We start from the raw sequence: 72089 nt of genomic DNA, 5'->3' as shown, positions 1-72089 counted from the left end.
CCACAGTATGGGTCAGGTCAGAGCCTGCAGCAGTTTGGGAGGGTGGTGCCCTCTACATCAAGAAATGAATAGGGTGTGAAGAGCTGTCTCTGAAGAATAGCCACAAATAGGTTGAAAGCTTATGGGTAAGAACCAGAGACTGAGGCAACAAAGGCAACCTTGTGGTTGGTGTCTGCTACAGGCTGCCCGATCAAGGGAAGCCTATTGATGAAGATTTCTTACTCCAGCTATGCAGGACACATTGCGCTTGCAGGCTCTCCTCCTGCTGGGGGACTTCAACCACACCAACGTCTGCTAGAAAAGTAGCACGGTGAGCTGTAGGCAATCCAGGAGACTCCTGGAATGCATGGAGGATAACTTCTTAAGCCAGGTAATAGACAACCCAACCAGAGGGAGAATGATACTGCACCTGTTGGTTAGTATTAGCTCACCAACACAAGTGAGCTAATCGGTGACGTCAAGACTGGAGGCAGCCTGGGCTGCAGTGATCATGCACTGGTGGAGTTCACGGTCCTGAGAGAAAAGGGGTAGGAAAAGAGTAAAGTCAGAACCCTGGATTTTAGGAAAGCAAAATTCCAGCTCTTCAAGGAGTTAGTCAAGACCCCCTGGGAAACTGGAAACTGCCCTCAGAGCTGGCAGGTCTTTAAGGACACTTTCCATAGAGCACAAGAGCTCTCGAACACCAGGTGTAAGAAATCAGGAAAGGAAGGCAAGAGACCAGCATGGCTGAGTCAAGACCTGCTGGTCAAACTAAAGGGCAAAAGGGAACTGCACAGGCAGTAGAAGCAGGGAAGGTAACATGGGAAGAGTATAAGGATGGTGCCCAGTTGTGTAGGGATGGGGTCAGGAAGGCCAAGGAGCAGCTGGAGCTGAACTTGGCAAGGGATGCAAAGGATCCCTTTCTTCTAGAAGAAGGGATTATGCAGGTATGCCAGCCGGGAAAGGAAGGACAAGGAAATCATATCCCTCCTCACCCCCATGAACAAGGCTGCCAAAGTGGTAACAATGGACAAGGAGAAGGCTGAGGTACTCAACAACTTCTTTACCTCAGTCTTCACTGGCAACCTCTCTTTCCACACCGCTTGAGTGAATGGGCCACACGACAGGTCCTGGGGGAACAAAGTCTCTCCCACTGTAAGGGAAGATCAGTTTCGTGACCACCTAAGGAACCTGAACATGCATAAGCCTATGGGACCTGACGAGATGCATCCCAGAGTCCTGACAGAATTGGCTGATGCCGTTGCCAAGCCACTCTCAATGACATTGCCAAAGTCATGGCAGTCAGGTGAAGTCCCTGGTAGCTGGAAAAAGGGAAACATTGCACCTGTTTTCAAAAAGGATAGAAAGGAGGACCCTGGAAACTACCAACCTGCCAGCCTCTCCTCTGTGCCTGGGGAAGATCATGGAACAGATCATCCTAGAAGCTATGCTAAGGAACATGGAGGACAGGGAGGTAATTTGAGACAGCCAGAGTGGCTTCACCAAGGGCAAGTCCTGCCTGACCGACCTCATGGCCGTCTGTGAAGAAGTCACTATTTCAGCGGACAAGGGAAGAGCTATGGATGTCATCTATCTGGACTTCTGCAAGGCCTTTGACGTGGTCCCCCCACAACATCCTTCTCTCTGAATTGGAGAGATGGATTTGATGGGTAGACTGTTCGGTAGATGACAAATTGGCTGGATGGTTGCGTCCAGAGGGTAGTGGTTAACAGCTCAATATCCAGATGGAGATCAGTGACAAGTGGTGTCCCTCAGGGGTCCATACTGCGACCAGTACTGTTTAATACCTTCATCAATGACATAGACAGTGGGATCAAGTGCACCCTCAGCAAGTTTGCAGATGACACCAAGCTGAGTGGTGCAGTTGACACTCCAGAAAGATGAGATGCCATCCAGAGGGACTTGGACAAGCTCAAGAAGTGGGCCCGTGTGAGCTTCATAGGGTGCAACAAGGCCAAGTGCAGGGTCCTGCACCTGGGTTGGGGCAACCCCTGGTATCAATATAGGCTGGGGGATGAAGGGATTGAAAGCAGTCCTGTGGAGAAGGACTTGGGGTACTAGTAGATGAAAAGCTGGACATGTGACAATAAGTGCTCACAGCCCAGAAGGTCAACCGTATCCTGGGCTGCATCAAAAAAACATGGGCAGCAGGTCGAGGGAGGTGATTCTGCCCCTCTGCTCCGCTCTGGTGAGACCCCACCTGAGCCCTTACATCCAGCTCTGGAGCCCTCAGCACAGGAAAGACATGGACCTCTTGGAGTAGGTCCAGAGAAGGGCCACAAAAATGTTCCAAGGGATGGAACACTTCTAAGAGGAAAGACTGAGAGAGTTGAGGTTGTTCATCCTGGAGTAGGGAAGGCTGCAGCAAGACCTTATTGCGAGGCCCTACAAGACATTCACTCTGCAAGTTCTGCTCCTGTTATTGTTATGAGTTGTTTAGTCTATACACACTCTCTCTACCACACAGATCATATATATTCTGCAGAAAGAGATCCTGCAAAATTCCAGGGAATGGAGAAAAGTATTGCATGTTTGCAACATTCAAATGCAGAGCTGGCTGAAATAACATTTATCTCCCTTGCGACAGAAATTTCTGTCTGTGCTGAAAATTTCCATACGAAAACCCAAGCCATTGCCTAATGTTTAACTTCCTTGTAGAAGAACTAAGGGAAAAAATAATAGAACAACAAAATATGTCACTGTTAATTTACACTAACTTCATTTTTGAAGCACTCCTTCTCTGCTGAGCCGAACTGGAGCACAAGGCAGCCTTTAAACCACTACTTCTAATTCAAATATCCATGAATTAGCTGTGCAGCATGCAAGTGAACATGAAGTGTCCTCCTTTACTGCGTGATTCAGGGGTTAAGTATGATGGGTCAATGTAACTTTCATTTAGACACAACTTTCTAGCATTAATAGCATTTCTCAAAAATGTTATGTTGACTATTTCTATGTCTCACTAACACTCAGCCATATCTTTATTTTTCAACTGTCTTCCCCCTTGCTACTGCTCCATTTCCTTCCTAAGTTTTCAACTAAATCCAAGCCATTGACGTAATTCAGGCATTTGGAGGGCAAAACAAAACCCACCCTTGATCTTGATCCAGAAGCCTTTAAAACTAAATTGAGGTCAAGCTGTTAGGATTGCTAGACTGGCCAGAGGACCACGTGGAAGGAACACCTGGGTGCTGAACTGTTCTGGAGAGAAGTACTGTTTCTTAGACTACAACAGCTTCTGCTGTAGTACTAAGGGCTTCAGCAGGTGCCAACACCAGTTGCTAAAGAGGCTTTCTCAATCTAACGTAGCAAAGTGGAATTTCACTTGTGTAGCACTTGTAGAGATAAGCAAAAATAAGATCTTAAATGCCTCTCACTTCAAAAACCTATGATCTTAAAGGTTTAAACTTTTCCTTTCCAGACAATTCTGTCCCTTCTTTCATCTAAAGCGAAAGAAAAACTACCCTCAGAGACTCCACATTTTATATTTGTGAGAGATTATCAACAGCAAAGCCATAATCTAAACTACTGCCAGATTACAGGTTCAAATATTGCTGGTCTCTGGTTGTGTCTTCTAGTTTTGTACTTTCAATATCTGCCTTCAGAATGACATATCCCTGGTGCTATTACTAACAAAACCCTACTTTGAACATGATTTGAGCTGTTATGGAATGAAAGCTTGAGATATCTGCCGGAAAAAACACCAGAGAGCAAGAAAAGTAGTAGCTAGTGTTAAGAGAGAATCAGAATATTTGTAGTTGAGCAGTAGGTAGAAAATACAGCATCCAACCCACACTATAACTACACACCCCCACCTCTAGAAGACATCACTATACAAAATTTTTAGTATGTTGGCTGTTAACAGGGTTATGTGTGCAAAGCTGTTTATAAAACAATGATTTAAACCAGCAGCATTTCAGTAGTCTCAGATATCCAGTATTGCTTGCAGATTATCTAATACTGCAACATTTCCTGTTTTAATAATCCATCCATCTTTGCTTCACTACCTTTAGTAATGAAATGCAACACCAGCAGAAATATTAACCTTGAAAATTGCATGAAGTGCAAAACTGGGCATGTATTTTGGCAATTTAACTGTGCTTTACTCAATGCAGTTAAATAAGGTATGTGATTTCCATCTGCTTTCTGTGACTGGCATGCTGGACAGATCTTTTCTGCATCTGGTAGATGGATTCCGTGCTTCACGCAGACATGGACCAAGGTCTTAACCAAGGTGTTAGTACTACTTTGGGAAAAAAAGAGAGCAGATAGTAGGTGGACTGAGCTCCTCTCAGCAGGAGGTAGATCTTCAGAAGTTGTATGCAGTTTTCAGGAATGACAATAATTCAGAATTTCATAGATTAGGAAATGAGCCAAGGAGTAATCCTCTTATCTGCAATTCCATAGAGAAAGGACAGTTTCTCCTATGTGTGTCTTAGGAGCATCTTCCAGTTACTTTTACTGAGGCTGCTTAAACTAGCAAGCTAAATACACATTGAGCATGCTGTTAGCTGGCCATGTTACAGCCCATGGGATGCTTGCCAGTACTCATTCAGAATAAAGCAGTCAGCAAATGCAGCTTCAGACATATCTATCTGCATCCTAGTGTGACTTGTCAACTGGATTGTCCTACCATGAAGGGGTAAGAGACCAGAAAAAAATTGTCTTAGGACAACAACAGCAGTTCCACCAAGCCCAGACACTAGCTCTCAGGGAGCTAAAAGGCATCCAGACCCCTTAGCAGCCTATGCTGCCCTGAGCTATGAAGCCCTCTTTGAATTAGAGCTGCCCTCTTGCTGCTGAGCGATGTTATTCAGTTATTCTCCAGAAATGCACTGCAACCCTAGGAAGACCTGCATGTTCACAGCCACCTGCAGCTGGCAAGCCATTACGGTGATTAATGTCCAGATCTTACATTACTATGGTTTTGGTACAGAAGCATTCAGCTCCCCACAGGTCACAGTTGTGCTGGAGGCAGTCAGCAGGGACAAGCAACTCGTGGGAAAACCAGCCAGACCCTGCAGGAGTCTGGCCCCAGCCTGCTCTGCCTCTGACTCAGCAGCATCTCCCTCTGTCAACCCCACCAACTGTCCTTCCCAAAAGCTCCGCTCATCATTTGCTTGCTCAGGCCAGATAGAGCCCAACCTCAGTCATGTGTGGGAAACCTGTCCCTACTGTGTCCCTTACCCCAGCTCAAACCCAGATGATACTGAAAGGACAGAATTTTTGTCACAATAACTTTCGTGGTATAATACAGCCCATTGGGAGGGTCCTTACAAAGCCATCAATCTGCTAATGGATGTTACAGAGCTCAGAGCCATTTGCTCTTCCTTCTGCTCCACAGTGCCTCTTACCAAAGTCTCTTACCCCATGAGGCTCAGTTGTAGCATCGTGGCTATGCTCTAAGAGGTGTCTTATTAAGCACCCAGCCACCTCTTTCTGAATTTTACTGCTGCATCTAAAGAGGCAAGATGCAGTTTCATGCTGGTTGACTTCAGATACTTCAGTTCTTTTTTTTCACAGCCCTGACAGTGCCCCACAGAGCTTAGGGTGGCACACAGTGTCACCACCATAGCTTAGGTGGTGGCAACAGCAGCAACCCACCACCACAGCCTAGATGACATCCAGCTCAGACAACTCATCTGCTGTGGGTGGCAGCTATGGTGCCTGCTGCACAACTAGACAGGCCTCATGTCCTGGGCAGAGAGCTCCTCCTGCGACTCCAGAGTGGGGAGTTGACTTCTACAGAGATAGAGAGAGGTCTGCAGATCGCTCTGTCCCTGGTGCCTCCCACAGTCTCACTTTAGTCAGCTTCCTGATCACCCCTTCAAGATATCTCATTTTCCACATGCCTCATTGCAGCACATTTCACTGTTCCAGAACTAAACTTTAGAATCTGCAACTGGCACCAGACCAGCCCTGCATCTGGCCTTCATTCCTCATTTGTAAAACGCACATAATCTGTTCACACTGCAGAAGCCCAGACACTAAAAAAAGAATGGGAGCCATTACTTGCCTTCAGCAGATTGCCACAGTAATGCCCTCTGAGTCTCATCCATCGAAACGGATTATACCAGCCTACTACCCTGCAGCATCACGGAGATTCTCTCAAGTGCCTTGTGCTCTGAAAGGCTTGTTTACAAGCCCTTTACTTTTAGTCAACAAGTATGAATTCTGTTAAAAATATTATTCAGATATTTGTCTGAAGCTCATTCTCAAGCTACAGAGAGCCAACAAATTTCAGTCACCACAATAAGCTACAAGGGTTCAGGAAGAAAGAAGGATTTTTATTTTAAAAATTTTTTTAAAGCCACAAAAAAACCCAGAAGCCAAGCAAGAGCAATGGGTTTTTCCTGAGTCGTATTCTATCATGTCAATAAGACAACAGGGTTTGATTTGGAGGAAGTAAAAGGCAATGGCTTTCTTTCCTAGCAACCTTTATTTCCCAGGCAAACAGGTCTGGGAGTAAAATAAGAAGAAAACCCCACTGACCTAGGGACTGTTCCATCACTCAGCAACTCACTAGGCACTGAAGATGACACAGTGATGGGTCCCAGGGATGGCTTAAAGAGTGATGGGCATGAGAAAGAACCAGGTTTCTGGAGACCAGTGGAAGAGTGTTCCCAAGACATGGGAAAAAAATAAATACATAAATAGTCCTTTTAATGCTCTTTTAAGACACGATCAGAGTATATCTAATATATCCTTATATTTATAAAGGTAGATGCATGCTCGGGTTGCACTGAATACAAGATGTCTATCTTGTCTATCTACAAGGAAGTAATTTTCTTCATACCATCTACATGTCTCACCATCAAGTAAATGCACCTCACCAAATAAGTGTAGGCATTTACTTCTTATTGGGCCATTCAGCAGGAGTACACCATCAGCACAATACCAGGATGCACTGGAAATGATGCAGTGCTCTGTCATGGTAGAAAATCAGATCCAAACTGAAAAATTCCTTAGTTTTTTATGGTAATTAGGTGCCTGCACCACCTTCTGCCTCTCAGGGAGGGAGGCAAAGAAGTAATTATCAGCCATCCAAACTCCCTGCTACACAAAGAGGGCGCCCACGCTCCTGTCAGCTATGACAACAGCCAGTACTCTGTGGGCAGCGCCTGTTTTATTCCCCTGCCAAACAGCAACTGAACGAGGCTGATTTCACCAGTCTGCCTGTACTGACATGGGCAACACTCATGTAGATTACAAACTGTGAGGCTCAAGCCAACGAGCTCTTTCTGGGCAATCCCTAGAACGCTTTGGCGAGATGCAGCTGATGACTACCAGTCTCAACACTTACATGTGCAATCTGCAGAGATCGGCTTGTGGGATCACATCTGGCCAAAGACAGTCTGCCAGCAGACACCTCCAAGCCATCTCTTTCCAAGTGCAGCACAGCAGCTTTTCAAAGCAAGTTGGGAGAGTGGGATTGCAGTCCTTCCCCCATGGGCAACAGCTCTGCTCTCTGAAGTCAGGGGATGGCTGCCTCCTGCCTCAAGAAAAAGCAAAAGCAGAACAGGGGTCTTCACTCTGCCCATAGATTTCAGTAATCAAGTTTCAGTCAACTTCAACAAGGGTGGAATGGATTTTTCTTGGTTTTTTTCTTCCAATTGAAATAGGTGACATTAATTTGACTTGTCAGTTTTAATTAGCATTTACATTATGTTCTGCTCGGAAGAAGTTGTTCTGTTTTGACAAACAAGGGGAAAAAAGTCTAATACACAACTCAAGCCTAGAATTTAGGATGTCAACATGAAAGGCAAAACTAATTAAGATGCTTCACAGTGGATCCCAGCGCTTCCCACAGGCACCAGTGACATGATGGTTTAGACAGGCATTCTGTACATTTGTATATATACAAATGCACCCAAATAGTCAGGGATTCACAAAATTAAAACTGACATCAGTTAGTACTAGCAGTGGCACAGAGCCCAAGACTTGCAGCTAAGTTCAAGCCTAATAATCCTGGGTATTGTTGCAAGAACACAGCAAGAATCAATCCCTCTTTCAAATAACAGAATGCAGTGACTCAAGATGAATATGCAAATAAAGCGTTATCAGCAGCAGCTAATGAATGGAAAGCTGATACAAAAGTACTGGTTCTCCTGAGCATATTTGGTTCATATCTTCTGCTGTAGTCAGTCAGTCAGTGTTACATACAGATACACCTCCAGGGACACCAATAGAAATATAAGCATCATTACTTTGAAAGTTACTAGACTTATTAGACATTTCAATTTACTGTGAAGAAAGCTGACATAATTTTTTCCTTTTTTTTGAAGCATCTAACTTGACCAAACTTACCGACGAAGCCATATGCAAGTGCCAATTATTTTGTTTAATGTTTAGTGCCATTTCTGACACTGCAGAGCATGGCTGGAAGCATGAATGATGCAGGGCATCGGGGAGCATCACTGGAAGAGTCACTGTCAAAGCACACTTGGGGGTCCTTCACAGGACTTCTCCAACCCTTTGAGAAGCCTCTCAGCTCTTACAGCAGGAAAAGACCCAAAAGGTAGAAGCCATCTTAGTCCTAGTGCAATATTCAAGGTTGCGGTTGGGTTTGAATTGTTTTTCCACTGACCATAATTTGTTTAGATGTCACTGATGCTTTTAAAACTGGATGAAGTGCACAAAGGGCAGCTTTGCACAACAGAAACATGCCACATTCCCAGCAGCTGGTAGTCACCGCTGCTCCCTCACCTGTTCCCAAAGGCAGGAAGAGATGCTGCTCCAACCAAGGCTTCCTACAGCCACAGGGAGGTAGGCCTGCACACGGCACAAGAGCTTCATTTCTCCTGTTTTATAATTCTGCTATTATCTGACGTGGAAACAGAACTGACAGCATTAACCAAGGCATGAATAAGGATAGATGTAGCAACTTTATTGAAATACAGCAGTGAGATAAACCTAAGATGAAAAAAAGTGCAACAAAAACATTGACATATGCAGGCAACTTTCCATTTTGTCTGGAAAATAAGAGAGGCACTAGAGCACCCTTGTAGAAGCTGGAAAGGGGACAACACCCTTTCTGGTTTTAAGATAGAGTTTGTTCTGCTGATAATAGTTTGTGTGACATAGCTGGCTGCAGTTCTGAGTGGTGGGGACACAGACAGGATCCTCCATGACCAGGGTGGCCTCTTGTACATTTGTCCTGCCAACATCAACTGTTTGCTTGCTTGCAGTATGCATAAATTTTGGAAGGAGTGTTGGGGGAGGGCTTGGGAGGAATGAAGAGGAAGAGGGAGGAAAAGGCATGAATATTTTTAAGACAGTTCCTCAGTTTAACAGGACCACAGCTATTTACTTTTTTTACAGGCAAGTTACAAGACTCTTGGGAATCAAGGTTTGTATTGAAGTACCAACTGCCTTTGATTATAGCAGTGTGAAAACTGCTGCTCTAAGACACCACCAAAATCAAAGCTGAACTATGCCATGAAAAGGAGATTTCAGAAAGGGGATTTTTTTTGTTTGGAGTTTGTTTTTTCAATAGCTGTGACCTGATCAGAATCGGATTAGCCAAAAAGCATTTTTTTTTCCTTAATACAACAGGGAGAAGAAAAGAGTGCAGACAGGAAAGGTAACTCACAAAAACTGGAATCATTTGGGTTAATAGAAAGGCTGGAGTGATTCAGTGAAAGAGACAAAGTGTTCTAGTGGGTCTTCCTGTCTGCCACCACCTCTCCCCTCAACATCCCAGTGTGATAGGACCAGGGCATGCCAGAGGGAAGCCATACTCAATGACATTGCAGGGCTAAAAAACAACAATTCCTTCAGTGAAAGCTCTCTGCCTACCTCAGTGGACCTTGCCCCTGTAGAAATCGCCAGGTTTTATGCCTCCTGCATTTTCTGAAAAGCTCTTTCCCTTTATCTAGATTTGATTATTGTGCTCACCAACAGAGGAAGTCAGGCTACTCCAGGGATTTAAATCTCTCCTCCCCAGAGCTAGACTAAACTACTCAAATCCAATTATAGGCTTATAAGTTTGAACACAGTAGAGCCAAGATGGAACCATTAAGCATCTTTTGCACATGGACAGAGCAACCAGCTCCTTCTCATTTGTCAGATGGGATCATGCGACCCCTGAAGATTAGTCCCCAAAGATTAACAAGGCAACACCTCTGAACAGCACTGCTGGGCTCTGTGACCTGTATTTCAGTGAAGCTTCCCTCTGGACACCTACATTATTTGTAGTTGTGTGCACAAATACCTCAAAACTGAGGTGCTGTGTTGAACATCACCCAGGATGGGATCTGCTCCAGCTTCCTGTAAGTTAACAGCGAGACTTCCCATCACATCTCAAGAGCTCCATGTCCCATGTCATATTTACAAGATGAATCTCCACCATGATGAGGATCAAGCACAGCATGGTCATGGTCCCACCATCTTGTTTTAAAGCTCTAACTGTGCAAAACAACTTCAGATTAATCAGGTCCATACAATCAGTCTATAGGTCTGTTTCCAGAGTTAAATTCTTTCCCTAAATCAACACATAACAAAGGAGGCTTAAAAATCTTGCCAGGCTCACATAAACTCTTCTTCTTCACCATGAAATATTGATGTTAATATAGGGCATGAATAATTGAGCTTCTGATCTCTTTGAAGAGTCTAGCCTTACTGAATATTACAGGACATATAATTTATATTATTTGGGTAGTAGAGGAAATAACAAATGGTTTCACCTCTTAACCCTGTCTCATAGGCAGCCTTAAGAACACCAAAGTACAGTAATTGCTATAATGGCAGTTTGCCCAAGTTAAGTCTTAATAATGTTATAATAAATAGAGTCTTTTGGGCTCTTCTTTTTAAGATTGATTCACCCTAAAAAGTAATCAATAAATGCAATTTTTCACCTCCTGCCTGTAAATACCTGCTTGATATTTCTTAACTTTTCTTGTATTCAGCTTTGCTGGAGTTCCATGACAGTGAGCCACCTGGTCACTGATGCTCCAGGTACCCCGTCAATCTGGAACTGGCCAGATACAGCCAATGGGACAGAAGTGGAGATAATGAAAAACTGAAGCAGTACTCTGGCATGTTTCAGTCTTTCCTCCAGACTCCTTAGTCCCATTTTCTATCACTGGACTCCCAAGCATATTTTTCCCTGACAAGAAAAGATCTAAAAGTAAACATTGGATGAGCACTGACCAGGGTTGGCTGGCTACCAAAGCCTCTTCCACAGACTTTCCCAAGCAGTGCTGTGTACTGCAAAGGACTCTGTGGCAGAGGTACATCCCACAGGCCAAGCCATCAGTCCCAAGCCAGGGTAATGGTGTTCCTGGCATAAGTGACTGCAGAGCTTTGGACTGACCAAGTACATAGATTGCATGGCCAGGGGGCTCTCAGAGCAATCACTATTCATCTTCAGCTTTGCAGACCTTACTGGTGTTGCTTTTCCCTTTTGACTTACATCCTCCACTGTTAACAGAATAGAGGGCATAAAATGGAATACCTTCCTTTCATCTGATTTAATATCTGATTTAACCAGCTTGTTATTAGAAATAAGCCAAATGAAGAAGTGATTGCAATTCCCTTTACAGAAAGAAATATCATGTTAATTATTCTTTACTGGCATAACAATAATATTCTGATAACCCAGCTAGAGGCAAAGGCAGCCCAGTGAGAGCCAGGGAGGTGCTCAAAAATCCCCTGATCTGCTGATTTCGTCTCTTAACTCAGCTCCATGTTTCTCAGGAATCTCACCTAACTCAACTGGAATATATGCTTTTAGGGCCATATTTGAGAACTGAAATCACCCATGCCCCAGGGACAGGGCAATGGAGAAAAGCAGGTATCTAAGGCACATGGCAAAGAGAGAGGGAAGTCACTGCATGAGCTGCTTGCTGATAATAAAGACCAGGCACAGGAATTTAGGTGGAATTTCACACAGCTGACTATAGTCCTAAAAGAAGTTAAATCATTTAGGAAAGGACAGTTACAAATGCTCTAGGTATCTTTCCAAAAATGAAACCCAGCAGGCAATATAATTGAATATTTAAATTCACAGTAGCTGTGAACTTGTCTGCAAAACATTTACCCACCATGTGTCCTGTCCCATCTACACAAAATCTATCCCAAGTGAATTACAGGCAGCAGGGACTTGATCTAGCTGACCAACTGAAGTAGAAGATGTGATTTTACAACTAAATGTGACAAAATCTTTTGGGGCCAGCTCTGTTTAATATCTTTATCAATGATCTGGATGAAGGGATCGAGTGCACCCTCAGTAAGTTTGCAGGTGACACCAAGTTGGGTGGGAGTGTTGACCTGCTCAAGGGCAGGAAGGCTCTGCAGAGGGATCTGGACAGGCTGGATCGATGGACCGAGGTCAAATGTATGAGGTTTAACAAGGCCAAGTGTCAGGTCCTGCACTTGGGTCACAACAACCCCATGCAATGCTACAGGCTTGGGGAAGAGTGGCTGGAAAGCTGCCTGGTGGAGAAGGCCCTGGGGGTGTTGGTTGACAGCCATCTGAACATGAGGCAGCAGTGTGCCCAGGTGGCCAAGGAGGCCAACAGCATCCTGGCTTGCATCAGCAATGGTGTGGCCAGCAGGAGCAGGGCAGGGATGGTGCCCCTGCGCTCAGCCCTGGTGAGGCCGCACCTTGAATCCTGGGTTCAGTTTTGGGCCCCTCAGTACAAGAAGGACATTGAGGTGCTGGAGCGTGTCCAGAGAAGGGCCACGAAGCTGGTGAAGGGTCTGGAGAGCAAGTCTGATGAGGAGCAGCTGAGGGAGCTGGGGTTGTTTAGTCTGGAGAAGAGGAGGCTGAGGGGAGACCCTATTGCTCTCTACAGTTACCTGAAAGGAGCTTGTAGTGAGGTGGGGGTTGGTCTTTAGTGATAGGATGAGAGGAAATGGCCTCAAGCTGTGTCAGGGGAGGTTTAGATTTGATATTAGGAAATATTTCTTCACTGAAAGGTTTGTCAAGCATTGGACCAGGCTGCCCAGGGAAGTGGTTGAATCACCATCCCTGGAGGTATTTAAAAGAAATGTAGATGTGGTGCTTAGCGACATGGTTTAGTGATGGACTTGGCAGTGTTAGGTTAACGGTTGGACTTGATGATTTTCAAGGTCTTTTCCAACCTAAATGATACTATTCTATGTGATAAAATATTCTTGTTGAGAGCACAAGTTATTATGCCTCGCTTTGACAGGCTTTCACCCTAGCTTAAAATATACATTTTCTACAAGAACGTATCACTCACTAGTTCACAAAACAACCTGCTACATTTCTTCAAATTGAAAGACTCCAGCAGTAACAATATTACCAATGTGTGTTCATACATACATACATACATATACATATATATATGTATATAAAAATGCAGTATCTCTGATTTCTCTCTCCAAATACAGTCATCTATTAGATTTAAGGATATTCAATTCAGGCACAATGTAGTTTTGTAGAGCACAGAAAGGAATTTTTAATACCAGAAGGAATCAGTATAGTGAGACAGACAGACTTCCAGCCTCACACAGACTACAATTCCTGCAGTGCTTTCTTCAAAGGGCTGTTGCTTTTGCATACCAACTCCAGCTAAATCCCTAGCTCCATACCAGCTGAACATGTTACTTTCCCCCACTAAACATCATGGATATTGTTAGTTTTGCCTTCACATATACTCCTGGAACAATCTAAGACTGGGTTTTTACCTATTTATACTTGTATCATTAAATTGCTTTTCACTTCTTCTTGTTGCTGTTAATATAACTTAGGAAAATTCCAATAGTCCTAATTTCTAACCAATAAAAATAAATCATACTGGATTGGGCCCAGTTCTCCTCCTGCACTAGTGTTACATTAGCGTAACCACAGCTTTCAGTGAAATTAGTCTTGTTCACTCTGCTGGGAAACAAAGGAAAAAGGTCAGTCTATGGTTTTCTCCCTACTATAGCTGCAGTACAAGTTTAATCCACAAATACATATTAATGACCCAAGCTCTGGCGGGAGAATTACTCAGTATAGCCAAATAGTATTGCAGCAAATCTGATAATGTTTCATTACTGCTAATCATTTTCACCAAGTAAACTGTCTCCTTTAAGCTATCACAACACTTGCATACACCAGAATTAGACAGTGCACACACATTAGTATGAACACCAAATAAACCAAAATAAAATCATTCCTGTATCTGCATTGAAATGACTCAGCAAATATCACAAGGGAAATTATTAATTAGCTTGACTGGACTCTAATGTGTTACTAATGATGACACATTTAATCAAATTAAACACGGCATGCAGATCTGGTCTGTCTTTCCCGCACTGTTTTTGACTGCTCTCACAACACTTGCTCTGTTACAGACAAAAGGTTCCTACTCCTTTCAAGGCTGGGCAGACTGCAACCCCATTTGGGTACTCGGCAATGTTTCTTGCCACAGTGTTTGACATCCAAGTGTCCTGCTAAGATAAATTCCCTGTGTTGTCACAGCTGCTGTTGACAAGCTATTATCCTCCCAGGCAAACCCATCTCCAACCTACACATGAAGCATCAATAGCAAAATGCACACATTCCTGCCTTTCATACACCATGTTCAGGAGAAAGTCATGAGTTAGAAGACCAGATCAAAACTCAGCTGGCTTTTTTTCTTTGTTGTCGTGGTTTTCTGCCACATGGTGTTTGGGTTTTGTTTTGTTTTCCTCTCTCCCCTGCTACCTCCCCCCCCCACCCCGCCCCGAAGCACATCAGTAAAAAAAAGCCAGGGGATTGCAGCAGTGTAACAATCTGTTACCCAATACCCAAGTCCTGGGTTTTGTCCCAGGCCAATATAAAATGACGGGCTCTGCAAAGCCTTTTTGCAGCTGACTTACGGTCCTCTACACTTCTAAGAACGATGTTCACCTTTGATTTTCATTTCAAAGGTCCTGCTTCAGCAGGGTTAATGAGAAAGAGAGAAATCATATAGCAAATTAAGGCTTAATCATTGTGCAATTCCCTTAGATAAATGTTAATTGTTCCATCCTCAGTGCTTTGCAGTGTAATTAACTATACCTCTGTACCAAAGGGGAAAACCATAGCGTGCTTCATTTCAAGGTCACAAAAAAAGTAACAAAGAGGCAAGAACAGATCTCCTGACTTGTCACATCTACTCAGTCCCCTGCTTCAACCACTAGGTAGTATCCACTCTTCAAGTTGACACAAACCACTGAAAACCAAAGTCAATGCCAGCTACTAACTAAAAAGAAGAGAAGCTGGGAAAAGTGAGCCTTTCTACATTGATCATATAAAGGAACTGCAGTTTAAATCAATGTTTGATATGCAATAAGTATGACAAATAGTCTTGCATGCAAAGTTGTCTAGCTCTTTTTGCATATCTTTGTAATAACTACAGCAACTATGGACTTAAAGATTCAAGCACCACCTCTGAGCTCAGCTGTAATTTACTCTTCTTTGCTGAGCAATTTGTCACCTTAATGTCCCTGCCAGAACAAAAATAAATTCTACTAGACATATCATTAAAGTATTTAGTAATCAGTACAAGATAGTGATATAATTCACTAAATGCAAAATACTGCAAAATGCTAGCTGCTGCTACCCCTTTACAGTGCCTTAATGAAATTCTATCTGGCTGCAAAGTGAAAATATGGATGGATTTACACATAACATAGAAATAGTCCATTTAATTAGCAGCTGGGAGGTTTAATCGCTAACATTAATTCCTGTTAAATAGTGAGCCATACCTCTCATCTGAAAGGTCTGAATTCAGACAGTTGTTTGGGATTAATTTTACTTCAAAGGCTCAAACAAAAGTGTATTTCTGATGCAACTGTGCAGGGAAATTGTCTGAGTTATGACCAAATCAAGAAACAAACATTCAGAACTGAAAAGACCTATAGAAATTGCTACAAGAAGGCCATCCCATTCTATAATAAGTACTCTATACTTCAGCCCCAGATGACAGCACAGTTTCAGAGATGTGCAATTCATTCCTTACCCAAAAGCCTGATTACTGTACCCTACGAAGCATGAAGATTGAGAGATTTTGCAATTACCATCCTAGCTATTATCACTGACTATGCTGTTCCAACCCAGCTCAGTGCCCCTTCAGAGAGGCCACTTGTATGTAACAATAATTCCTCAAGCAACAATACCCATCAACATGCGCCAAGGCAAGCAACCAGCTACAAGCACTTGTAAGATGCTGCCTCTTAGGGCAGGAGCAGTGAAAACTATTCTTTGCTTTACAAAATTTCAGCATCAGAGAACAGAGTGGGGGAAAGGTCTGGCATCTGCAATGACACAGTCTGTCAGCCCATGGACCCACAGTTACAAAGAAACCCTTTATTTCCTTCTTGGAATAAAGTCTGCCCAAATCTCTCCAGTCTACTAGATGGGATCAGCAGGGGAGAAGCAACCCCATTTCTGAGCTCTTACTGTGTGCACAAAGGCACTGAGCAGTGCCAATTCCTGCTGCAGAGCTGGACTCATGCAGACCAGTCAGCAGGACTTGCCTGGCTTTTCATCTTCTACAAACTTCATTTTTTAAATGTGCCGAGCACAGGAACTCTTCAGTGTCCATACTACCAACCCTCAAATTCTTTTTCTGTGCAGTCCTAAGAACATGCCAAAAATAGAGGTTTCCATCACCTATTGAAAAAGCAAAGGAAAAGCACATGCATGGCGGCTAAAGCAAAGCTCATTTTACACTCTCCAGTCACCAATCAAATCCCTGCATTCTCTGATATTTCCTCAGTAAAAATAAAAATACCAGCCTTCCTCTGCATGCACAAAACAGACTTTTTTCTTTGTTGCTTGTAGCTTATTGATTTTCAGTTATTCAAGTATAAGTGAATCTGTAAGACTTCACCTCTAACCGCCCTGCATGTGTTCTTATGTTACAGAGCAGTTTCAGGCATAACATGTCAAAATAAACAAGATAAACAGGTAACTGTGAAAAGTTTCCCCCAAGGGCAGAAAAACATTATTGACACCTGCTGCATTTTCCATCTGCTCTGAAGTACTCAGGAAAAAAAATCAGAACTTTTGTATAGTCAATACTTTGTAAGTTATGATTGGTATTCATTCCTTTAGGAAAACCCAGGCTCTTCCTGTGTACAGCTATATACATGTATGTTTCTATACAATGAGGAGAGCAGCATACATAAGGTCTATTCTGGAATCCAAAGGGCTTCAGGCCAAGGTGCAGCTCTTTTTCCTTCACCTGTCTATTCCTCTGTTTCAGGCTATTCCTCTGTCAGCAAGGTCCTGCTGACCAGGGCTCCTACGGATGAGTCCTCAGCGTTGCTTTCCAAGACAGAGAAGTGGCAATGGAGGAGGAAGGAAGAGGTTAATACTGGTCTAGGACATAGCAGAAGAGAGCCTCTCTGTGGAAGAAATTGCCCTCAAGGTTTGCAGATAAGTGCTGCTTCTGGCCCTGCTACCACTTTCATGCATGACTTGGTTATGACTGAACCAAGTTGGGTTTAACCATGCTCATTGCCTAAATATTTATTGTCTCTCACATATCCCAGGCTGAGCTGGGTGGACTGGGGCTCAGTGTCATCAGCACAATCACGAACACAATAGCTCTGCAGGGCCAGACACTTGCGGGGTGGAGGTGGCTCTACGGTGGGCACTGCCAGCACAGGACAGCAACAGGGACAGGTTTTGCCAGTGACAAAAGCCCCTTGTTGTAGCCTTAATTCCTGCATTGCCACCAGCAGGGCAGGGAAAGCCATAAGCTACCAGAACAGAGCAGCCCTGTTTTTCCACAGGAGACATCTGCTTTCCAAAAACATTTTGATTTTCTAGTAAAAAGAGCATTGTACCAAGAGAGCAGGCATCACCTCCCTCAGCATGCCCTGCTCCTGGGGCAGGATGGCCCCCTCCTACCTCAACAAGGTGTCTCTTGTGGTTTAGTCTTACCAGACGCCATCGCAACTGGATATGGGCCCAGTTTCACACCACCTCAGAGTGCTGAAGCCCGCAGGGACCCTTCTAGTAGCTGGGGCAGACATGGTGGCCACAGCACAGCATCTTCCCCCTCTTCCAGCCATACTCTGCCAGGGAAGGAAGAATGTCTCTCGAGGGCAATTTAAGCCCATGGGGTTGGGTGTGATACCGCACTGCCCATGGGCAGCTCTTCAGCCCGTCAGCCCCGGCCCATACCTGCCCAGCCCAGCTGCACCCAGGCCGCCATCTTTGCAGCTTGGGGCCCTCCAAAGCCACCGCCAAACCACACCACAATGGTCCTTTGAGAGCATTTGATGGTAACCAGCTTGTTTTACTTACAACTAAATCACAGCTGGGGGGAAAGAGGGAAAATATTTTCTTCAAAATCTGGTTGTGAAACCCCATCTTCTCGAGGCATAGGCTCCTCGGGTGATCCTGCCAAGGCGCTGAGGGACTCCTGTGATGGCGGCCACCTCACCTGCCCATATGCAGAGCCGGACCACCAGCACAAGCTCATGTGGTGCTGCACGTGCTCTGGCCTGAAATAATTTTTTCAACCCATTTCCTCCTGCAGGAGAAGCTTGGAAGTAATTTCTTGTCCACAGCCGTGCCAGGCCTACGTCACGGGGATCTAGGGTGCTGCAATGACGGCAGGACAAACACCCATAAAAAAATGAGCATTCAAGTTGACTGACAGTGTTTTGTAATATTTCAAAAACATTAAAAAGGGAAATGTTGGTATTTAATTTAAAAAAAAAAAAACCAAACAAAAAAACCCAAACAAAATCTTACTAGACTTTTTTGTTAACCACAATACATTTGTGCATTAATATTGCCAGAAGTATGCTCTGGTTTTTTCTGGGTTTCTTTAGTTTTACCTGCTGTATTGCCTGTTTCTGTGCTCATGCCGCAGGGGCTCCCGCAGCCAGACACTCAGCTCCATGCCGGCTGTACACCCAGCTCCATAAAAATCCCTGGGTCATTTTTATATTAATGGGTTCATTAAATTCATTGTCCTGGCCAGGTCCCAGTTTGAGTAAGTACAATCCTTTCAAATATTCCTCTCTTATTTCAATCACAAATGTCTTTTTCAAGTTTTTTGCTGCAAATTGTTTGGACTTTTTTCCATGCTTTTTCGTTTTTTTTATTGCAAAATGGCTGTCAATTTTGACCCAGGAGATGGGTGTATTTTGATGCCACATTAATATCTCTATCCTGCACAGTTCTTAAAACCACTGGAAACCTACCTTGAGCCAATGCAACCTGCTTACAGTTGAGGAAATAATTTTGCATCCTACTTACAGAGAAATTCAGAATTTTTGCTCACAGGAGGAGCACAATGCAGAATGAAAGACAATACAATTTATTAAAAGAGTTACCTATAAAATATTTTACATAAAAAATAAATTATATGCTTCAACTGGACAGATTTATAGAACAGTTTGATGGCTTGGTCTATTTAAAAGGTAATCTAAGCAGCCATGACTGCACAGCCGTTGCCACTAATCTAAAAGACATTAAAGTTTCCCAGCCCTCTTAGAAGCTATTATTTGAGTTAAAAACCTTATCGGGAGACCATGCTTGGGAGAAAACATAGAAACATATTTCAGTTAATGGTTCAGATGCACCTTGTTTGCTCTGGAAACTGACCCCATACTGTAAATTCTATCTCTGCTGTACAGCCCATTACTTATAGCATATGACTAATGGATATTATAAACAAGCATTACAGAATGAAAATTCAGTTAACAGTATTATGAAGCTTCCATTCACAAATGTAGTTCATGACTGATACAAATTTTATGGTTCTTATCACCAATGAAAAAATTTGCATATCCCATCACAGAGTTCTTGCAAGAACCCATTCTGCATTTCTTATCTCAGGGCTTTTATGGTAAGAAATGTTGCATTATGCCCAGTAATTTACATTTTTCCAATAAAATTCTAAATATATATGCAGCAGCTCTTTACTGACTGGCTTCATGTTATAAATTATAAGCTTGGAAGTAAATACATAAGGACGAATATTGATTTCTAAGTAGTCACCATGAGTGAGATTTTATCCTGGTGTTGAATTATTGCACCTCCTGTCTTTTATAGCTGTACCTTATCTCCCAGCTACCACACTTTGTGTCAAGTAAGCAAATAAATAACACCACCTCACTTCTGACAGTTCAATTCATTCAGTTCCGTGTGGCGGAAATAGCAGGTACTAGTCCATGGAAGGGTTTTCCAGCAGCTATGCTTGGACAAACATTTTGGGATCTGCAACTATCATAAACACTGCTTTCAGCATGTTATTTCACCAAGCATTTAAGGCTTTACTGTGGAAGCAGCAGATGAAGTCCAGTGCCTGTTGGAAAAGATTAGCAAAAAAAATAGCAGTACTGCTCTGGGATGTCATTGAATGAACAAAGTTCATTCATCATGTCTGCTCCATGGCCGTTCGGCAATTTTTTCTGGTTTAGTGGCTAATCTCAGCCTTTACTACTGTAACACCATGATTACACATGGCATCTGGTAAGGAAACAGGAACAAGGCACTTGGTCTGTGTAAAAAATTAAATAGAGAGCTCAAGTTGCAGTTACAGCTGGACCACCCTCCATACTCCCATCACTCCTGATGGAAGGAGCCCTGAGACTCCCCAGAGAACAGCTCCAGTCAAGCCTGCATGGAAATATAATTGATGGACAGAACCTATTGTCTGAAGAACTGCATGAATACAGCAAAATCTGCTCCAGAACAGAGGTGGGGGGGGAAAAAAAAGAAAAACATCTTGGATACAGCAGTCCTCATCCTCACAAAGCTCCTCAATGGAGACAAAGTGTGTGGCAGCCCTCACTGTGCCTCCAGCCCCGGGGGACTCTGTCCCCAACACTCCCCTCATGCCCTGACTTGCAACCACCCTGGCTCCCACACCCTCCCATTCAAAGCTTGTGCTTTCCTTCCAGCTGCAAGAGTTTGTAGGGCAAGGAAACAGATGTAGCATAGCCTTTGCTTCCATTGCACCCGATGGATAGGCATAGATTCGAGAAAGGCAAGGGCCCTCGGAGGGACACGCAGCAATGAGACCAACTGCAATATGGAGAAAGTTTCTTCCCTGATGAGGAAGGCCATAATGCATCAGGCAGCTGGCTCACAGGCAGGTGGAAGAAAAACAGGTGAATCCAAGGAGGTGTCCCAGATGCACTGGCTCCTTCTATTCCAGGTCTGAGCTGGGGAGCTGAGGTATGCCTGAATTCAATTATTTCTCTCAATTCAATCTGCTTTCTGGAACTCAACAAAACCCAAGCTGTTGTTCCAAATATTTATTAAAAAATAACTGCAAGTGGAAAACGAAATCAATAAGCAGTCCAATGGCAGATTTATTACAGTTTTAACAGGTGAAGGGAATGAATCTACTTTATGAACAAAAATAGCAATAGGGAAGTATACTGAAGGACTCTTAATCAAATGATAAACTGGAAACAGCATGTGCAATATATATCGATTTATAAATATATTAGTTACATTCTTTTTAAATAGATTAAACAACATTCATGAGCAACATCCAAAAGTATTTCTTTTGTGGCAAGATATTCATCTTCCTTTATGGCAATACTGCCTCTTCATAAGTTTATGTCCACTACAACAATTTTAGAGTTTGGGGCTAGAATAGATATTCAACACCACCAGGTCAAATTCAGAGCAAGTAATTTAAAACGAGTTTATAGGAGATCTCAATGTTTTTTCTGAGACTAAAGGCCAGGTATGCAACAGGTGGAATTGGCAGAGCATGGATTAAGCTGTGGGATCTCCTTGAAAGCTCAAATTTGGATTAAAGCTAGATTCCCACAGGGAAACTCTGACACTGCTCAGGATTCCAAGTTTAAGACACACTTCCCTTTTTCTGTAAACAAATGTTAACAAAATAAACTCTCTGTACCCTGTTAACCATTTCTTAAGATAAAAATAAGAAGCTCCTTGGATAATCTTAAAATAAGTCAGTATAAAAATCTATCCTATCCTAACCACTGTCTCTGTATCAAAGTGCTAGCAAATGGCACAGTGTTTTCTGTTTGAAGCCATGCTCCCTGTTTTTTCATGTTTTATATTGCAAACCTCAGCTCCAGCAGAACTGAGCTCAGGACTCCAACAGTGGCAGCTGAATCACTCCAGCTCTGGGCTCGCTTTTGGGCAGCCTCATACTACTGGGACACCTAAAGCACTTCTGAACAGGTCGTGCTAGGGCAACCTCTCCATGCTGTTAGATGGATGGCACCCATCACAGACCCATCCCTACCCCGCAGGGTGGTGGCAGGGTCTGCACATGCAGGGAACTGCTCAGGACCCACCCCAGCACAGCAGGTACTTAGCCTGTCCCCTGCAAAGGCCTGGGCAGGAGTCATGCTCAGACCCCACAGCAGAACACAAGCAGATCCCCCTGTCACTTTGCATAGTTTGGTTCAGCACTAACTCTCCAAGAATCCTGGGGAGATGCTGTATCATGGTCCTGCTGCTCCCCTTCCTACCAGGTCCTAGCAGAGACTCCCGCAGCTTGCCTGTTCGGGACCTCTTTGGCGTACTTGGTTTGGTTCAAATATTCACTGGCTGTTACTTTGGAGCCTGAATAAGAAATAGTGCAAATACAAGCTTAAAGGAAAAAAATACCACACTGCCTTCACTGAACACTCAGTTAAAAATACAAGAATTCGTAAGATGAAACCCCAGTTGTGGGGTATTTGAGACATTTGGCAAACCTGTACAAGATTCTTCATGATTGTCTTAAAGGAGTATATTTGGCTTGATGCTAGATGCTTAAAATTATTTGCTAATGTGATTCTAACTAACACTGTTGTGGCTAAATGCAAACAACTTGGAAGACTAGTCACAGAACACAGGGCATCTTGGCACAACAGAACAAACACTCCCTGCAGTTATGGATTCCTTGGTGCTTTCCTTATCCAAGTTTGACTCAAAATTATCTTGTTTGCACGGAATGGTATGAATTCATCGAGACTGGTTTAGCTGGAAGGCAAATGGACCACATTATTTCCGAGGGTCAAGATACCTTTATTTGGCCATGCTCAGGCAGATTGAGAGGCCAAAACAGAATTCAGTTTGATTCCTATTATGGGAGGCTGGCTGCGGTGCATTTTAAAACAATAATCATCTGAAGTGGCTGAGATGTTCAAGTTCAAAACTTCATGAAGTGCCAGGGTGCCCTTAAATTGCAGAGACCCCCCCCTTGCATTGCAGCAACCTTTGCCACGTGGCAGCATGCACAGTGCAGTTCTCAGTGAAGCAATGCGCCATGCAATGGTTCTTGGCCCACTTCATAAAGGGGCTTAATTTCTCTGAACTCCTCTTCCCCCAAAAAATCAGCCAAAGGGACATTCATCAGCAAGTTGCTTTCAGCAAGCAATGCACAAATGGCTTGTTAACTTCACTATGGATTAGGCACTTAGCCTGCTCAGGGCTTTTGTAAATCCTACATACCTCCAACTCTAGCTGCCTACATGCTATTGCAAAGTCTGGTTCTCAGTGTTTCAGGGTTCTGCCCTGGGAATTAGTCCTGTTTTGACTATGAATAAAGAGAGAAGACTGCATTCTTTGGTCAGGAGCAGGGCTGACTGCTGTCCTTATTAGACCCATGGGGCTGAGACCTGCTCCTCTCCATCACACAGCTCCTTCTGTGCATCCCAGCACCCCAGCATCAAGCCAGGTTTGCTAGCTTGAGGGTAAAGTTGTACCAGGGGCGTTCTACCTGTTGATTTTATGGAACTGTTTCAAAGCAAGATCCTCACATTTAAAACCATAAGGAGATGAATTCACAATGAAGCTAAAGAAAAAAAAGTCATGTTTACAGACAGCTGCCGTCCCCACCCCCACCCTTCCCACTCCATTAAAGGAACCGCCTTATCTTTGCCCATGTGCTTGTTTCTAATGTGATACCGGCCTTCCCAGCACTTCAGGGTGTTGTTTCCAATGACAAAGATAACAGACTTCAGGCTTCAGCTGAGAACTGATGCATGAATGTGCTTAAGTAGCTTTCCTCTCCCAGCTCCATTAATAATTAAATACAGCTTTGTACATGAACAACATGGAGAAAAATTCTCCATCAAATTCATGTTATGTGGTGGGCAAAAGGAGAGACATTTGGAATAAACTTCCTTCCCCTTCTCCCTTTGTCTCCAAGTGTAAATATTACTGGAACTTAGAAGCCGGCATCTGCACTAAACAGATGGGACTCTGCTATGTTCATCTTGTTTATGATGTTCATGTAGCAGGGACTTCTGAAAGATGTTTGGAACTAATTCTGGCCATGACAGGATACTGCCTAAATTAGAATCAGGCTCCAAGTATCTTCCCGCAATTAGATTATGTCATATGTTATACTCTTACTCATGGCCTGGGAAGGAGAGTGCAAGGGTACTTAATATCTGTAGATATTCAATTAAAATGAGTGTATCAGACACTCACTAGGTCTGGCTTTTGCCTGCCTCACATCTAGCTCAGGCTAGCTTCTAAACCTTAAGAGAAAAGAAAAAGGAAGGCAAACGCACACGCAGTGGAAGTCATCATGCCCATATGTATGCCTGCTGGCCAATACTGTTACCTAACTGAAAAGGTAAAAGCTCATGCAGTTTACACTTTGTTTGCTATAGTTTGGTTATGTTAATGCTAAAAAGATAGACTTCAGAGGGAGAGAAGAAAGGTTTGTTTGTAATACATGGCAATTTTTCTGGCTCTTGAAGGTTGCATTTCAAGCATAACTGCATTTCTCCATGCACTCTGAATGCTGCCCTTTTCAAGGGCATTGGCATGCTTGTGGCAAAAGTAATGAAACCAATTAATTAGGCACATGGTGAAAGATGGCATAGGAAAAAAAGAAGATAAAGATCAGTCATTTCCATTCTGAAAATCCTTATTCAAAGCCTTGATGTCAAAGCAATAAGCTAAGCATGAAAGGTAGCAGACCCCTTCCTTGCATGAGAAGCAGACTCCTTCCTTGCATGAGGGGCCCAGCAACACCAGCTGTGAAATGCAGACATAGAAAGGCTCTTATATATCATATATACAACTGTAATCCAGAATAAATAGTAATGTTCTCACTCATAAGGGTATTTCAGCTTGGTTGTTGTTGTTTGTTATGGCTGGAGATGGCTTGCTTTTCATCCCTTCTGTCCCACCCTTGGACACATCAATGAACAGCAACCTGGGAGTCCGGAGTGTCAGCAGTATCCTTTTGTACTCCTTCCGGAAATTCTGGTTAAGAAGCCCATAGATCACAGCATTGAGGCAGCTGTTAAAATAGGCCATAAAATAGCTCAGGACAAAAAGCCATTCTGGAATGTGTGGCTGCACTTTTGAAGGATTAATTGAAACAGCAAGGCCAATAAAGTTTAGTGGTCCCCAGCACACAGCAAAAAGGACAAAAACCACAAACATAGTCAAGAAATTCCGGATGTCAGCTGCTCTGAGCTTCTGCTTGCAGTCTTGTCTCACACGCTGTTTGACCTGAATCACCAAAATCCAGATCCGGAGGTAGCAAAACGTCACGATGGACAGTGGGACAATGAAGTGAACCACCACCACTGTGATGGTGTACGATGTACTCACCGTCTGGGCAAAGGTGCAGGAGTAAATCCGGGGGTCATACTGCAAGGAACCAACGAAGAAGTTTGGCACAATTGCCACCACTGTGAGTGTCCAGGTCAGGCAGAGATAGCAGCAGGTGTTCTTCAGGTTGAAGAGCTTATCATACCGAAGGCTGTGGCAAATGTAGCAGTAGCGGTTGATTGCTATTGCCGTGATGTTGAAAATGGACCCGATGACACTTAAGCCCATCAGGAACCCGCTTATCTGGCAGTGAACATTTCCCATGGTCCATCCATCATGGAAAATGGCACTCAAGATCAGAGGGTATGGATAAACCGCAACTACAAGGTCTGCAACAGACAAACTGACGACAAAGATGTTGCCTACAAAAAAGGAGAAGAGACCGTGAGAGGTTAGTGTAGGTCCAGATAGACAGATTCCAACTTAGATCTCCTCTTTAGGCCTAACTCTTCTCACTGGCTTTACTCTACCATTCATTTGGAATTTGAAACCCTAGAAAATAAGACTTTGCACTACTAGTGACAGCAATGGAGAGTAACTAGAATTGATTAACCTGGATATTCCTTCTTAAAAAAATTCTAAACTGGAAGCATTACCCTTAAACGCAGCTATAGATGTGAGTCAGGTCCCTGTGTTTCTCTAAGCTGTGTAGGAGAGAGGCATTTTGCTCTCCTGGTTAGTCAGCCAGCACAACTATTGTCACCAGGCAGCCATGTGGCATTCGTTATCCTGCAGAGAACTTAATCTCTTTAAATACTATATAGGACTCTATATTTTTTTTTCTCTATAAAATCCCATAGTGACACTTTACAAAACTCTACCATGGGCCAAAGAATTGGGGCAGGCAGGTTAAGTTTTCAGTGGTTTATTCATTTCGCTGGCAGCAGTTGCACAGGAAAGGTCTTTTTTGGTCTTTTGCACGTAAACAGGTCCATTTTCAGCAGAATTTCTGCAGTGTTCATGCTGAGGAGAGTGTGTTGTTCCAGAACCCATGCTGCAGCCAGCCTTTATATGCTTATCTTATTTGGTATGTTTTCCTGTTCCTTTAATGTTAAAGTTTTCCTATGCAATATGGAAGGTCAATCACTCCTACACTGTCCGGGCCTGAGCAGGGAATATGATTAATAAGCTGCTGTCCGCCACCTCTGCAGACGACATGCTGCAGGTTGTCCATTTAACACTAAAACAAAGTGAGCTGAGAGTCTGTGCAAATATGAAATAATTTAATCCTTGCTGGATTGAAATTGGCACATTGCATGGGACAACACTTGTAAGCTCCACTGTGTGGAGCTGCCGCCAATGACCCAGGCAACCAGTGACTTCCTAACAGCAGTTACTGCTCATTTTATGAGTCAGGTGTATTTTTAGATAGGCAAAAAGCCTTTCTGTTCAGTTTGCCAGTCAGAGTAGAGGAGTGCATTAAGAAAGGGACCTTGAAGGTTTTTGGGAACTGGTGTAACTACAGGTCCAGCTATAATGATGAAAAGGACATCTGTCAAAATTCAGCTTTTTGATTACTAGACAAATTATCATTACAGGAGGAGATCAATGGTGCAGTTAGAGGACAGCACACTAGGAAAAGTAGTTGTGTTTCCTAACCCTACTACTTTCAGATATATCTGCAGTGGCAGGAAGGAAAAGATTACTAGAGTACCAGTAGAGGCTACATTTAACACATTTAAGGTGTTAACACCTATGCCCCTAGGTGTTACAGGCAACACCCCAGACCACTGATGGCACCTGCACCTTCCCTTCAAACCCTCATATCCTGCTGTCTACCAGATGATATTAAAAAAAAAAAAACAAAAAAACACTAAAGAGAGGTCTGTTTCTGTAGTATCCATGAAAGGACTCAGTTCTCAGTTCAGCTAGGTCACTAGCTTCAGTATTTGGAAAATACACACAAAGGCTGCCGGAAATCACGGCCATATTGTCATTGCAGTTGGCTCATTGCTATGTTTGTTGCCAGGAAAAACTATCAGGACAAGTGAACAGCTCATATCAGGCAGCAGAGTCCACTTCACGCTGACTGGAAAACAGGCCAGACTTGAGACATCCCATGGCAGTGTGGAGCTGAGACAGCTGACACAAAGCATCATTTTAATATAAACATTAGCAGAGGTCATGTGTAGTGCTGAAATCTTTTCAGAAGATTTTTAGAGATTTCACATAGACAGGTTTACCACAGCACACAACTTCTGTGGCTGCTGTGCCTCAATGCTTCTTTTTTGCTGATTAATATCTTACTTAGAACTTTTCAAAATGCAGTCACTGAACCTGGTCCCCAGATAATTAAGTCTGTTTATGCCCACTGTCAAGGGCAGAACCACCTGTGGTCAGGCTTAGTGCTCGTGCAAGGAAAATTTTATTCCTTCAATCAAAAATATGGCACATCAACACAAACCTAAATTTGTCCCCAGCACCAGAATTTCCTTTTGGAAAGATTTTCCAAAACCATTTTCAAGATAGCAAAACAGAGACAGAGAGGTATCAGCAACCCAGTTCAGGAGACTTCCAGAGGATGCTGAAGACAGGCTCCACTGATGGGACCACAACCCTTCCTCTTCACTGGACCTGTCCCACTTGGATACATAGGGAGTCAGAGAGCAAGTCTCCGGGTTTGTGGGGGATGAAAGACAGCCACATTCAATATTCAGTTCTGAATCAGGCAAAGCAGAACAAAGGTGGATATTCCTTACTTAAGACAGCACGTCAGTGGATTTAATCCAAAGCTTAGAAAAATCATAGGGAAAATTATTAGCCTCACATCACTGCCAACTGCTGGGAGAAATGAGCAGTCTCTGTCAGCCTTTCTTCATTAACTTGAATAGTTGGGAAGTAAAAATATATAGAGAAAAAAAAATATTCACAGGATGGACTGAGTAGCTTGGATGCAATCCAAGAGCACAGTATTGTGTGTATTATTTTGACATCACTTCGCTGCATGTTGCACGATGATGAGACTGTATTATCGAGACAAGAATTAATAATCTCCTCCTTTACTTGGAGAGAAAACCTGCCATCCTCTGCTCCGTGCTTTCAAGTTGCAGGCTTGGCTGTCCTATCAGCCAGAAGGCCTAGTGCCCCAGCAGGGCATTGGGTCCCTGAAAATAAGGTCGGAAAGGTTCACTCAGTACTGCTTCACAGAAACCCATCTTCCATTTTATTTGGCAATGTGGTCAACTCCATATTTTTCTTCTGGTGAGATGAACATGAAGGTCAGACCCATATAATAACCACTTGCCAGTCAGTTCTGAAAATTAGTACACTATTAACACTGAGTACTGAAAAGAGGGGGCACATCGCATGCCCCCAAAGCAGAACACACCCCGCAAAGTATGGGAACTGGCTGCTGGCTAATTATTTAAATAAGAATAACTCGAGTTAAACACTAGCCTGTTGAATAATAACAGGCTGATTTTGAAAACTGCTTTAGCCTCACAATCCCTGGTTTGCTCTGAGACGACCGTGTGCTGGGCCCCACGGCCAAAGGCTCGTGTCCTTGTCTTCTGTAGGATGAGATCAGACCCTCACTGCCCAAAACACTTCAGAATGGGAAGCTGTCTAATGTGTGGCTCTTACGGAAAGTGAAGAGCAGCCTCCTGCCAATGACCTTCACTATATTTTTTTATATTTTTCCACTATAAAACAAAGGACTCCTGCCCATAAATACCAGCAGGACTTTATCTCAAATTTAAAATTATCTGCTTTTGTGACACTATTTTCAGATGTATCTTTTTCTCTTTGTGGGCATGTGACTATATTTCTTCATTAGCTTTTACATTTTCCGCCCTGTTTTTAACTTTTACTTAGTACAAACTGGTTTGTGTGCCACTGTGCTCTGTCCCCCAGTTATGGAGTCATACATGAAGAGCATGAATGGTGGAGAAAGGCAAATGTGTCACAAGCATACTGGTAGTACAGACTTGGCCACCTTTTCAGAGAAATTTTAAATCTTTTTACATTACAGAGTTCCAACACAAAGCTATAGATTATAGAGGTATGATAGACTGTTCATAGTGTAATTCACAAATTGTTTGGAAAAAAAAACAACAAACCCACAAACCAAATGAAGCCCAGCAGCAGAGCAGATTATAAGCATGAGCAAGTAATACAAAAGGGGATTTATCCCAGGACATGTCCTCCTCCCCTCCTCCCTCCCATACTCCTATAACTCTGTTTCTGCTCACTCCAACAGCCTGCTCCTATTCCAGCAGTTCCCTGGCCCTGCCCCTCATTTTACCTGGGTTATCCAACAACACAGGTTATCTGAGGATTTACTGTCAAGTACTGGTGCTAGGAAACATGGAAACACTGCAGTGAGTTCTGCAAATCAATAAACCACATACGTAAAGGTCTTCAGTGGCAGGCTGCCCAAACAGCACCTAATTTCCATACAAAAGGACATCATTTTTCTATGGAGATTAACTGAGTACCACTGTGCAAATCAAGGGTTATTGGCCCTGCCTGCATCAAGAGGATGTTGGAAATTCCTCGGTGCACAAGCTGCAGCTGCAGAGATCTAACCTCTCCCTGCAGTTCCCACACAGCAGCTGTGGGCTGTCCTTTGCCCACAGTACACATGGGCTGTGTTTTAGGTAACCTGAACTGAGAAGTGGGGTTAAAAGGCGAGGGGGCAGGGGGAGGAGGTATATATTTTTCTGAAAATTGGCTATTTTTCTACATCTCAAAATGTCCAAAGCAAGCACCCAAAACCCCTGTTCTCTGTTATCTCTGTTTTGTGGGTCAACTTCTGCTTGCCTGTCAGGGTCCAGCTCCAACCGAGGAGGAAAGAGGGCTTTGCTGTCCAGGTTGCCCCTTCCTGCCAGCCACCTTACAAGCATCTGAGTTGCTCCCAAATAGCTGGTGCCCAGCACGGCATTTTAGGGCAAACACAACCACATACAACAGCTTCAAGGCCAGCAGGTGAAAAGCTGACCCATGACCATGGTGCACGAGTGCCATGGGGCCTCACTGCATGACCAGTCCTCCCACGGTTCCAACCTCTTCACAGCAGTGAGATCAGATCCTGGCGTCTGTCCAGCTGCAGCCAGAATAACTGACAGTTGTAGAAAAGCAGACATAAAAACCTATGTTGAGAAAAATGTGCTAAGATACACAATGACATAATGCTAAAAGTTTATTGGGGTGACTGTTATGTTTGTGGTGACACCTTACTATTTGTGGTTTATAATAAAAAGCATCTTAAACTTTATACTTGTCCTTTCAGGTTTTATGAAAAACTCAGACTCATGCCTACATGGAGATAAACTAGAATTAAGACTCACATCAGCTTCAGGGAGATATATATAATAAGGTTCAGCAAACAATTTAACAGGCCGTGACTGTAAAGCAAGCCTCTGATGACCACTTACCATAACCTAATACTCTGTTTAACCTTCCAAAGCTTATACTCAGTGCGGAACAGAAACAAAATGTACTGTTTGCCCCAAGCAAAAAGATAAAGTCATAAAAGCTTTATCCAGCATGCAACAAGACTCTATTAGCTTTGATAGCGTCCTTTTCCCGCCTGTTTTTACCTGCCACTCGCTCTGTGTTTGTGTTTCACTAACCTCCAGCCTGCAGATGTGAAGCGCACGCTTTGTTCTGCAAACTAAGTGGCAGTTCATGGAAAACACTTTCAGAACAATTTTGTTCTTTTTATAATATAAAGATACTATTGGGTGCATGCAATCATATTGACCATACACTGCTGTAATTTAGATGGATACTGTGGTGCTGGGGGATCCTGATCCTGCAGCCCTTGCTCTGACAAGCATTTCTTAGATTACAAACACTAAAGGATCACTCTGGGGAACACGGTGTTTGTCCCATCAAAGAGCATTAAGAACTTCTATAGGGGACTACGACCCATGCCATTGATCCATGCAAGCTCTTGGCTTCCAGGTCACTGTGAACACTGCACATGCAGCAACAAAATAGCACATGAGAAATCCTGGACTGTTAATTGTCTCTTTTCAGCGTTCTGATAAGCACTGATGCGTCTGACGTGCCCGTACAATAGTCCAGCATATACTTACCCATTTTGACAACTGAAAATGTTTGACAGGGGAGCACAAGTGAAAATGAGAGAAACTCTCCCTGAGATCCATTAACAGGGGAAAAAAAAATTCTGTTCATTAATCCACAATTTTTAACTGAGGATTTTATTTGTGTTTTCAGGAGTCTGTTCAAAGAGAGGAATAAAGAAAAGAAAGGAAAAAGCCTTCAGTCAATTATCTGTTATCATTACTCCATCAGGATACAGAGGGGGATAAAGTGTGGTTTCCTGCAGTTAAACAGACAATGCAGTCGGGCTGCCAGCTGGCCTCAAATTCTGACTGTGCTGCATAAAACGATACAGAGGGTAATGAACAGACAGGACAGGAGGTATTGCCAGCCCACAGCATCCTTAGGATGTAAGGTTAGAGAACATGAAAATATCCAATTTAAGGACACCACGAAGGTCCTAGACAAAAGCATAAATTTAACTTTTTCCTGCAAAAGTCCTCTGAGGCCTCTCAGCACAATTGTGGAGCCAGAGGACAGCAGTATGCTCTTGGCTACCAACCATTACCTGGCTTACTGGCATCGTTCTCTATGGGAAAACGGTGGGTGCTTAGCGCTGTGCTCCCTGCCTTGTGGCAGCCCTGTGTCTGTGCAGGAGCAAGGCCAAGGCAGAGCAGGAGGCAGCCTCCTCCTGCTCCCTTCTGAGACCAGATGTTTCGGCATCACTTTGGCATCATCACTGCAAGCTTCATTAGCCATCTCATCCGTATATTGCCACAGTTGCGTGAAAGCTGCCTTTCCCTCTGGACCTGCGAGAAAGGCTTGCTTCCAGGAGGAGGAAAAAAACCTCACAGTATTTACTGAAGTAGAAAGGACCGGCTCCAGGCACTTCAGTTGCATTTATTTTATTATGTGCCATATATTATTTTGGCTGATGGTTAAAGAAAGGAATTGCTTACGCTGCCAGGTGGAAGACTGGATTACTGGATTTTAGACTTTTAGGTCATGACCTTTTAATTGTATTGCTGTCAAAACCATACCTGAGCCATGCCTTCAGCTGCTCTAATTGAACGCAGCGAAGGTCAATCATTTGCAGTGTTTACACTCCAGAGATTCATAACTTTCATTTGGCTAAGCCCAGCCAAATTCAAAGGGATATCTGAGCTCAGAAGTCTGTGGAAATGGGCTGGAAATCAGAGACCAGCCCCGCTCACATGATTTCATATCTTTCCTTATATCACTTACCATTTCTTTGGAAACAATGTAAAGGCGGTGATTTTTCCCCTTGGTGTGACGCAGATGGTGGCTGGTAATTCACTCCCAACTGAATAAAAATTAGTTTAATTACCTTTTCTTCTAGACCTTTAAAAAAGGGTTAGTCCTCTTTTGGTATCAGTGCAGAGCAACTTCCCCATTTTCAGTGTTTCAGATATTTTAAAAACAAAAAGAAGTTTTTAGACCATGCCAGAGAAACACTGTTTGGAAAGCTTCCCCCTGCTACTCCACATTAATCCTAACACATCCTGCTCAGCTTAGGCACACTCTCCCAAAAAGATGATCTGAAGATATTATAAAGAAAGGGGAAACTATGTAAAGTTGACATTTTACCTACCTCCAACAATTTTCAGCTTTTTAAGAATACAATTTTCTATTCATGTATGTGCCTTTTAATGACTTCTTCCTGTGTTTTCCTGGAATTTCTGACCATTCACATGAGGGAAAACCATGATACTACAATTCTTCTGGATTTCTAAACCTAGCTCTTGTTAGTGTGATGTTTTCCCTGGATGCAGTTATGGCAGTTGGATCTGCTAGTAATGAAGGAGGAATAAGTGTCTGTGTTGATCTGGCTTTTAATATATACAAAAAAGTGCTAAGAAGTACCCCTTCTAGTTATGTGCCCCAGACTCCTGTCATTTAACTGTTATATCCATCAAACTCATAGCCTGCAGTAAGGCTATGAGATAGCAAGCCAATCAACTTAAAAACTCGGTTCTTCCCTATAACACTTCCAAATGTTTGGGGTAAGGATGGGCTTGAAAACACCGCCTGCTTCACTGCACATCTCAGCAAGGTGGATGGAGGGCAAGTGTTGGAGGCAGGAGACCCTTGGGGCCACCCTCCAATTTGCACTGAGCAGGAGCAAGCCTCAGCATCTCCGTCAGTGCCAGCTGAGCCCACACGGCACCGGCTGCAGTGTCTGACACTGTGAGGACAGCACGGCTGATGGCTATCTGTTCCCTATGGCAGCTTCTCATGGGAGACAGCAGGTCTTTGGGCAGAGTCTAAACAAAACCTCTTGCAGCCATAGAATAGTGAGTCTAAATACCCAAACTCCCACTTGACAACCTGGCTACCAGTGCCACCCTCTGAATTCCAGCTGTTTACCCTCCTTTTCTGCCTGAAATCTCTGCTGAGTGGTACTATGTGATGTTAAGCAGCTGCCTAATTCCCATCCAGGCTGTGTAGGGAGTGCAGGCTGATGCCCTTATGTTTACCCTTACACACTGGTCACACGAGCAAAGAGATGGGCTTTACCAGCCCACGTTAACTCCAAGCCCATTATTTATCAGCTGGTTTTGTAAAGTGCTCTGAAACAGGAAAGGCCTTGTGTAAACATACATGTAAATTATTGCCAGTATCCATTGAAATGACAAGCCAGCATCCATTCTCTCCCGGTCCCGGCAGCTGTACCACCACCATTTGCCATCTGTTACTATTCTAAAATAAAATCTGTGAACTTGGGCTTAATAGACTTAATAATGCTCTTTTGCTATTGGTGCCGGTCAAAGTGTGTTTCTGGCCTGGAAAGGCACTAACGTGCAAGCAACCAATTCCTAGGCAGATGACAGGCAGTGCATGTAGTTAATCGGAAAACACAGCTGATTTTAGTGATAAAAATAATGTCTGACTGCCCTGGTAAGCCCTGCCAAACCCACACAGCTGAGCCCGGGAGCTGGCTCGTGCTCCTCCTTGTGCTTCACCAGCACGGTTTGTTGACTAAACCTTAGTGACAGCACCAGTCACTACACTCATGGACCTCCACTGCAAGGATGGCCTCCCAGCCCTGCAATCCCAGGGATTAGTCTCTATCCAGTCCCAGCTCTGTCTGGTTAGTTGGTGGGAGGCAATTTTTTCTCCTTGTAATTCTTTTGAATTGTATATGGAAATGATGAAACTATTTTAAAAAAATCACCACACAAAAAAGTTTCTATCAGTGAGGGACATGTAGCCTTTAACTCATTCTCACCAAACCTTGTCCAATACTCCTACAGGCAACACACTTTCAGACTGTGGCTGGTCTGTAGGTTATTCCTTAGGACGGACCAAAGAAGTTGTGTGAGGTGAGGACTGACCGAGGCAGAGTTGGAGACTCAAAGCTGCCGGCTTTCCTATGAAGATGTAAAGGTGCTTTTTGTACACCTTGTTTGTGCACACTCATAGGTTCACTTTTGGGCTGCATTAGATGCTGTAATACCAAATTCAGATGCCGTTTTCAAGAAACACCTAATATCCTTTTTAAAGATTCAGACTTGAAACAAAGTAGTATTGTACAGTACCCAACTTCAGGAGAGAGCAAGCTGAGCTTAGACCACAGAGAAAAAGCTCAGTCTGGACACAGACCAGCACAACACAAAATGCTGCCCCAAATGCAGCCTCACTTTCTAATGGAGGCTCGGGACAGACCTCTAACACATACTGATCCTGGCATCAGTATTGCCTCTAGCACTCTGTCCAACAAGAACAAGAGACTAATATAAAAATAAGTCCATTGCCATATAAAGATAGAGGTCATCTTTAGATAAAAAAGTCATCATCATACAAAATAACTAAGCCTAAATCAATAATTAGAGGAATGGTAATAGAAGAGCTCGAGTTAACAGGACAGAGTTATGCTGGGTAAATGCGCTAAGACAGAGCAGCTGTACTCTGAGCATCCCCAGCTTGCAGATGCTGAGATGGGCTCACGTGCCCAGAGGAAGCTTATCTGCCTTTCCCATTCTGGATTGGTCTAAGGAGGGTTGTTACCCTTTCCAGCAAATCTTGCCTCCTCAGGAATTTAATGAATTCCTGTTCTCTACTGCCAAGACAGATTAGTCTGTGCCACACAGACTATTTAGCTGAAATTCCTTTCTTATCTGTTTTGGAGAGGGTAAACCAGTGCCATTCCTCGAACCAGAATCTGATCTCACATCAGCAGGGAAAATCTGAAACAACCCCAGTGCAAGTGGCCTTGTCAATCTGCTGACATCGAAACTGTCTTGAAAAGCATGAAATTGAAGTTGTACCAGCCCGCACTTTTCTTACAGTATTACAGGACAAATCTTAGGTTTATTAATCAAGAAAAACTGTCCTGCAAGCAGGTGTCAATGCCCAAAGAAAGGGGAATGCAGGGATGCAGGGAAGACAGCCATCGCGCAGAGAGCTGCAGGATGCAGAATTTGCAAGGGGAAAGCAGACTTGCTCACAGGCAAATGAACACTGCAGTCTGCCATAACAGAGCTGCATTTAATTTGCCTTAGCTGTTAAATCTGTCCTCACTCTAATTACACAGCAGCATCCTCCTCTTGCTATAAACAACACACTGAGTAAACATACTGAAAACATGGCTAGCAGGAGATGGAGGGAAAGGTGGCCTGTTTCTCTCCATCTTTACTATTCCCTTGGCACTCTTAGACATTGTCCAGACTTAACATGCTCGCGACCTTCTGTCTTATGCACCAAGTTTGCACCTTAACACTCCAGGATCTGATCAGTCAAAGGCTGGATGCCTTTCTAAGCCAAAGCTGGCCTTCTAAAGTCCCTCCCCAATTTGGGCTTGGGGTGAGGAACTCACTGGCCAAGCAAAGACCTTGTTGACCATGATGCATAGGCAGGGGCCAGCACACCCTGTTGTCAATGGAGGTGTGCTGAGCACATACCAGATTTCTCATAAATTGCCTTTTCACCAGTCATTGCAACAAACCACCTCCTTTCTGCTCATCTTTTCAGCACTGAAAACAGCAGGTCAGCTAAGTAATACCAAACTGAATAGAGTTTACCTAAATAAAGATGGGTGCTACCCAGTAGCAGGATGATAATCAGAGTAGGATGTTTCTTCTGCTTCTGCACAGCTGTTGCCACTAGAGTTAGGAAAAAGAAATATAATTTGGATCCCGTTTATCTCCAGGGTGATAGCCTCATGGCAGGCTACAGCATGGCCCTGGTACACCTTACAGTGCCCCACCGCAATCGGTGGGCTTTTCTTCTGACGACAATATTTTTTCAAACATTTGGTGGCCAATGTTATAAAAGCAGGTTATACAAAACAACCCATGGGGTAGATTTCGTCCACAGAATTCTTTCCAGCCCACCTTTTTTTCTCCACTGGACCTGGCAATGAACCAGGTACTGCCACAGTATGCACATACAATGAGGATGAGGCTGGAAGAGAAATGATGTCATGAGGGACAGGAAAGCAGCATATCTGGGGGGGAGCTACTTACATTCCTGTGCATAGTCAGTCCTCCAAACCCAGCATCCAGCCCCAAGGCAAGGAAAAAGGTTGAGCTACCAGGATTACTATTCATCCAGCCTGCTAGGAAGAGGAGTAGTATTCCTCATATTACAGATGGGGAAAGAAAGAGACGCAAGGTTTGATGGCTTCATCACAACTATGTGAACTGTGAGAGAAGTAGTGCATGTAAGTAGGAGAATAGAAAGCAAAAGAAAATCTATTCTGGACCTCCTGGTTCATTCACAACTATTTACTAATCCCATTGGACATGGAGAGTTACTTTCACCTGGGAACACTTCTGGGACTCTGATACAATTGCATCTGCCAAAGTCCAATGCAAACAGTTAAAGTTGATTCAACAAGAATAATAATGATACTGGAAAAAATAACCTCAAAAAAACAACACATGCCCTAAAGGACCTTTTCAATTTTCCCAGAAACGAGTCCAAAAAACAGTGTTTCCCAGAACATCAGCAAAAGCTTCACTTCAAATATTCCACAGGGCTTACATGATTCCTGTCAAGGCTGGCTACAGGATGGGCAACAAGAAACTACTGATGATATGAGAAACTCTGAGTAGGGAGTCCCAAATGTATTGCTGGAAGACATCTGCTTCTGTTTTTCTCCTGATGACTTATGAAACTTAATTATCTTTGAGACGCAATGTGTGGGGATATTAAAAGAGAAAAGACGTTTTTGCAGTAAAGCCCACAGTAAACATATTCTGACATGAGCCTGTGTGAACAAATGGTTCAAATGCGTGTGGTCTCACACTGATCTTTACAGGGAGTCTAATGATGGTTAATATCAAGCTGGCTTGAGGGAGAATAAGATTTCATGGGACTTTGACACCTAAATTACTGGAGGAACCTCTTGAATTAAGAAGCCATACTTGTAGGCAGCAATACGCACAGTAAAAGGGAGATCTTGCACTTGTGGAGCATAACCGATGGGGCTGGCAGACATCTCTGCCATCGACAATTTCCAGCACAAGGGCACTGCTAGATTCTGTCTTACACAAACGTTTCGACCTCAGCAGAAAATGATAGAAAGAATAAAAGATGCTGAAAAAAATGCCATACCTATGAGCCAAAGAAACTCTGAGGTACTTAGCTCAGTTGCCTAATCCTGAAACACACCTGAGTCCTACTTTCTTGTCTAGGGCAGGCCTACTTTTAGAGTTGTATAATCACCAACAAGTGATGGTGTTTTTATTATCCCATTCAACTTTCCCCCTCTTTCCCTTTTCATCTCCATTGAACTTTTCTCAGCAAGAAATAAATCACAGAGTCTTCTTCTCTCTGAAACTACTTAACATCTGTACCAGGATACTTCAAAGTGCTAATGCGTAACTTGGGCCCTATGATTCCCCTTAGAGCCATGGAGGCTTAGAGAGGGCTGCATGCAACCCTTTAAATGCTAACCCTGGGTGGACCTTTTAAGCCAGTCAGTGGTTGGTAAGGGAGACTCTGCTCCCCCTTCAGTGTTTGTATGGCCAAGTCTATGACTAAGAAACCTATCAGGGACAACAGACCTGGAAAGGACCCTGGGAAGTCAGTTGACCATCCCCTTCAGGCACAGCATCTCCTCCTAAAAATTACTGACAAAAGGGAGGATTTCTAGATCAACAACATTCCCCTTACTCACATCCAAGCTGCCTTACACCCCGCTTTCTACAAAAACATTTTAGACTTGGGCTGGTTGAGTAAGCTCAGAAACAAAGGAATAATTCAACAGCACCTCAGTCAGCATGAGACTTCCCTCTGGCCAGGGGCAAAATAGAGGAAGAACTACAGCTTTTCACACTGCCTTTTGCTCCTGAAGCGTTGGAATTTCTACCAGTTCTAGAGGACACACTTTCATTTGCTTTTCTCTCCAAAGACAATAGAAGTGGTCAAGATTCCTAAATTTCTGAAAGAAAAACCTTACTCTGTGATTTCTGAAAAGCTGTCTTTCCCACTCCTAGATTTTCTTTATCTAACAAAGGCATGTTTTAAAGAGCTGTCATTCCTTAAGCATAAGATATTACTTCCTGCCTCCCAGTCTCTTCAGAACCATTTGTGACCCTCCATTTCCTCTCCTTAGCAGGATTCACTGATATTTTTAATTTAATTGCTGAAATCCTATGTTGTTATCTGTCCCCAATTATGCACTCCAAGTAATCAACGAACTCCAAAGTAACAGAATACTTAAGGATGAAGTGAAGCATGGGCTTAATACAGAAGCTTCTAGTGAGAAGTCCTTGTGTGCAAGTGCACACACAGATGTCATACATTCATCCTGAAATCTTAAGGGTATTTGCAATATCACATATCATTAAAAATAACTTCCTGAGGGGGTTAATTTGATGGGGTTAGGAAGGACAAGTATTTCTAGTTCTCATCAGGAACGTATCACACGTGTATCAAGGTAGATGACAAAAATTCACAGCGTGTTGCTCATCTCCTTCTTCATACGGAACCCCAAAAGCAAGCTGTTAGAAACACAGACAAGACAGGAATATCTAAAGCGAGTTAAATGTGCACTGCAAAAAGCTTTGCAGAAATTCTGTCAAAAAATTTGCTTCCCGCATTGCTGGAAATGAATGAGAGCTTTGCATGTTAATGAGAAACTGAGTGGAGTCCAGCAAATGCTCTCTGCTTTCTGAGCGGAGCTGGCAGCACGGCATGACATGGCATGCATTTATTTCCCTGTCGGGCATGTGATTGCACCAACATGGGTTGTACACTCATTTAGGCAGCTCAAGAAACGTCTCAGAGTGAGGAAGTCATCTTCAGTCTGGCAGGACCTCCCTTGTACAACCACGTGAAGTTCTTAACAGACTCAAATAGCGCAGTCAAGTATCTGTATATTCTAAGGAATCCAGACAGATTTACACAAAATAACAGACACCAGCTCTTGCAGCAGACTCTCCAGTCTGAACCACGCAAGAACCTCCCCAGGGGCACGCACTGCCCACACTACCACGTCACTCAGCTCTGGCTGTCACATCTCCCCAGCTCCAGGGTGGGGAAGATGCACCCCAACGAGCACAGGCCCATGTCTGCTAACTCAGCAGATGTAAGAGCCTTCATTTGGGAGCACAGTGGAGAAACACACAGTGTCAACTTCACCACAATGAAAAACAAACCTGGAGCAATTGCCAGAAGCCAGCATCTCCGCACCAGGGGTAGGGCATGGAGTTTAACTGCCAATTAGGACAAGGCAGTAGCACAGGGGAAGAGGTCAGCTTTGGTTCCCTCAGGATTTCAAAGTCTTTCCCAAATTCAGCTACATAACACATCCTTTAAAAGGAGGGTGATGGCTTCTTCTACATTAGCAACAAAGCAGAAACTCTCACGCTAGTGCTGCCTTCTGATACTGTGTCCTTTTATCATTTATTCAGGAATAAAACTGTAACAAGGCAGATTTATATCAAATGACATAACAGCTGTGGGGAAAAGAAAGAAGTGTCGCACTTCATTAGAACTCTGTAAGACTCTCCCAGCCAGAAAAACACTGCCAAAGAGGCAAATACAGCCGAAAAGACAAGACAGGACTCAAAGCAGCTGTTAAACCAAATGGGAACTTGTTAAAATTAAGGGCCATTTCCCCCCTTTCATATTTAGACTCAAAACACTCTGTAAAGAAAGTCAACCTCTTGTAAAGACAGGCTGAGTCATTAGCACACAAGTGACAGGAGATGCTTCCAAATATTTCAGATTAAAAGGTAACCATTAATACCCAAGCTGCTCCTAAAACCCTATGAATACGTTCATCTTGTATCAGCTGGAACCCTCTGATATTGAAGCAATAAATCTTACCAGACTGAATTTTACTGTTATCCACTTGGTGTATCCTTCTTCCCAGAGAGGTCAAGGCCACACCTGCCCCCAAGTACCAGTACTCCCAAATTCTCTACACCACCAGGCACTGGTTTCACCCACGAAGGCTGCTGGGATTGCCAGGAAGGAACAGGACTGCACAAGGCTTACACAAGTCACACCTAGAGTTAAGGGGGGGGCCACACGTGTACCATTACAGCCGGCGAGAAATGCTCAGGACTGAGAAGTACCCTGCCAGCCAAGCTGTAGGTTTTGCCTGAAGGATGCTGATTTCCAGAGGGGACAGGATGATTCTGCTTCAGTCAGACACAAAATAAACATTGAAAAACCAAAAGAATTAAGGACGTAACGAGCCAGCCAACCCCAGATTATCCCACAGCATGAGGGTGCAGTGCTGACAGGTTTTGTTCTGCATTTCTTTAGAGGGCAGGAGGTGACGGCACTGCCTAATTCTGCATTTAATTAGTCAGAGCTACTCTCATATTGGAGCACTGACTGTAGGGACAAACAAGAGACCCATTCTTGTTTCGAGCAAGGACTTTCCCAGTTAATTGCCATGTAACCTTGAACAAACCACTGCCTCTGCATGTTTCGGCTTCCCGCTCTGCCAGCGGAAGATCTGCCTTCCTTGCATTCAGTGAGGTTCAAATGTACAGGGATGTCATTCAGTGGAAGGCAGAATAGAAATAGAAATAAAAATATTTCTGACATGCTCACCTTTTGGCTCTTGGGCAGTTCTCCCAAACTGAACACTTCATTTTGAACAGCCCTGTGCAGAGCAGTCTCAGGAGCCTGCAATATGCAAGAACAACTGAAAGAAGCGGGATAAAACTGGCAGAAGCACAGCACTATTCACCTGTCCTGGCATTCCCCTCAATCCCCCAAACCAAGAGGAATTTAGCTGAGAAATGCCGAACTGCAGCACATGGAACTGTAAATTCAGTAGGCAACACTCTTCCCACGCAACTAGATGGGGTCATTACCCCTCCATGGTACCAGAAGCAGATTTTGCTGCTAGAGATACTGTGACTGGAGCTGCTGGCCCTGGAGAAGGACAGAGCTACCTGGGTTAACAAACATCACTGGGGATTTGTAACAATAGTGGTCTGAATTAGAAGAGCCCTTGACTAATTCCTAACTTGACTGCTGCATCCAGCAGTTATCCTGCAGCTTCCACTTGACTTGGAAATCTTTCATGCTCTAAGCTGGATGCAATTGGATATGGTCATGGTCCATTCCTGGACTGTCAAAGCTTCTTTGCTTGCAGCCTGTGATGGTTTGCAAAGTGCCTGAAGACCTCTTCCAGAGAAACCTCACCAGGTGATTTCACAGGGACAACTGGAAAGGTCCACTGTAAATCACACTGCATGAGAACAGACACAGTTCTCCTTCTGGCATGGGGTAGAAGCTGCCCATGGCCTCGCAGGTCAGCATCTGAGAAAGCAGTGATGCAGCTCATGGCTAAACTATGAGTGTTGCTTGTTTAATTTATGCCTGTTTTGGAACAGAGGTGGTCACACACAGTCTGCAGACAATTCCCTCTTTGTAACCAGAGCCCAAAGCTAATTCCTTCTTCCCAGAGACCATGGCCTCAGAAACTGAGGTCTAGCCTTAGTTTCCCCTTCAGGCTCCTGCTGCTTGCACATCTCCCAGTGGATCTCACTTAACAAAAACCTCACACATACCTCTTGGCTTCCCAAAACTGAACACTTGCTCATGTGCCAGGAAAAAGAGCTATGCTGCCTGTGTACAACAGCATGGCTTTGTAACCCTGGCCATAACAACAGCACTACATAATAACCAAGAAGACTGAAGCAGCTAAAACTACCATCAACTGTACAATACATTGCTATATAACTGCAACATCTACTCAGGAAAAGAACATGCGAAGGACATTTAAGTACTAAGAGCAAAAGCGATAAAATCTTCATCAGAAGAACGAAATGCTCCCTTAAGCCTCCTGAGAAATATGCACAGCACAACACACTGCAGGACCCTGTTCCCTGGGCCCAGCATGGGAACCTTTAAGCACGTGTGGCAGAGATTTAAAAGTGATGTGGCTCCATGGAAGCAATACTTACTGAAGTGTCTGCAAAGAAGCCTTTGCACCAGGAGCAGCTACAGCTGCATTATGGACCTTGGCATGTTCTTTGACAGGAACACACCTATTCTCTTTACTCCACTGCACAATCCTCAGACGGTCTGGTAATTATGGAAGACAGGGCACTGCAAATCATTGTTATGGTAAATACTACAAGTTTCTCAGACTGCCTGAAAGACAGGCATGGACTGAAGCATATGCAGAGGCTGCTTTGGGCTAATGGCAGCATTTATAACGATGCCAGCTTCCAGAAAGTCAATTCCAGTAATCACAGAATCACATAAAACAGGGCTGTCACCTTCTTCCTCGAGAGACAGGGAAATATCAAGAACAAAGATGCATACCTTGGAGACTCCAGACACCAACAAGCTGTTCTCACAGGCTCAAGGAACTACACCATCCTGAACCTCCACACAACCACCCTGACTACCCCCCAAAAGGCTCTGTGTTGAGGTAGACATGAAGGTGCTGCTACGTCATTACTATATAAACCATAAACGACAAATATTCCCAAAACGTGAGGATGGCTTTCGCAGTAAAGGACCTACCAACCACAGCTGGACCGGACTACAATCTTCCCTCATAGACATAAACCTCAGAATATCAGTGCTGCTCATCTCTGGTTTTCACCCATTTCCTGGAGAAATGAAGTGTGTCTGATCACACTGCCTGCCTTTCCCCAGTGATTTTTGTTCCCAAAGGCCAGCTTCATTCACATTTTATAGAAGATTGGATGATTCATTTAAAAAAAAAAAGTTTCTACACAATGGAAACTGGTCCCCAGCAGAGCAGGGGTATTGAGTGATCACACTCATTAAAAAAGGTATAGGGTGGCCTCAAGTTTTCCAGGAAACTGGGTATTTCAGTTGTTACAAAACCACAGACCGGGATGAGTTTCAGTCAAGTTCATACTCACAGAATGCAGAACCAGCCTGTGGGAAAACTGGCTTCATTCTGATGTTTAATGCTTAACCCATCTTCCATATAAATTACGCTAAAGACCAAGAAAATCATAGATAACTTCACAGTACTGTTGAGAGGTTGCTGCTGGCTTCAAGTCAAACTAACTCATCTTCCATGTCTCAGCCTAGAAGAGGAAAACTGAATATCTCATCATGAGCAGCGAGTCATTAGCAGAAGTCAGCTCTAAACCAAGACTTTTCCCTGAAGACCTGACTGCTTCAGCAAGACTAACTAAGGCAGGGATAATAGTCAGCAAACATGTCTCTTGGTAGAACTGAGACCAGGAAATTAGCAAACAATCCACAGAAGACAAACATGTTATAAATATCCCAAAGGTAGAAAAAGTTTGCATCAGAGTTTAGACTTAAACTGACACCAGAACCTCTGTCCATGAGGCTCCAATCCTCCAATCAGTAAAAAACTAAAATGAAGAAAACTAAGACTGGCGAGAAAACTACAAGCAGGCACACCACAGAGATCAGGAGCACGTCTCCTGAAGGGAAGCTCAAAGCTGACACAATAACAATGGACACATATACATGTGCCATCAATAGAGGCAACTAATTATTTGCAGGCATGTTCTGCAGTAGCCTACAACGATTACGATTACATATTCCCAGAAATGAAGTCCCATGTGTCTTCAGAGAAATGGTACATTTGCAGAAGAAGAAAAAGTTGCCATGAAAAAAGTAGAACTAAACTAAATCTGCTTAAAAAAATGTTAAGAGGGCAGTAAATTGAGTTTTAAACAGAGCAATCACCATGTAATGCTGCAATACAACAGTAAGATTGCGGGTTACCTAAATTGCCACCCAAGAAAAAAAAAAAAACAAGACAAAGAAGCTGAAGTGGTGTTAGCCAACATAGATAAACCAGTTGACTAATGGATTTGATGCTGACTTCATCTTCTTACTTGGCAGTGCCTCAGAAAGCCTGATTTTTTGCCTTCCCTTACCTGAATGAAATTAACCTATTCCAGAAAATTAAGAACAATTTATCAAGCCACTGAAGGCAGACTGCTTGTTGGATTTGGATCTGTGTTATTCCATCCAAGAAACAAGAGAAACTTCGTCATTTAAAATCTCGCTCATCATTTTAAAAACCTGAAAATGGGAGGATTGGCAAAGTGTTTCACCTGGAGCCTCACTGCTCTTTCCTTGCATGCTTTCTGGCTGCTTAGCACACTCCAGCGCACAGGTTGTACAAACAACCTTTTGTCTGGAACAAGGGCGTTTGGCTCCTGCTACAACACAATTTGTTCTTCTGCACTTCAAAAAATGTAACTTCCACTGCCATCAACCAAGAAGAAATTTCTGAATGAACAAAATGTGAGCAGAATATTTCACTGTGATTTCAAGCTTTTTTACTTTCTTGATAAAACTGAAGAGGTTCTTTTTCCCAAGGAAGCTTTACATGGAAACCCTTTTTTTCTGAAGATGCCCGAGCCACTGTTTCATTCTTCCTCACAACACAAAAGAATTATTTTTTGCAAAACTAATCTAGGAAATGGATGACTTCACCTTCCACCAACAAGGATTTCTACTGTAAAACGTTACCATCTTGCGCCCATTTAAGGATGTGCAGTCCTACCATTGCCCACTCCCTGGAAGGAAACACAAACACCTGTATCTTGACACTGCAGAAGTCTCATGTATTTGAAAGACAACAGAGGAAAACCTAAGGCTAAGAACTGAAAGACATTTTTTCTTCCAGTATTAACAGGTCATATTCTGAAATGAAGGCTGAGAAAGGAAATTTGGCTAAATAATTGGCTGGAGCCAGAATGCTCCATCAGGCAGGGAGACCTCTCAGGCAGAACTGCAGATTGGTGCATCTTTCCTCTCAGTCTTTGAGCTCTGCCTGCAGGAGATAGTAAAAACAAGCAGTTTTCTAAAAGCCTTAATGGTGATTTTTAAGTTTTTCATTCTTGCAAGATGAAGTAGGACAGAAGGAAACATGTTCAAGAATAACAAGAAGAACACATAAGGGTTTCAAGTGAGAAAATGCCTGAGGCAAACACTACTGCTAGGATGCACTACGCACCTACAGTAATACAACTGTCTGAGTGGATTTCCTACTGTCTTGCAGTACTCACAGACGTGACTGCAAAGGCTGGCATCACAGATGAAAGCAATGGGAGCTGATGAGTGAAGCGTCCCCTCCTACTGTACTGCCTTCCTGCTGCAGAGCCAGCAGGACAACTCCCTCTCTAACGTGAGGTTGCGTTCAACAAATAGAGAAAAATCAGGAGCAAGAGCAGGATGTGCAGGACGATGCTTAGAACTGCTGCTAATTTATTTTAAATTCAGAAGCCACCCTCAAGTTCATCTGTGATGGGTGTGACAGCAGGAGCATGGTGCTCCTGCCCTCCTGGGATGGCTCCGGCCTGCAGAGCTGGAAGAAGGAAAAGGATAACCTCTCCCATTTCTCACCCTGTTGCTTGCATATAGGATTGGGCTGAAGGAAGAGCAAAACCAGGAGACACCCTGTGAGCGAGGAAGGGAACAAAGACAGAGGGAACACTGGGGAAGCTGGGGGGTTGGGACACTGCACACTCCGTCTAGGGACCCAAAAAGTGCAGCTTGCTTTCCATTTTTGACACTTTCAAGGAACAACGCAAGACCCACGTCAGCAGCAGCAGCAGACTCAGCCCTGCCTCAGTGGACATCAGGGCAAGGCAGAATGACACATCTGCATTTCCCATTATCCATTTCAGCCAGGATTCACATATTTTTTTCCCCTTCAGACTGCTGTGTCATAGGAAGCCAAAGCCAGCTCTCACGAAAATCAGTGTGACCTCTGCAAGGAGAAGTAGCAGGTCCTAAAACATATGCTACTTCATTTCCCCATAGGCAAAACTGGAAATTAAAATGCTCTGTTCACAACACGCAGACCTGCGCCAGGGTAGCACACTAGAGACCGCGTGGGAACAAGCCCTCTGAAAACAAACCCAAGTTTGCTGTTTCTTGGAAGTGTCAGATCCAGTGCCTTCGGGCACATGATGAGAAAGCTGTTTTGTGCACTGCAGTGCATCCTACAACACGTTCATGGTGAAGTGTCCATATCATACACACCCACTAGCATCAAGGCTATGAGGGTACATTTTTCTTCTCTAAATATTTACCCTCCCTTGCTTACACATTTTCCTGCAGTGTGCAAATGGTTTAAAAAGATGGTATCAGGATTCAGTGGGATGGTTATCCATGTACAGGGTTTTGTTGTAAAGGAAGGCAAAGCTGATCTTCTCTGTATTATGAAGAAAAGTGAAAATATGTTGGCATCAATGTACCATCGGCACTTTACCAGCTACAGTGAAGAGAATTAACTCTATCCCAGCCAAAACCAGCGCAGAAGGTAACGGTTCTGCTGACGCTATTTAAAGTCCAAGGAAGGAAAGCCTCAGTGTGCATCAAAGTCTTCTAATCATTTACAGATTTCTTTCCATGGATGTGGTCTTGTGTTTACATCAGTATTTGCAGCTGCTGCAAACATTGAGAGGACACAAATTCAAAAGCTAAAAAAATTACATGCCTCTAATTAGGATTAATGATCATTACAAAGGCATCCAAGAACCCTGCCAATCCCTAATACAGGGCAAAATAAAATTCAGAATTTACCACTACTCTGGAGACATATTTTGGAAACTCGAATGACAATGTGAAATATATTTCATTACCCACACAATATCCAAGACAAAAATAGATGTTAGATAAATTCCAGGTTAGAAGCCACAAATTTCTTCAGCTCTGTAGCTCATGGGGTATGGCGTCTTTTAGATAATTACACAGTTTTGACTCTGGCACACGAATCGTGAATGATTACCCATCTACACATTTCCCAGAGATACACAGTCACAGAGGCCTTAATAGCGGACACCACACCACAGCCTCATCTGGAGAGAGGGAAAAAAAAAACAACAAACAATTTATCTTCACAAGAGATTGTTGATGCACTGAAAGGATGTGGGAAATTGGAAATAGCATCCATGCTGAGAGCATAAATGATCCTTCTCTTAAAGAGAACAGATTTGGACTATTGCTTCTCACTAGGAAAAGCAGAAAAATATTGCAAACATAAGTCCTATTATGAGACCCATAAATCTACACCCCACAGCCTAGGCAATCCTTCATGTCCTTACCATTCCTCTCCTCTCATTTCTACCCCACTCCCTTGGTGCTTTCTTCTATTTTTCAGCAAAGGAGACAGAAAAGCAAGCGTGGTGCCACACCTGATATTACTGTACGCAAACCCACCCATTTGGTACTTCCCTTCTCAGTAGTGACAAGTCTCAAGGGTAAATCCCCTCTTTCACCTTTTTTTGCTACTTGGGACACTCCCGACAGGGCTGATCCTGGCATACTGAAGTGAGCACGAGTGCTCTCGCTGCTTCTGTGGCAACATCATCAGGCGCACCACTTTAAAAAATGGTTTTGAAGGATGCATTTAACAGGAGTTTGCAGGCAACATTGCAAGTTAAGAAGTTGTTTCTGGTGCTTTTGTGTTCCTCAAACTCCACCTCATCCCACTGCAAGGCATGAACTGTCCTGTTTTCAAGTTTTAGGAGGATAAAGAACATCAAGCACCATAAAAAATAAAATCTGCAGAATGTACTTGCTCATTAAGTAACTTTAAATTCTCCCTCTCGATCGGAAACATACTTCTATAATCTACAATGGATTAATTCAGGTAGTTATTTCCAATATAACAAATAACAGGCTTCCCCAGAAATGACAGAGAGAACTAAAGCAAGGGGTTGCAATATATGGTGTCTTGGACAAACTGTAGAAAGCTTACATTTTGATTGTTTTTCTTTTGCTTCAGTTCCCTGTGTTTTCAGCTTTCTATATAAATAATGTCTTGGCCTTTCTGAGTGCCATTAGAAGCAAAAAGTGTTCAGAAAGGCAGGTGAATAAGATCAATATTTACCACATTGAATTACTCCACAGAGGTCTGTTAAGGCAATGCTTTCTCATACTTCAGGGAGCCCAAAGGGCTGTTGAATGCTCTCAGCATGAGAACAGCCACATCAAAGCAGACCTGAGGGTCATCTGGTCCGGTGCCCCATTGCCAACAGCTGCCAGAGGAGCTGCCTCACAGAAAAGTTGGAGGAAATGTGTATTGGGCAACAGGGACATAATGTGCCTTAAGGGAGCGCTCCTCCCTGACACACAGCCAAGCACACCAGAGTCATATATGCAATATTAATAACACATAGCAGCTTTAGCCGCTTCTCTAATAAGAGAGTTCATTGTTAAACACTACTACAGTGAATCTGTGAGAAAATCTTACAAGGCAGTTGACACACAAATCTTTCACAAATTACCTAACCGGAGAAGAAAGTATGTCAGAAAGCAGTGGCAGAGGCCAGGCAGGGAGGGAAGATGCTACGCCCGGCACGAGCTGATGCTATAGCAGCCCATGCTTGCACCATGGCCAGAAAAAATTTAGGACGCATTCACAGAAAATGCATGCTTGAAAATGTGACAGGTCTTTACAAGTCTCCTCCAAGATAAGCCTGCATCATTTAGGCCTAACTTCCCAGTTAGCTCAGCGTTCTTCAGGAATGTCATAACCATGCTGTCTGGGTGAGAGCTGCGCCGAGCACAAGGCCCCCACAGGTGACAAACACCACAACTGGTGGAAGAAGTCACCTATTCTTGAAGATGACCTGGTTACCCAGATGAGATGTAAAGGCTCCACAATTTATTGAATGATTCATTGTACAGACATTATACAAGAAAAGAAGGTCATCTCTGTTTCCTGCCAAATCCCAACTGGCCGCTCCTCCCATGGGTGAGCTTTGCACCCCCGAGGCATGGCTGCCTACGGGCTGAGGGAGCTGCAACCCCACAGGCAGAGCTGGGGGCTGAACACCTGGAGGCCCAGGTCCCCTTCCCAGCCGTGCGGAGCTCTTAGGAACACGTGTTTTCAAAGACGGCGCTCCCTATCAAGTAAAGAAAACGGTGCTGCACCAAAATCCAAAATCTTCATGGGAAACACGCTAATATTTGGACAGAGTTTTCAGTAGCAAATAACTGAATTAATTGGCTTGTTAGGCAAACATGCTTCAACTTACTTCATCTCAATTTATCTGTTTGCAAACATTCAATTTTACCTTATATGCACATTTACATGTTTTCATGTTTCAGCAGTAACAAAGTGCTTCGACAAGCTGGAATCAATCTTCTTCGATCTGCAGGGAATTCTGGCTTTTTGTTCCAACTCCAAACACCAAAACCCAAATCTGGACATGGCAACCCCCCATTCTCCCCAGCACAGAAGTTACAAGTCAAAGCTATTCTCTTCCTAAAACAATATACAAGGCCAAATTTGTAATCTTTCTTTGACTTTGCCCATTCAGCAGAGGGGAATAATCCCATACAATGGCACGTGTCTGATATGATTGCTATGGAGAAATTAGAGGCTTACATCTAGGGAAGTATAAATCCTGCATTACTAAGGTTTCCTCGGCTGCAAGGGAAAGAAACATTGCCTCCTGGTGATTAAGAATGTAATTATTATTATTAATTCTGAAACACTTTGAATTACATGGTACATTTTCTTTAAATGGGCACTATCGTTAGTGCAAGCTGATTTGAACCAATGATTTATTCATGGCTTAATAACCCTGCTTGTTTCATATGCTCAGCACATTTTGCTCAGTATATTGTATTACTGGCTGGTTGCTATAAACAGTCATTTACATTTAGGCAGAAGCTTTTGGAAAAGTTCTTTTTAGAACAGATACATGAATTAAAACACTAACTACATTGATGAGTAACAACCGGTTTCTTCTAAACTGAACATTTGCGTGTGTGCATTAGGATCTCAAGAAAGTTCACAGGTTATCTCTAGCTGAAGTTCACATTTAAACAAAGCTTTCTACTCGGACTGATCCTAATATCCAGTCATTTGAAAACCAAGAGGAAGTCTGCCAGATAGCACTGCCAAATTGTGACATTTCTGCAAATAAATCAGAATCAGGCTTCCCCCATGGTGTTGTTAATAAAAAACCTCTAGCCTTACTGATTAATCTGCAGTACTTCCTCCACTCTCTGAAGTAAAAAAGCCTGGCTTTACTGGCTTCGTTGCAAAGCAGATATTAAACGTAACTGTCCATGGAAGAAGAGAAAAAAGCCTTTACAATTTGGCCAGATACACTTCTGACCAGAAGTTATACCTTTTTAACCGCTGTGTAATTACAACATACTTCTCTTACTGGAGCTCCCCCAAAGATTTGGCCTGAAGGTGTTGGATGCTGAGCAAAACCAAACTACATCATCGATAATGTACACAGCTGTACAACCAGCTCCTCTTGCGCTACTTCATGTTTGAATTTTTAAAGATAGCCCCAGGAATGAAGTCCAGTTGTTTTGTTCTCTGCAGTTGCTACAGCCCTTTATAAGGGCCACATGCCGTTCCCTCACCTAATATTTCCATGCTGCAGTTTTTTAATCAGTCATCATTTTCAGGATGACAGTTCTTATTCGGCTCTTTGAAGAAGGAAACATTCCTAAAGAGCACCATAGCCAAGTATGTGTAAATTTGGCATGAGTAATACCTGCTCCCTATTCTACTCCTTTTATATCTACTCAGAGCAGGAGATGAAGCCACGTGTAAGTTAAGAGGCATCGCCTGATTTACAATCTGCTCTGCGGAACCCTGCAAGACAGTGAGTTGTATCTATGAGGTTATACAAAATACTACCCTCTATTTATCTTGCTTTGCTAATTAAATAAGGAATAAGACTGTAGAGGACTGGGCCACTAGAGTCAACAAGTGCTCAGCTTTCCATAATCTTTCCTGCTCCTTGTTCAGGGAAGTTTACTGAATTATGTGAAAAAGTAGAATTTAAATCAAAAGTTGAATTAGCCATGAGCTAGGATGATGTATTGGTATCTTACTGATGCAATAATTTTTTTCTTTAACCAGCACACTTCAAGAAAACATCTGGATATCAGTTAGCACACAACAAGTCTGCTACTCAGCTCAAACACCTTGGTTGGCTGTGCCTGCCAGCACAAGCCAGCCGTGAAGGTTCATCTCCATTCTCTCAGAACAACAGCATAAAACATGCATCCCTGTTCAGTCCCTTTAGCCTTTAAGGAAGCTGTCCATACAAATCCCTGGGCTGCCAGAGTCACTGATGGAATATTTTTAACTTTTCAGGGGGGTTTTTTGTGTTTTTTTTTAAATAGCAGTTGCAAATTTTGGTAAGATGGCGAAGCATGTAAGTCACTCCTGTCAGTGTACTTTGCCCAGGCAAAGCAATACAGGAGCTCAGCATGCAGGCTCCGTTCTGGCAGGCCAGGCACAGCCCCTGCCCACAGCCTGAGTGCACAGGGCGAGCAAAGGGGCAGGGGAAGGACACAACGCAGAGTCACTTGCGTTATACCTTTCCAGCTTCGCAAAACAGATGTCCCAGAGCTGGACTGCAAATTGGACACACACACCCCAGATCTTCCCTTTCCACAACTACCTAAAAAGGTTGTGTAGCTCTCAGATAAAGCTCCACAAGTTTAACTCCTTAAAGACAGTTACTACTTTTGCTTAAATACTTGGGAATTCTTGAACACAGGTTGTGGTTGGGATTTACACACACACACACACCCCAAAAACAGAAAGAAAAAGGGCTGGTTTTGTGTGTGTTTTTAAAATACACGCTACATTCTTGGCTTCTAACAATGTCAAATAAAAATCCTTTTTTTGACGTAACTGAAAGAAGTCATATGAACAAATAGATACTAATTAATAAAGTAGTTATGAGGTACCACACTCTCGGTTCCAAAGTGGTTATAATTATAGGAGAGATTATGCATGGAGTTGTTCAGAGATTAAGGAGAAGGAAGGAGAAGACTAGCAGAAGAGAGCAAATATTTTCCATGCTGTGAAACCCTGCTCATTGGCCTTACATCACTTCCCAGTGCGAAACTGTCCTGGCCCACTTCCAAGGGAACGTCAGAGGAAAGGGGAGACTGAGAGGATGGCAGTAGAGGTAACCCCAAAAGACAACGTCCTCATCGCAGAGCAAACATGAGTACCCAAGCAACAGGCAACATGTCACCCTTTCCTTTTAAAGCCTATCTGAATCCATTCACACGGACAAAGGGTATTTTTCAGCACAATGATTCAGAACACAGATCTTAAGTTAGAAGGCTCCAAGCTGCTTCACAAAATCATTCTGGACTCATCTTGCTCTATTTCTGTCTTTTTGCTGCTTACATATAGATGTGTTTGGTTGCTCACCTAAACTGTTTTAATGCAGATCATTTACTGCTCAGAGGGAAGGGAAAGGACTAAGCCAGTTTTTGAAATGGAGATATTTGATCTCTTCAGGTATAATTCTGAAGCACTTTCAAGTTCCATGTCAAGATTGCCTTGTACTGCTTTAAATTTTAGCTGGCAGCTTACTTCTCAAGATACTCCCAACATAATTCTAGAGAGATACTGTTAATCACTGAAAGAATTAATACCGCATGATTGTGAGGAAGACAAGGAAATACAAGAGGTGTGAGGAACAGATCTGATGCATTATCAGACATGTACATGCTGAACTCTAGAGTTAATATATTTAAGCAACTCATCCCAAAAATGTTTGAAAACTTGTTACTAGCATAATCAATTATAAAACACTTGCTGATAGAGAATGCAGAATTGTGTTCTCTGTGGTGGAGGTTGAGAGTTTCTGAATGTCAGTAGCTTTCCATAGCTTGGAAAAGCACTTAAAATGAAAATAATTTTAAAAGGGGGGAGAAGAAATAAGGCAGAGAAACTAATACAAGGCAGGAGGAACAGACAGCTCCACAGACAGCTGATCTATAGGTCTCATCCTACCACCAGCAGTACTCAAGAGGAAGAAGTGTTATCCCTGATGCATCTATTAAAATGCAAATTAGGCATTTCTGACAGAAGTAAAGCAAGTCTGATGATGGGATGGATATAAACACATCTTAGCTTCTTCCAGGTACCACATCTCTAAATCTCCTTGTCTCAGATGGAGTAAGCAGCACATAGTAGGTCTGAAATGCATTCATCCAGCAGCAGTCCCCTGGACAGGATGCTCCTGTTACACTCCACAGCTCATCACCATGCTAAAGAAATCACAGCTTCTGTCTTACTTTCCTCAGTGTGAAGGATAAGAATAAAAGTTGCCAGGCCCAGTTTGGTGGCAGGGCTATTAATAGCATTGGGGTTTATTCCCAGCTGCTCAGAAAGCCAGCACAAGGTCTTTCTAACTACTCTCACCCTCCACAACAGGAAATTGAAAACCATTTTTGACAAATACATAGCCACAAAGATCACAGGCAGAGGTATAAGAAAGGGGCTGTATTCAAGCAAAAGCCACTTTCATCTCTTTTGCAACTGAATGACATTTCAGCTTCAGGCTGTCCTTTTACCAGCTTTGCAGGGAACTTCCACTCCAGTTTCCCCTGTTGCTATTCCTGTGCCACTTCAAGGCCACTCCAGCAGATATCTCGCCTGCTTTAAAGTTGGCACCAGAGAGAAGGACAAAAGGTGCCAAATCAGAAGTCTTTTATGTGTTACCTTTTTAGCATGATTGCAAAGTATCTGTCTTCCCATTACAGCAGAGATGTTCAACTATTTTGAGCTCTAGGAAGTCCAGGAGGGAGACAGTCATGTCTCCCTTGAATCTACGCTGTCTTCCCCACACCCTCCTCCTCCCCAGGAATGCGCAGGAGGAGAACAGGGCAGGTGCTCAATGCCCTATACACGGCCATCACACACACTGCGTGCATCGCCTTTTGCGCCCGACAGCGATGTACCAAGCTCTGCAGTACCCATCGGTGTGGCAGCTCATACGTCATGCTCCAGCACAGCAGCGCTACAGCCTTCAGCAGGGCCACAGGGCAACTGGCTCTGCAACGCAGCACCGCCGTGGCCAGCAGCCTCCCCGGGCAGCCTCCAGCAGCACGCATGGCCAGGGCCAACTCATCTCCGCAAGACCAGTGCAAGTGATACAGCAGGGATGGACGTGTCCTGGGATCAGCACCCACTCTAACTGCATTACTATTAGAATTATTAGAAATAAAACGCCAACGCTCATGCTCAAGACCCACAGGAAAACATCCGTTCCTCTAATGCAAAGGGGAACACGTTTATGCTCTGCTAGCAGCATTGCAGCTAGGATGCCACAACAAACGCAGCTGTGCCACCAGTTAGTTCAGGTGTTTAGTAGGCTACCAATTCAAATCCCACCCGATTACTTTCAAAAGGATTCAGCAAACACAGAGAACCCTGCTTTGAGGAAAGTCCAAGAGTTAAAACACTCATCAGAACAAAAGGGCTGCTGGGTTTCCAAAGGCAGAAGTGCAATACACTGCCAGGCACCCATCCAAGCTGGCACTCTCATCCTGCAGTCATCAACCAAATGCATTTAGATGCCCCAGACACATCACCTTTCCCCTCGCTTCCTGGCTTCCCCAGTGAAAGAGCAGTCTCAGCAGAATTAGAGAAGCAAGGATGTGTGGAAGGACATGCACAAAGGTAATGCTTTGCAGGAATTGGCTTCTCTGTCTCTTTAAAAAAAAAAGTCCTTTTCTTGGGTGACACAGTGCAGAATAACCTGACAGCTTTCTACTTCAAAATGAACTTGTCTTAGATGTCCATGGCAGAAAGCTAAACCAGACAAAGGGCTGCTCAGAAATCCCTCTTCATTGACATGCTGCATCCTTCCGCCCCAGCTTGGGGGGGGGGGGGATTTTACCACAGCTAAGGACATCTTGTGCCTAAAGGCTGGCCCAGCGTCTTGGAGCTTTTCAGTAAGGCCACTTACAACACAGGGTTATCACCCAAGTCCTACGGCAACAAGCACAGAACCACAGCACCCAACAACTTCACAACACAAAACTACCTTGACACCAAAACTACCTTCATGCCTGCCACCTCTCTGCCAACTTTTATCTTCTGTGAGTACAAACCATCAAAACCAAACTTCACCAGCGAGATATATACATTGGTGCATGCCCATTAACTGGATGTCCCACATGCATATTAAACCATAGGGTAAAATCTGCTTGGGGGGTCCATTACAAAGTAGCATCTCCCATAAATCAGGCAGTGAGAGCAGAGGCCTGACACACTCGTGCCACCTCTGTGGGAGCCAGGGCAGTGGTGGCATACTGTTCAGCATCACCCTCAAGGGAGAAGCTTCTGCCCACATGTTAGGAACACCACAGGAGCTGGAAAAGAGGGATCACAGTTTGCCACCTGACTCTCCTCTTCATAGCACAGTTTTGTTGACTGCTGGAGGTTGAAACTCATTTAAAAACAGGGGAGAGGAAAATAGAAGGGTTGATTACAAACCAGGATCACATTCCAAGAAAAAATTATCAGAGGCTGATCACTTGTCTTCATTCCACATGGGAGGAAAAGCGGGTATCTCTCCACATTTGTTGCAAAAGGGCAAAAGAATCACTTTCAAAGGTAAGAAAAAACTGTGAAAGGCTGGTTCATCAAAGCAATGGGAACAGTCCAGCAGCAGCAACTGTTTTTGTAAAGCTAAGGATCAAGCAGAAGAAATCCAGCATCTTCTGGGAGAAATTTGTCTCAAAAAAGAAATAACAAATGAGAGAACTACAGTCAAAATACCAGTAAGGAAGAACAGATGCTGTCACAGGAAGGCTGAAACTGTCTAGCTCCTTGTAGACCCTTTTTGCCTCTTGCCCACTGCTCTGTTTCCGTATCTGTATAATATATTCCAAAGCAAATTTATGATTTTAAAGACTCCACAGAGAAGTCGGAGAAGGTTTTGTGATTGCTAAGGGACACAATGCTGGTGTTCATCCAGTGGTTATTTCTTGCTCCCACACTAACCTCAAAGGCTTTGTCTAGCCTGGGATTTAGCAAGACTTTTAATTAATGGCTTCCAATGGTACATCCATGCCACGAAGGCTTCTCTCATCAGGTAATTAGTCTGTTGTCCTAATTAGGCAGGGCAAGCCAGTTTTACTCCCTCATTGCCTTGCACAGGAAACCCTAGTTTTCCCACCTAGGTCTTCCTTCAAGTCAGTTCCCAGCTCCTCTGTCCTGACTTGCCTTTTAGCACTTAGCTAGGTGGTGGCAGACAGCATCACCTTACCTTTCAATGCTGATCTAGACCAGGCTAGGAATGTTCTGTTCACTGCAGCTGTCCCCCTGAAAGCAGAGCCCTCTGAAGTCCCTGGCGACGTCTTAGGTCATTAAGAATTGGCTGGTCAGCATCTGTCAGGAACAGCGTGAGTACGTTGCCTAGCAAGTTCTGTCTGCCTATGAGGATAAAGCTGGTGTATCTCTGAAGGACCAGAAGACCACTGCATACACTTAGATGTTCAGTCCACTCCTAATCTGGGCAAGAAGTGCCCTGGAAGAGAGCACCTTGCAACAGGCTGGGTTTGTCAAACCCTTAAAACACAGGGTGCTGTGCAAGGGCACAGCTGGCACGTGCAGAGCGGCTTTGCTCTGCACCCTGAGCACCCAGATGTGTCACAGCAGGAAATGCAAGCAGATCACCTGCGGGAGCTGCGAGGTTGCATCTTGTCCAGAACAGCACAGAGCTGCAACTCCCGCCTCTCCTCTTTGCCGTAACTGCTGGCCATGATAGCTCTCAGCAGGCAGGACTGCCTCTTTGAAGGGAGAGATTAGCTTGACAGCCTCCAACTAAACAAGTCCTTCCTTCTCTCACCACACGTGCCTTTTTCTGCAAGTTCTCGCATCACACTTCTGCCTTCCCTACAGAAACTCCCATGGACAAGCACGCGAGAGGCAGAGCTTGCAATCTGTACTGCAATATCTGGTTATTTCAGCGCCTATCAACTACACCTACTCTTAAAGGGTTTTGTCAGCAAGCTTTCAACTTAGTCCAATTAGTTTTGCCTAATCAGTTTTGATTAGTAGAAAGACTAAGACATAAGACCTAAGACATAAAGGCAGAGCTTGTGGCTGACCTAACACTCACATCTTGGATACGGAAGAAAAAGTTTCATTTATTTCTATTCTTCCCCTGGAAAAGCCAAGCTATAATGTCTGACTTGACAACATCTACCTCTGCATAAAAGGAAACAGTTTACTTTATACTAGCTTAATTTCTCCCTGCAAAGCAGGGCACTGAAAAGTCCAGAGATGGTGCCAATATTTTTGGAAAGGCCAAAAAGAAAACAGGCAGAACTAGGGATGGAAAGCAGAGGACAGCTAACTTTTTAACTCATCTTCATCTTTGCTGCTGCTGTTCATAGAGATGCTGAGGTCACACTGGTCATTTGTAAATAAGTTAATTGTGCAAACCTCAGAAGATACAGATATATTTTCAGTCCGATATTAACAGATACTGTTAGTAGTGTGAGCGTGATCTGCCCTCCACCAGGAGTCAGAAGAGTGGAGGTTGGGAGAGGAGCGTGAGCAAGGCCAATGGAGAGTGTGAGAGAAAAGCAAGAATATGAATTTCGCCAAGTCCAGACTATTCCAAATCCTACTGGAAGCCTCTTCCAGGGATATCTTATGTTGTCATACCTTGCTTTTAATCTCTGTACCAGACTGGAAAGGGTGTTTATTACGCCTGAGGTAAAGTTAACACACCTTATGCCCATGTCCCCCTGGCACCGTTGGCCAGACTCTTCCTGAATTTCAGCTCTGACCTCCTCCCCTACCACACAGAAAAGCTGCAGCCTTGCCCTGGAGGTGCTATAAGCCTGGGCTACTTCACTTGGCTGGGGAATCAATCACAGGGGCTGGGGTTTGCTTTTATTTGGGGTGTCTCATTTCAGCTCTGCAGAGAAGACACCAGGCCAGTGTTGAGAGGCCTCCACCACCTTCCCAGCTCCTCCATAACTGAGGCAACTTTCAAAAAGTTCTAGAGCATCTCAAAGCAAAGGACGAGGAAGGAGGACCTTGATGTACAGAGACTGAAGAACAAATTAACTTGGAAAAGGCATAGTTATAGAGGAAGGCTACTCAGACACTCAGCCCTGGCTCTGCTCCCCAAGGTGCCTCTCTAGAAATGTCAACACAGAGATATGACCCAAGAAACTTTAGTAAAAAGCTGCAGGTAGTGAATGGTACAATACACAGCCGTTGTTCTCTGACTGTGCTATATCAAAGGTACTGACACAGGCTATTGTTCTCCCCTTCTATTTAAATGAGCAATGACTTTCATGAACCTTGGCTTTGGAGTATGTGCTTGGCAACCCCAGCAGATAAACAGCCAATATTCCCATGAATACGATAAGGTTCTGGAAGAAACACATTTAAGTTATTTTCACAATATTATTAAATCCAGGAGTGAATACTTTGAATATGGTATAATCCGTTTTCCCAGGAACCAGCCAAGAGCAATACTAGGTTTTACTTGGAAACCAACTGCCATCCCCACCTCACCATTCCCTCAGGGACATGGGTGGGAACCCTGCACACCTTCCCTGCCCTGTCAGCATGCCTGGAAACACAGCTCCCGTGAGCTCTTCCCCTCACCTGCCACACAGGCGAGCCCCGGTCCCTCCTGCCAATGCTGGTGTGACCCTGCTCTCCTCCCAGTCAGGGACTCTCCATTGGCCCAAGGAAGACTGAGGGCTGAGGGCTGATGAACACACTGGGAAGGCAAATGCACAACACTAAAAAGGCCAGGCAAGAGCATTTCACCAGCCTGCAGATGGGGCTTAGGGCCAAAAAAGAAGTGGGAGGACAGTGATATCTGGATGGCTCCTGCCATTGAAACTGGGCAGCAAACACAAGCAGGAGAATAAGTAGGTGGATTGGGTAGGTTCAGAACTAGCCCTTAGCACAGATCATATCGTCCCTCTCTCCAGGAGTTCCACCCTAAAAGCAGAACCCAACCCATTCCCATGCACCAGGACCCCAGTCCTTTGCTCCCTCTTATCTTTACCTGCTGCCCACTCCACAAACTCTCCTATGCCATGTCCATAGGCAAGTCCCACGGCTGGCTTAAGGTGCTGTGGTCACTTAAATCAATAGGCTCTCCTCACCCTGCAGCAGATAGGAAAGCAATTTAGTCACCCTGCACAAGTCATTGGAAAATCCTGGACCACCTGGAAAAGATCTCCTTTCCCTAAATCACTCCTTGTGAATCTCCCCACAGTAGGACAGAGGTAAAGCCGCAGGATAGCCTTGTGCCCCCATGTCAGCTCGTGCGGGGAGCCCATGCCCCGTAGGAGCCATGGTGTGGACACACTGGGGAGGCTGCTCCCTCCTGCCTGGCTGTCAGGCAGCATTTCCCTCTGGCAGCATGGGCCAGGGCTCCAATTCCTAATTCCAAACGTGACTCTGCTGTGGATTTCACCCACTCCATTAAGATTCAATTTGCTCTACTTTCTACTGCAATATCTGCAGAAATAAAACTCACAGCTGAGATCTGAAGGCCAGACACGGGGCCAGGACTAAGGTGAAATACATTAGACTCCATTTAATTTATGGCTCGTATAGCCCATGGGAACTGTAGGCTGCGTGCTTGCTTGGCACCCATGGGGCCAGCTACATTCCCTCCCAGGAGACACCAGGGTCTCTTGAGCCCACCTGCCCTCACTGTCAAATGTCTGCAACAGACAGAGCTGCTAGCTCTCCCCACCCTTCCTCTCAGGACGGGGAAGAGGCGCAGTTTGGTTAGTCAGAGCATCCTACCGCCTGCCCTCATTTGCTTTGGCTGTGGTTGGCACACCCCACCAGCACTCTTCCTGCTGTGGCTGGTTTCTAATCCCTCCATCAGCATTCCCACTTATCCCCCTCCTCCCTCACATCTGCACATCCTCCTGTCCCCTCCGGCCTTGCTGAACCCGTCTCTACCCTGGATCCTTTTATGCTGGCCGGGGATCCACAGCCGTGACACACTCATTCCCCAGAAGCTCTGGTGTCCAGCTCAGGTGTGCCTGAAATTCACCCAGGACCAAGCCCAGGCCCATGGTTGTTGCATCTAAGTCAAAGGACAAGCAGGGATTCAGGGCAGGTCGGACCCTGGGCTGGCGGACCTCAGTCCCCTGCAGCCATCGCAGCGTTTGTCAAGATCACATCAGAAGGTGACACGGGGAATGTTCAACAAAGCAAGATCTGAGGCCTCTCAACAGAAAACATTAAGCAGATGGTCTCAGAAGAGAGGGACTCACTGGTCCTCACTTCAGCTTTTGGGAATGAGAATAGTTAAACATGAGGAGAATAGTTAAACATGAGAAAGCTGTGTCAAGGGTTTCCTTCTACACCTTCCACAAAGAGCAGTCCCTTCAGACAAGGGCTGCTGGGGACAGGAGTGTCCTGGGACTGTGGCACAGGCACCTCCTTGCCAACCAGCCCACAGGATGGTCCTGTCCTGCTCTGCCTCTGCTCTCTGCTGCGGGACAGACTTCAAAGGGATTAAACATCCTGCGCAGAGAAAGAAAAGCAAACAAAATGCAATGAAAATGCAAAAAGAAAAAAAAGCAGCAAACAAAACCCATCTCTGGAATTAATTTCCATTTTATTTATAGGCCATTATGTGAAAGTTGTCTTTTAAAGCCTTTTAATTAATCACTCCACAAGTCACAAAGGGAACAACTACTCTGAACATGTTTGCCCACCTTCCCTCTTCCCGAAACATGATCCAGCTTGTGATGAAGGACTGTCTGCAAGGTAAATAATTATTTGCTATTATCTAAGCCAGTACTTGGCTCCCCAAATCTTTCAGGACCATCAAGTCCTGGGGCAGTAATGCTTTTTCAGGCTGAAAGGAAAAAAAGAAAAGCCTTTGCTAGAGGCAAGAAAGGGAAAAGGGCTTAGGAGGATTCAGAGAGGGAGAAAGGGAGCTCAGCACCAGGCTGAACCTGGCTTGCTAACTCTTGTTGAGGTCGATAGGGTGGCCCTGCTGGGGAGGCAGGGTGTTATTTTGCCTGGTACAAGACACAGATCTTCCTAATCAGAGGAATTTTGTTTCAACTAATTTGAGGGTAACTGTATAGAGACCTGCACCAACATGTAACACCACTTCTGTTGAACACTTTGCAAAGACAAATACTCCTCAGTTCAGAAATGCTAGAATTACTGTTTCTAGTGGAAACCTGATTCAGTTCTCTCAAATCCTATATTTATCATATAATCACTGACTTGACCACAGGCCACCTGGCTATCAAACCACCGGTACACCTGAAGTGCATGCTGAGCGCTGCTCAGTTACTGAGTAACTGTTGGTATTTTTAACTCTGTTCCCCAGCTGCACATCCACAAGTTACGGTCCTGTGTTCGAGTCCTGCCCCAAATGACGGCTGTCCTGAAAACCAGCGTGTCATGGGAGGGGGAGGAACAAAGATTTCTCTTGGAAGTTCTGCAAAGTTTCTCAAAGGGGCTTCTGAGATCCAGCACTCCTAAAAATGCTCTCCTTTACATGAAGTGTAAGGAGGAGGGGTTTATCCTGGAAAAAAAAAAGCAAAGAAAAATCCAAAACCAAAAGTTGGTTGCTTTGACCTCACACATTTGATGGGACGGAATCTCCATGGAACCTCCCATGGAGCTGTATGAAGGACCAATATAGAAATATTTCTGAAGCTACTGCACTCCAAAAAAACTTATGAACTGCTCACACCCGAGCGAGCTGCTGCTTCCTCCAGAGCTCCCAGAGCACAGCATGGGAGCAGCACAGCACGGGACCGCGAACTCTGCTCCGAGCAGGATGGCAGCTCTGAGCCTCCTCCTTGGTACTCTGGGCACCTCACTGCTCCGCAGCCGGGGAGGAGCCCAGCGCAGCACTGCCGGGAGGAGAGATGTGCAAGGCTCTGGGTGGGAAGCCGACCTGAAACCCCACCCAAGCTGGAGCACATGAAGGTGATGCTGTCAGAGACCTCTCCAAATCAGTTTGGCCATGGGGCTGTGCCCTGCAGCTGCAACACAGACCAAGCAAAGCACCATTCCTTTGTCTCTCACTATGCCAATCACCTTCTAGGAAAAAAAAGGTTAAGATCATTCTTCACTTTACACTGCTATTACACTTAAAGCTCATGCTTTACCTTAATCGAAATTAATTTTCTCACAGGTCTTATCCTGCTGTCTATCCCACTTCTCGCACCTCCTGCAGCCGGTGACCCCACCCCAGCACCCACCTGCAGAGCCACAGGGGCAGGGGGCTGCGGAAGAGGGACACAGAGAGGGACCAACACATCCCCACCTGCACACCTGCTCCACCACTCCCAAAGCCCACTGGGCGCACTCAGGTACACCCCACTGCTCACATGACAGAGCACTTCCAACAACTCCCCTGCACCAACCATACAGCCCATGCAGTCACCGTGCCAAGCCCCAGCCAGGCCTCTCCGGAGCAGCTCTGTCGCTGCAGTTAACATTCCCATGGTTGATGGCAGAGGGAGCATCCCTGACAGTCATCTCGATACGGCAAATTCACCACGGCCAGTTGAGTGAGTCAATAACAAAGCTAAAAGCAAACGCTGTCATGGATTATTCCCCACGAACAGCAGAGGAGCAACAGCAAGACCATTTGCCAGCAGCTCACCCATTTGATGTCACAGGCACCCATCCCTGCTAAGAGCGAGGGGGTGACGGGTGTCACCTTTCCACATCAGAGGACCCAAGGAGCAGGGAAGGGGGTGCAGCTCCAGGGTCCCCTAGAGTCTCAGCAACCTTCAAACTGTTTCACCAACGAACAGCACGTGTCCCTCAACGGAGCCCACCAGAAAGCCAAGACACCTGCTGCAGAGCCCCTGACATTTCAGAGGGTCAGAGGCTGGGTAAATCAGAAGCACTGGTGGGAGTTTGCTATAGACAAATGAATCAGCAGAACAGATGAGCAGCTCCTGAAGCATCTACCCGCAATGTACAGAAAGAAAAGATGTAATTTCAGGCTTGTGGCAGATGCTGGAGGGTTTGTGGTGCTAAGAAATAAAATTCAAAAAATAAAAAAAAATCTCCACACACCTACATATAACAGATAGCTTTCTAGAACAAGGAAATCCTGCAGTAGCTGGAAGAAAACCAATCACAGCTCTCAACTACATTCGATATAAAGAAACAGAACATGGTCCAACACAACGTCTCTAAAAGGTCAGTCTGCCAAAACTAGAAAGAAAATCAGACACAAAAATAACTTAAACACGTAAATACAAGCAAATGTGACAATGCTTACTGGGAGGTATTGAAAGATGCTTTAGTAAAGCCCTTCTTTCCCCCCCAGAAAAGCAATACTGTAATAAAAAAAAAGTTTATTCGGTTTAAAAATAGCATTTTTAAGATAAGAGCCAAATTAAAAAATAAACAAAAGATGTAACAGATAGAAAATCCACTATAAAATTAGTAGCTGGAAATCAACACATTTTATAAAGAAAGCTAAAAGATATCAAAAAAACCTAATGGGAATAGGTTTATTGGGGAAAAAAAGCAGTCATCTATCAATACGATAGACTTGATGTTTAAAAAGTACAGTGAAATTATCCCGATACAGAAGATGTAGAAAGTATAAGCATTATACTTGCAGATGAGGATGACACATACCTCAGCTACAACAAACTCCCTGAAAAGCAAGTTGGAAAGACCCAACACTGTCTGCTAACCATTTTTCACATCTGTAAGTAGAAAACCTGCACGTCAGAGTGTATGAAGGAGCTCACCAAATCCCTAACGTTGACTTAAAAAAAAAAAAAAACCAACCAGAAACATGTCCCAGGCCAGCCAGGAAGTTCCAGAGGTCTTGGAACAATAAATAAAAAACCCCACTAGAGCAAACAAAAACTTAGCATTGCGCCAATATTTTCAGAGGGGAAACGGCCTGACCTGGGAAGTGCAGGCTGCTTACCCTGTCTGTGGTCCCTGGCAGAGGCAGGGAACGGCCACTATTCAGAGAAGGAAACACAATTAGTGCTAGTCAACACAGTTTCCTGGTTGTAGGGGCTTGTCAGACTGATCTAATATTTCTTCTAAGAGTACACATTTGGCTGACAAAGGTAACTGTGTTGACATAATACATGCAGACTTGTGTGTGACGCTTGACTTTGGCCAGTGTGACAGTCTGAGAACAAAATCCCCACCACTATGCAAACATCAATGTATAGTGTATATCCAGTGGATTAAAATTCGGTTGAGCCCAGTGACCTCATTAGAGTTATATCTGCACTGCCTGCCCCCACGGAGGCTTCGGCTCCCCAGAGGGACAATGTTTCCATGAGGGAAAAGGGCCCATGAGGTGGCAGAAATCGCTCTCTGCACACAAAGCTCCAGGCAGCACAGGTGGGGATGTGAGTTTTCAGGGAATGCACGTTTTGCTGTGTGCCTAAATTTACAGCAAGTTCAGGAGAGCTAGAGAAGGGTATTTCCAGAGCCTTTGCCCAAAGAGCAGGCTAACTCATTGAAAAATATTGGCTGTTTTTAGTGCAGATTTTCACACTTGTGACATTAGCAGGACCCACACAGGAAAAGCTGTAGACTCAGCCATGCCGGCAGCTTTCGGCTGGTCATGATCCTGCGCATGCCACATTGACACATGGCTCACTCGTACTATTCCCTACATGGGCCCTAACCCATGCTCAGCACTCTGAGCGCCTTCCAGTAACAGCACAGGGCACACCAACACCCACCCAACATACGCCACACCTTCCCAGGAGAGAGGAGTGATTTCTCCTGGAAAGTTTTAGAGGTCAGGCCTTTTGCTTTTAAACGCCACCAGTGCCAGTAGGAAGGTGGCCAGGTTTGTGATGGCTTTCAGCCACCAAAAAAGTTCACCCCTTCTCACCTGCCTCCCAGAAAATCATAGAGACATCTCTCCTGCCAGAGGAGCAGAGTTATTCCCCACACCCTTCACCCTCAACCATCTAAATGCTCTGCACTGTGGCCATACGGACCAAAGCCTGGAGCTTTGTTTGAAGCTCTCGGCCCATACAAGCAGCTCGGAGCGTTTGGGTAGCTGGATGTTACTGTAGGAAAGCTTAATGCCTGCAGTTCTCCAGCATGACTGACTGATCTGTGGACATGAACTGTCCACCACGGAGGAACCCTGGGGCTTTCAGTGAACCTGGATTTTCTCTGCCCACAGGCATCACTCACCTCCTTCCGCTCATTCAGCTCCAGGCGACTGCTGGTGTTTTCCAGGCAGCTGACCACACCGCTGAGGGTACCCCTTGTGAGACGGTGCCCGACAGCCACACTCATACCCTCTGCCCGTTGTAGCTACAGGCTGCGCAGAGGTGCTACAGCGTGCCAAGTACTGCAGAAAGGTCCAGGGGGATGGACCAAAAACCCCATCCCCACCAGAGTGATCACCTGCCACAGCCACCGAAGCAGTGCCAATTTCACATCCCAGCCCGAATCCAGCTTATCCTGGCAATTCAGTTTTAGCTCCAGCTGGATGACCTTGTAGCTGGGCTTTTGCTAGCTTCCCTATGAGCTTGCTCCAGAAATGGAGGGCTCGGCAGTTCCAGGATTTCACAAGAGCTGACACATCCATACTAGGTGTCCTTTTCATTTACTGGACTGGCTTAGGGTAGGTTTGAACATAAGCAAAGAAACTCTTTGTCCAACGGACTTCAACCTGGCTGCTGTGCTCCAGCTGAGCCCCCCTTACTCACGGCGTTGCTCACATGTCAGGAGGAGCATGAACTGAGCTGAGACCTCTTGACTTCTCGTTCTGCATCCAGGGAGGCAGAGAGCACGGGCGGATGCAGGATGCAGTCTGAACACCCTAAACACACGTGAACTTTTCAGCAAAACAAGATGACAACAGTTAGATGCTGGTTAGACATTTTACCTTACTGAACTTCAGACCAGCACGATCAGTCTGACCACCTTCCTCTCTTGCTGCTGAATCCCTCCAGTGACTTGGCAAAGGCATTCCCAGTTTAGGCTGTTGACAAAGGGAGGAAGGATCCTCAGGTCAACGGAGCGGGATGGGTCTCTCACCGCTGCTTTGAAGCGTGTAACACTGAATTCCCCACTAGTCATGCTCACGTTCTGTGTGCACCAAGAGGCACCTCCCCACAAATCGGGGAGGTTAACAAAGATTTCACTTGTGTTGGTTTACTCGTACATCCCAGTAGCCTGCATGTAGAGCAGGCAACAGGCTGCTGACACGGATTAAGATCTGGAAAATATCTCCATGGCCACTTCAGGGGAAAGCTGTTCTTTTTCACTTTCACAGGAACTTTAACTCAACTCACAGTGGTGGCAGTCTTAAGACATCAAATGCATTCAAGTGATTAACAATGTGAAAGGTGATAAAAGCAGCTAAATAGTTTCAAATCTGCCTGCTGCCCAACCAGCCAGATAACAAAAACTACTAGTTATGCTGGGGAGAGGGGAAGGTCTCTATTCTTCTTTCCCAGAACCACTGATCACAAGCTCACAATGCTCACATTTTAAAGCAAAGCTGAAGAGAGTGGAAAATGCCTTTCCCAACTATATTAAAGTTCTCAGCATGTTCGTGTACTGCGGATACTCTGGGCTGCATTTCATGTACCAGTTAGAGTGTGACTGGCTGGTCGAGGTCACCGCGTCCAGAGCCTGCCCAAGCCAATAGCCGTTTGTGTGCTATCATTAATAAATCAATCAAATATTAAAGGCACTGGGGGGAAATTGTCCTGTCAGTCTTACCCGTCAGCTACTTTTACCAAACTCTGTTGAGTTACTCCATATTTACAGAAGACTGAGACAGAGAGAGATCAGCATCTCCAAAATACTTACAACTTTGTCTTACGCATTATAAACACTGGAGACATTTCATTACAACCATTTTACAAGCTATAAAACCAAAGGTCATTTTATGTCTTTCACTGTAAAAGCAGACAGTGGTGTAGTCCTTAGCAAAACATACTCCACAGTATGTTTTCTGCAGCACTACACAGACTACTTGAAATTCCTTACAGAGCAGTTTATATCCAGTGTTATTTCTTTGATATAAATTTATATCCAATGTTACATCTTTGCTAAAATAGCTAGACTTTGAAGGCAAAAAAATATTACACCCTCAACAAATGCAGCCTCCTTAAAAATGGTTAATATCAATTTAACAATTTTCCTAGACTGACTCATCAGGGAGATCAATACATAAAGCTCCAAAACAGACTTTCAAATTACACGTGGAAAAGACACGGACAATCTTCGCCCTGCTGGTCAGCTACAGCACATCTTTAAGATGAAAATGCTAAAACAGATGCAAGGCTGGGACACAAAAGCAAGTGTTCAGCGTTGTGGTAGGCTCGTCTTAAAAATGCGAGCAGCCAGTCTTCCTCTGCACCTGACTCTGGCACTTGGAGGTTTCCGCATTAGCGCCTGCTTCCCTCGCTCCTTCCCAGCACGGCCCTGGCTGAAGGAGCGCCGGCTTTACCTGAGTCGCGACGTGACTTCGGGCTCCTCGCTTTGCCGCTGCCTCTGGGAGACACAAGTTCCGAGAAGTTGGAGGACAGAAGCAGCGGTACGGGACAGACAGACAGCGAGTCGGGAACCCCGCCGGAGAGAAGAGACGAGCGGGTGCTACCCTCTGGCTCATCGGCAGCTCGCCACCCCTTCCCGGGGCAGGGACGCCCCTCACCGCTCCGGTGCCGAGGAGGGGACCGCGGTCCTGCCCGCGGCTGCTGCCCGCCCACCCCCGCGCCCCCGCGGGCTCCCGCCCCGCCGCAAGCGGGGAGCGCTGCCGTGCGGGGCTGGGGGCGGCGGAGCCCCGGGCGCGGTGCGGTGCTGCGCGGTACCGCTCCGCCCGCAAGTTGGCAGCGCGTCCGCGCCGCCGTCCGCGCCCGCCCCGCGCTCACCGGCGTTGCGGAGCTTCTTGTTCCTCAGCACGGAGAGGATGACCAGCGCGTTGCCCAGCACGTCCACCACGATGGTGAAGATGAGCACGGCCGCCAGGGCGGTGGCGGCGGCCCGCGCCGACTGCGCCCCGTCCAGCCGGCAGCCCGGGCAGCTCCCGTTGCTCCCCGGCCGCTCCATGCGCGCCTCTGCCCGCTGCCGCCGGGGCTCCTCCTCCTCCTCCTCTTCCTCCTCCTCCCGCCCCGACGGCAGCCCCCCGGGCCGCCGCGCCGCGGGGAGGAGCGCGCCTCGGCACCCGTCCCGGGGCGGGGGTGGGGGGGGGGAGGGGGACCCGCCGCCCCCTGCCCCGGCGGTGCCGCCGCCCTGCCCGGGCGGGGCGGGGCGGGGCGGGGCTGCCCGGGGCACCCGCGGCGCTCCCCGGTGCGATGGCGCCACCGCGCGGCGGCGGGAGCACCGGGCCGGGAGCACCGGGCCGGGGCGCGGGTGCGAGCCCTGCAGCGGGGGGCCAGCGGGGTGCGGGGGGACGGGGCCTCACCCCCGGGAGGCGCAGCCCAGCGCCCTGCACCACCCCTGCCCGCCCTCCCGGGCTGTCAGCTGCCTCCTCTCCCTCCCGCCGGCGGCGGCCAGCAGCACCGCGCCGAGGGGGGAACCGAGCCAAGGCGAAGGAAGTTACTGCTTTTTGGTCCAAGGAAGAGGTCAGGGGCAGCGGCTCCCGCTCGTTCAGCCTCCGCCGGCACGAAGCGGTGCTTTAAAGAACACCCCGTGGAGACAACCGGGGGTGAGACCTTCAGTGCCCCGCAGCCCTCCCGGGAGAGCAGCACCCACAGCCCCTCCAGCCCACGCAGCTGCCCGGGAGGCCTCTGCCCTCGGACAGGGGTACCAAGAAGGGAGAAATTACAAGGTGAAGTTTTACATATTTTCGATCCTGCAAAAGGGTTTTCTTTGCCATTGATTCCCACCGCAAACGCTGGCCCGCAGCTCCGCAGTCAGCGTGCCACCATCCCCTCGCTGCTGGCCGCAGCCAGCCACCCTCGAGCCAAACCCATCCTCACAAGAACATTTTTCAACCAATTACATGAGAGCAAAACTATTCACTTTTGCTTTAATGCTTTTTACTGATTCTGACGTGTGTGATGCAGAAGCCCCAGCAATAATTTCAACGTCAGCGGCCCCCTTGCACGCTTCTCGGCCGCAGGGAAGCAGCGCTCCGCGAGGGTTCCCACCTCCCTCGGCCCAGCCTCACGGCTGAGGCTTCCAGGCACCTTATGTGCTTTACCCCACACCAGCATGAGCAAGGAGAGACCAAGCCCCTGTAGTCACATTGCGGCTGCAATACTGCAACCACATGAATTCTCAGCTTTATTTAGAAAATAAACTCAGAAAATGGGTTTTATGGGCTACAGGGACCAGCCACAACAGGTGGGGCCAGGAGGGAGGGCAGGGGTGCGCCGAGGCTGCTCGCTTCCCCGCCGCACCTCCCCTGGCTTCCGCCCAAAGCCAATTCTCTGTGTGCAGGTCAAAGTGCCCGAGCTAACGTAAAGGCTGTATCACAACCTGGCCTGGGGGTTTTACAACTGCCCGGTTGGGTGAGTCAATAACAAAGCTAACAGCAAATGCTTTGATGGCTTATTCCCGACAGCAGTGTACAGGCAGCAGCAAGGCACAGCCAAAACGAGCAGCAAACAGGGTCTGCCCCGGCCCAGTGGCATGGCGTGAAAGCCAGCCCCACGTCTGCGCTCAGGCCTTGGCTGAGCCAAGCTGCTTTAAGCAGCTTTTTTTGCCCTTTCCCCATGGCGGGATAGCACTCAATTTTGAAACAAAATGGGGGTTTTGAAGATAATGATCAAAATTGTGCATTTTCGAAGTGTCAGGGAGAGCATTTTGGTTTGAAGTTTGGTCTCTTTGGGCTTCTTGGGTGACACTCTACACTGAATTCGGCATAGTTTTGCAAATATTTTCTCTGTGTAAACCAAATAATTTTGTTCACAGACTTTTGGCTGCTCAGTGTTCGTGCCCTACATGCTGTACAGGAACAGCTCGCGGGGATGCATCCTTTCAGCACCTGTCACCTTCACACTGCTCTGGCAGCTGTTTGCACCATTTTTATGATGCTCTAAGAGGTATTTCAGATGTGGAGAACTGGGATGTGACTTCAGAGGCCCTGAACTTGGTATGCAGGTGTCTCAGACTTGCTAGTAGAAACATGGTTTGAAACTAATGAAGATGGTGTTTGAAGGCAAGGAAGAATCTGCCTTTCTGAGTGCTTTGCTTAAAGACATGTGCAGCACTATTGCTTCTCTGCTGGGTCTGGAGGCTTTCAGCAAAAGCCCCAGCTAACCTCCACCCAGAACAATTATCTTCTGTAGCACCAAACTTGCTAGAACTGTCTTCCAGCCCCTTTCCTTGTGGAGGCCACCAAGCTGGGACATCCCGCAGGGAACTGTTTTTGCCTAGTGATCAACGGTAGTTGATTTCTGAATAATGGGAAAAGTATTAATGCAAACTCTGCTGAACCCCACCAACCCTACACCTGCAGGGCAGGGGTGGTTGTGCTGGTGCTGTCCCAAAGAGCACCAATGGGAGCACCAAAGCTGCCCAATGAAGAGTTTGGCCTCGCTTACAGGTATATAAAAAAAAAACCCTTGCTAGCACAGCAGTGCTCGATAGAGGGGGGTCGCATTTTATAACCCTGCTGCAACTGGAAAAAAAAACACAAAAATGTCTTTTTATCTGGTAACCTGTTTTGGTGCATTATTTATACCTGCAAAAAGCAGGTTTTCTTCCACAGCCCTGTGTGACTGCCCTAGATGAGAAGGTCTTCACAGCTCTACCAGGCATGTGTGCATCTCATAGTTACAGCAACTAATCTCTCATAAGACACTTAGAAGAAATTATGATAGATGTAGTGAGCAAGTGTTTTCATCGTTGGAGTGATTTAGACGAACGAGTTCCAGGCTGTTTCCTCCCACCTTCCTGCTAAATGGGCTCTTCACTGCTTCAATTAAGAAAAGGCTAGCACTCTAGGAAGCAGTGGCAAGGGAAAAAAAATGAAGGTAGAGATATCAGTAAGACCTTTTTAATTACACTTTATCGGAACCTCTGATGTAAATCATACTGAAATAAAAATATCCCCAGTGTGTTAGAAGAATTTAGGTTCATTTGATTGTGCAAGGACCATGAACATGATCACAGGAGAAGGCAACTGAATTAGGGTCAGAAACAGAGCCCTGCAGTACCCAAACCACACCGGGGAGGCTATGTACATGTACACACCCAAACAGGACAACCAAGCAGAATGCAATCAGTGCAGAATATTCAAGCACCATAAATGCTTTTCAAACATGCCTTTTGCAAAAACGTAATAGCTTTGCTAATAGTAAGGCTTAGAGGGGCAGCACCTGGCACCCTCCCGCTGTGCAGCTCACACCCATCACAGCAGCCATGTGCAGAGAATCACTCGTCCATCGCTGAGCATGGGACTCATCCAGTGCC

The 72089-nt window shown here is 45.0% G+C and overlaps 1 protein-coding gene across 1 annotated transcript; it reads right to left on the bottom strand.

The window, feature by feature from the left end:
* Positions 1-21237: 21237 nt before the first annotated feature.
* On the bottom strand, positions 21238-68884 carry GPR50 (G protein-coupled receptor 50). Its single transcript, XM_064463201.1, has 2 exons — positions 68600-68884; positions 21238-25860 (listed from the first exon to the last, which is right to left on the bottom strand). The coding sequence occupies exons 1-2, from the start codon at positions 68775-68777 to the stop codon at positions 24992-24994; spliced, it is 1047 nt and encodes a 348-aa protein (XP_064319271.1). The 5' UTR covers positions 68778-68884; the 3' UTR covers positions 21238-24991.
* Positions 68885-72089: the final 3205 nt, after the last annotated feature.

The sequence above is a fragment of the Phalacrocorax carbo genome, chromosome 11, assembly GCF_963921805.1.
Source record: "Phalacrocorax carbo chromosome 11, bPhaCar2.1, whole genome shotgun sequence".
Classification (NCBI taxonomy): domain Eukaryota; kingdom Metazoa; phylum Chordata; class Aves; order Suliformes; family Phalacrocoracidae; genus Phalacrocorax; species Phalacrocorax carbo.
This window is presented reverse-complemented; position numbering and strand designations above follow the sequence as displayed.

Excerpts from the sequence above, each read along its gene's own strand:
- GPR50 (XM_064463201.1), bottom strand. The coding sequence starts at position 68,777 with ATGGAGCGGCCGGGGAGCAACGGGAGCTGCCCGGGCTGCCGGCTGGAC. Across the intron at positions 25,861-68,599 it reads CAAGAAGCTCCGCAACGCCG|GCAACATCTTTGTCGTCAGT; the intron begins GTGAGCGCGGGG and ends CCTTTTTTGTAG.